The 72,089-nt window shown below is 42.6% G+C and overlaps 2 protein-coding genes across 2 annotated transcripts; one reads left to right on the forward strand and one right to left on the reverse strand.

Moving 5' to 3' along the window:
- Window positions 1-8,272: 8,272 nt before the first annotated feature.
- SIX6 (SIX homeobox 6) lies at window positions 8,273-10,152 on the reverse strand (the record flags this gene model as incomplete). The annotated part of the gene is made up of 2 exons (XM_082284131.1): window positions 8,273-8,441; window positions 9,581-10,152. 2 exons carry the CDS (start codon window positions 10,150-10,152, stop codon window positions 8,273-8,275), a joined length of 741 nt encoding a protein of 246 aa, XP_082140257.1.
- Window positions 10,153-17,982: 7,830 nt separating this feature from the next.
- Window positions 17,983-46,459, forward strand: LOC309574125 (protein SIX6OS1; the record flags this gene model as incomplete). Its single annotated transcript, XM_082283478.1, has 15 exons — window positions 17,983-18,260; window positions 28,302-28,391; window positions 31,798-31,985; window positions 32,447-32,466; window positions 32,923-33,030; window positions 34,166-34,260; window positions 38,734-38,873; window positions 39,315-39,394; window positions 41,426-41,511; window positions 41,605-41,669; window positions 42,783-42,850; window positions 43,329-43,468; window positions 43,981-44,116; window positions 45,566-45,623; window positions 46,257-46,459. The coding sequence occupies 15 exons, from the start codon at window positions 17,983-17,985 to the stop codon at window positions 46,457-46,459; spliced, it is 1,755 nt and encodes a 584-aa protein (XP_082139604.1).
- Between the last annotated feature and the right edge of the window lie 25,630 nt (window positions 46,460-72,089).

Consider the following 72,089-nt stretch of genomic DNA (forward strand, 5'->3'; position numbering starts at 1 on the left):
CTCCAGTACAAAAGATATCAGCTATATGAAAAGTTGTATACTGTACATGTAAAGTAATAACCTATTCAGTGGCTAATGTGGATGCAATGGTTTTTTTTCTTCCTCGAGCATGTTTATTTCCATCATGGACATTTAGTTGGGACAGAACACTAAGAGCTCCCTCAATTGCAGCCTCCTCCCTCTCCTCCCTCTGTGTGTGTAGATGTGTGTGATGTGTGTGGGCATGAGAGAGGGAGAAGAATCTGTTTTTGATTCAGGAAAGCAAACGTGCAAGCATTCAAGCATGGCCCAAACCTAAGATCCTCGGTCAGCATTTTCAAATTCAGGCTTTTAAAATGAGACAGCTGCATTTTGTGGCTTCCTAAATAAAAGAGCTGAGCACCAGCAGCTCTCTCTGCGAGGAGATGGAGAGCACTCAGTGCCTTTGCAAAATGCAGCACATATTGCAAAATGCAGCACATATTCCAGGGCTGCTACAGCAAATTCTTTGCTTCTCAGAGCTCATTTATCAAAAGGACTCCACATCCAGCAAAGCAGCCTGCTGCCCTGCCTCTCCAAATGCTCAGATGGCAATTAGCAACATAAATAAGTAGTAGAACAAATACTTTGTCTCTAAAAAAATCAAGCCACAGGCAGAGCAGCTCACTCACTTTACCCTGAGACTGTGCTACAAAACTTAATTTTTTATATTTCATCTGCTTTAAGCCCCTGTCCATCAAACACTTAATTTTGAGATGAGACACTTGAAAGCCAGTGTGGGATGAAGGATGGGTGAAAGGTAAGACCTGATGCTGGTAAACAGCCATGTCCATCAAGTCCGGCGCACACCAAGGATGCTGCTGTGAGGAAGATTTTTAGCAGAGTTCCTGTGGCTCATTTCTTTAGCAAAGAGACAGTGATTTTCCATCAGAAGCAAAGCCTAAAGAAAATGGCAGAAAACAGCTAAAATACTGTAATGGGAATGTTTATTAGCATTGAATAGTAATAAATTGAAATATTACCAGGCAGAATAGCTTAAAAAAATTTGAAAAATAATGAGATCCACCAAGAAGCCCTGAACTTTGTGCTCTTAAGCAGCAGTGTGGCTCTAGTGTTGCTTCAAGAGCCATTCCCTGCAGAAGACACCCTGCCACTGGAATCCTGAAGTCCTTCTGACCCAGGAGTGACCTGCCACATGAGTCTGCCAGGAAGCACTCCAGCAATTTAATCTTAACAACCAAATTGGTTTGCATCACTCCTTCAGCACTTGGGGCTCTCAGGGGATAAAAAGGATCACCGACTGAGTGGGAACAATACTCACAGAAATCAGCTCTGGCCTCAGGAGCCTCCTCTCACTCTGCGGTCAACAGGCAGAGATGAGCCTTGGCAGACAGTGAACTTGGTTAGAGAGCTGATCTTGGTTAAAACTGCCTAGATCTCCTTGCTGCTAAGGACAGAGGGGGAGGAGGGTGGCGCCGGCTCTCTGGGCAACAGAGCCAGATTGACGGGGCTGGATTACTGCACCAGCACAGCCAGGGTGGGATTAGGCACCCTGAGTCACCTGCCTGAGCACTGCTCTCTCCCACTGGCCACACAGCAGCCCCTGGAGATCAAACCCCTCCATGTCAGTTCTGGGGACATCTATCCCCAAGGTGACTCCAGGGACCAGGTGCTGACCTGCACTAGTGGAAGGTGTGGTAGAGAAAATGGTTGCAAGCCAAGGTAATTTTGAAGAACCACCTATAAAGTCTTCAAATTGGCTTAAGAAATGACCTGGCCTGAAGAGCAGTTTCCAGTATAAGTGTCCTGATAGAGATGTTCATGAGAAAGCTTTTTCCCAGCCTGCAGACACAGTGATTTGCTCCCTGAGGAGTTGTGAGTTCTTGTGTTTCTTCGAGGTGCCTGAAAGAGACTGGAGCTGAGTGTCCCTGTGTGTGACTGCTTCACTGTACATTTAATGGGGAATTACCCTCCTATACAAAGTTCCAAGACAAGAGCTCTCATTCCATCCTTGGTTACCTTGGTATTACAACTACATGCTATGAAAGCATTCAAGAATTGCTTCTGAAGCAGCACATGCATTTCAGTGGGTGAAATTGGGAGGAATGGGATGGCTTTGTCCTGAATAGAACCACTAAAAGCATTGAAAGAAGATTCAGATGAGAAAAAGGCTTCCAGGTGAAAAAAAAATCAAGTCTTGCTCTCCCGTTGTAGAGCTGTCTGTTGAAATCAACAGGTCTTGAAAAAGAGAAGGTAGTTCTGGGTTAAAACTTCCTGCTTGTCCTGGAGAAGCCCCAAATAGTGTGTCATTGGGGTTACTATGGAGTTATTGAATAAAGGCTGAGAAGCTTGTTCTGCTGATCAATACCTGTGCGTGCATGCAGGTCTCAGCAGTGGCTATTTATCTCTTAGAGGCTCCACTCTGAAACCTTTATCCAGCTTTTGTGGAGTTTTCTAAGGGGTTGAACTTCTGAGACTGCTGCAAATAAGATGTGGGTGCTCAGGACAAATAGATGCTTCTGTTCTGTTCCTACCTCTAGACTGTGACAACCTCTCCTCTCACATCTTTGCCTTTTATCAGACTGCTAAAAAAAAAAGAAAAGGAAAAAAAGAGGGTATCAAGAGGAACAGCTTTAAATGGAAATAAAGAGATGTGTCTAAATCCTTTAGGCTGTTTGGGATGTCTCAAGTGATTTAGTCTGGCTGTATCTGTACATTAAAGCATATGAGGGCACTGAGGTTCATCACTTATCCTATTAAAACGTTAGAAGAGTCCCTGGCTCAGGTTTGCCTCAGACCAGGCAGAGCTGTCTCACACGATCCCTAGGGAAGAGCTCAATAGCTAGCATGGCATACAGAGTCTTTCCCATGAACACAGACATATTATTGGGAGGGTGAGGGAGCTGAAAATCATGGAGCAGTGCCCCACCAGCAGGCAGCAGTGTCAGGACCGGTCATTTAATAGCACAGACCCAGCAGAGTGTCTTCCTGCTCCATGGCAGGTACTGTGACAATAAAGAGATAAAACTCTGCCAGGTGTTTTCCAGTCAGGAGTGTGTGATGGATGAAGGTGTGCTAGGGAAAAAAGAGACCACCCTGTAAGTCTGGTCTCCATATGGACACCCTCCTGATAAGGCTGTCCTGGTTGCCTGAAAATGAGCTGCAAATCCAGATTTGGGGGATAGTGAGCTGCAAGGTTGTCTGACAGCATTTATTTGGCTGCATGGTGTGGAAGAAGTCCTGGAGGTCCCATCAAGCCCCTCCTTGGGCATTGCTGGAACGGAGATGCTTTTCCCTCAGCAGTAAATGGGGAGGGTGAGGATCCCATCCCATGCATGCTGGGTGTCAGGGTCACCCAGAGAAGGGGGTTTAGCTCAGCACTGTTGGACAATCCCAAGATACAAGACAAGTCCCCTGGGTTTTACTCCTCACAGCGAGAAGAGAGCCTGTAAAGGGAGAACACTGGGTGTCTGGTATCATTTTTAGGATTTCTGGGACAGAAATAGTAGCAGCAGTGGTGAGGCCTGATGCTCTGGGCTGACTCCAGTGGGATGGAATGGCACCAACTCTGCTAAGTGTAAGAATAAAATTAACAAAGTATGGAGGATTATGGGGCAACAGTGCCTCTCTCCCACCTCTGGGAAGAGGCAGAGGGTACAAATATGTAAACCCACTTTGCTTTTACACAGTTTGAAGCCGGAAATTTCCTTCCTAACCTTATTTCTTGCAGGGGAAGGTGTGTGCCAGAGAGGCCTATGCCACAGATCAGAAGGCAGTGGCATGACATGAGCTTTCTTGGGAATTTCTGCAATTTGGGGGAGTTTAGACTGGATGCAACTAGTGATGAAGGAAGGGAAGCCTTTTCCTGGCCTTTGACTGGGGGTCTTGCAGCGAGTCCTGACAGAAAGGAACATAAATCCATGGGCTTTTTCTGTCACCCTGGTGCCAAGAATAAATGCTGATAGAGTGCAAAGTGCTGTAAGCCTCGAAGGATCTAAGATGAAATGTTTCTTCCCTGGATTCTCAGCTAGGTCTCACCCTCTGGGCCCCCCTCAGGGGGGCACACCAAGGTCAGCCCAGGGTTCTGGCTCCTTTGGGGTGATGGGGCTGCAAGGTAGCCTTGGGGAAGGGACAAGGGAAAGAACAGGTCAAAGTTTGGCAGCTTCTGCACCCCACAGTGCCCTTTCCCTTTGGCCTCCAACGCCTCCATCCTTCTCTCCAGCAAACACATGTGGATCTTCTCCTGGAGAAGAAAGAAATAACAGAAACATGGACAAGCTGGTGCCTGGCATTGCTGAGAGGCGGGGGCAGACGTGGCTGGGGAGTATTACGCTCTCTCTCATGGTATTACCCGGCAGTGGCCAGGGGTAACTGGATCTGAGAGAGTCTGATCCTCCCAAGCCTTTAATTGGATGCGTGAAACACCCAAAACGCGGCTCACTCTCTTGCTTCCCACAGCTATGACACACACACACACGCTCTTCTTGTCACACAGGGGTGTTTCCCCCCAAATCCAGCCCCTTCCTACATCTCCCAGCACCCAGCTCCAGGCCAGCAAGCCAAAGCTGACCCTTTGTACAGGAGCCCTCCCAGCCAAGAGAAGTGCTGGCGGCAGTGCAATATTTGACAGATTTCCAGACACCTCCCTTTTTCTGTTCTGCAAAGAAAACACCGTGGTTAGAAAAGGGGCAAAAGGCAGTGGCAGAACAAATAGGGAACAGTCCCTTTTGTGGGACTGCACTGTGGGATGGGGATGGGATGAGCACTCTGCAAGGCTTGTGCAAAGTGGAGCATGAGGATGGGCATACAGGGAGCACCCGCATGGGCCAGGCAGCAGCTGGGGCAGTACCCTCGGCCTGGAGAGGCCAGTGTGGTTTTTCCAAGGCTCTTGCATCCCCCAGCCCTCCCTGCACCCCAGTTTCCACTGCAAGCAGCAGCAGTCCTCCTCTGCAGTGTGGGACTGGGACAATGCTGCCTGGAAAAGTGGGCCTTCTGTCCCCAGCTGCACTGGGGCCAGGCTCTCTCCCCAGCCTGCAAGCCTTTGCTTTTTCCTTTTTTGTTGTTGTTGCAAGGAGTTTTTTCTGTTGGTTTTTTTTTTTTTTTCCTTGCAAAATCAATTTACGGACAGCTCACTCATTTTTCCCCCTTGCAAACTTATTAGGTATTCAGCCCCGGCGAGCACTCGTAAGCATCCTTTGTCCCAGGGAGGGCTGGAGACCCCTTCATTAGCAGTGATTACTCTGAGCAGTTTGACAGCCTCCCAGCCCGCTTACAAGACTTTCCCATTCAGCCCTGCCCGGGGCTGCCCCGCTTCTCAAAAGAAACGGAAATATTCAAACGTTTCTCCCCCCTTCCCAGCTGAAGAGAGGAAAAGCTGTTTCTCTTCTCCGCCTTCTCCATTCACTTCACTTTTGATACAATATTTTCCTTCTTTGTTAAACCGGAGAGAGAGGGGTCAAGGCAGACTTTTTAGTGACCCTTTGGGGAGCGTTTTGTTTAGTGTAAATACAAGCTCCTTCACTCTTACCCGTTTATAATTATTATTATTTTTAAAGCAACCATAGGCTCGGGAGGGTGACGGCTTGGGCTGATCTTTGGGGTAAAAAAAAATGCTGAAAATGCCGGGGGAAAGGCATTCACTTTCAATAAGGGAAGGGAAAGGGCAGAAGGAAAAAAAAAAACAACGGGGGGACGGGGTGGGGAAACCGCGGTTTTTTATTTTGGGTCTTTTCGGTCTAACCAAAGGCGCCGGCGCAGCCCCGCGGCCCCGGCCCCTGCGGAGCCCCGGCGGGGAAGAGCGGAGCTGGGAGACGCTCGGTTCTCCCGTTCTCCCGCAGCAAGCAAGGCCGGGCAGCGGGGCTGCTCCGTGCTCCTTCCCCCGCCCCGGCCGCTCTTTCGGAAGAGGTTGGTTTGTGCTTTCGCCGCCAGCATCCGCGGGAGAGTCCCTCCACTGCCCACTCGGGGAGATCCCGCATCCTTCATGACGCTCAAACCCTTTGTCGAAAGAGACAGTATTAACCCGTTGCCTATTGTCCAAATTCCAGGTGGTTTTTAGTTGGAAAGAAATCCCACTTTACGAGACGCTGAGCGCATGTGCTCTCCGCCCTCTTTATATCTTTCCGAAAGATTTAATTCCCCACAATAAGCGCTGCTACTCTGCCCGGAGAAGCCGACGGAGAAATTGAATCAGATTCACCGATTGCCGGGGAAGAAAAGAAATAAAGGAAGAACACGATGTGTTTCAGCAGATTCCGTTTTGAGGGAGAACACCGCTTTTGCTCCCAAAACAACCTCGTGGGTGGGAAGCGATCCCCAAACCCAAGGTAAAACCCCAGCCTCATTTGACGCTAGAACAGCAAAACCGGGCTGTTCTTGCACGGCTTAAATCCGATGGAGTTCAGGAGGCAATAAACCTCAGGGTTTGGGGTCCAAAGTGCGCTCCGGACCCTCCCGCAGGTGAGTACCCCAAAGGCAGGTGGAGACCCGGACTCTGCCCCCGCTCCCCGCCCTTCGATCCGACACTTCCGCACTCCTAAAATGTAGATTATTTGCCCGTTACACCCCACCAGGGAGAGAGCTTCCTGTAAATTGACTTTGGAAAAAAAAAAAGCTAAAAAATTCCTGCTACCTGGCCCATCCCTGGAACAGTCTGAAAGGAAAACCAAGGCACATGATTTTGGGGACGGAACGCAGATTTAGGCATCGGCGGTGTAAACGCCCTGAATCCAGGTTTTAAATTCAAACTTAGGAAAAAAGGGAAAGGTCACTGCCGAGACGGGAATATACCTCCCGATAAAAGGCAGCAGGACTGAATTAAACTATCACGGAGCTGAAATGCCCCTGTGCCCCACCCCCGGCCGCTGCCCTTGCAGGCAGCCAGAGCCGAGCGAGAGCCGGGGCATCTCCCGCTCCCAGCGCCGCCCGGCTTTCCCCGGTGCCAAGCTTCGGCTGCTAAATAAAACGAACCGAGCAATCAGCTTACCGGGGAGGCATCTCTCTGAGGACAGGGAAGTAAACGCGATGAGACCGAGAAGACAAAAAAAGCACAGCTCAGGCGATTTAAAGATCAATGTCAAATTGTATAATATGAAATCCTTCTGCTGGGGAAAAAAGCTTAGCACGCTCCTTTGGACCTGGCGTTTGGTCTCCTCCAGCAAAACCGGCGCAAAACAAAGCGAGGGAGGTGGATGGTGGGGACAGCCCCTGACACATCGCGATTTGGGGTAATTTCGCCCCCTTTAAGGCCTTTCACTGGCATGGAGAACTGTTCGTTCCCCATCTTCTCCTTGCCTTTGCCAGGTGAGGGAGGAAACTTAATTTCCCCGGCTGGGCTGTGCCCCGACCGTTTCTCTTCATAATAGTAATTTTTTCTTTCTTTTTTTTTTTTTCCTCGTCCCTCTCAGAAAATTCGCCTCCGATAATCCCCAAAGCTTCAGCCCTTGGGAGAGAAGAAGCTGCGGCGATGCTGCCTCCTTCCCTTCCTCGGGCACCCGCGTCCCCCGCCAGCCCCGTTCCCACTCCTTTCGCCTCATCCCGGCTCCTCCCGGCTCCCTGCCTGGCAAAGACATCACCCCCGGTCCCGGGAACCCGCTAGTTCGGTTTCTGCCGAGCTGCTGCTGAAATACCCGTGGCCTCGGAGATCTGCTCTGCGTAAACTGGCGGGCTTGAGACCGACACCGTCATTTCAAAGCAGATGCGAGGGTCGTTCACCAAATATTTTATTATGGTTTTAGGCTGCTTCATACAGTTTCGTCCTGCACATGCTCTACAAGTCACCTGTGCACATAGAGAACAAGCCAAAAATAATAATAATTAATAATAATAATAGAAAAAAATCTACCATAGCAATCCCTTAAATAAGTAAATAAACATTATATATATATATAAAAAACCCTTTAAAGTAAAGCAAAACCCAACCAGAAGAACTGCGTCTGTTCAACATGAAACAACCCTGCGGGATAAGGGCAGGGGCTCAGACATTTTGCAACTTGGCATTCGGTTTTTTGATGATTTTTTTTTTTTTTTACGTTTTCTGGGCTTTATTTAATTATTTCTTTTTAGGCATCAATTCTGCAAATCCTTAGAAATAAAGGCGACAACGATTTTAATGATGTTTTTTAATGCAGTCTGCTGCAGGGCTGGGAGGGAGGCGCGGGCCGGCGGCCGCGGGGAGCGCCCCGTACCCCGCGTTCGGCGCCCGCGCCGGGCACTGCCAGCCCCGCTGCTCTGGCCGTGTCGGCAGGCACCGGTGAGCCGGGCCTCCCGCTCGCCCCGGTTTGCCATGGCGGTGGTGTCAGATGTCACATTCACTGTCGCTGGATGTGATGGAGATGGCGGAGGTGGCCGCTTTGCTGGAGAGGCTGGCTGCGGGGCTGGAGGCGGCCCCCACCGCCTCCCCGCCGCTCTCCTCCTCCGCTTGCAGCGAGCGCACCGAGCCCTGCGTTAGGACCTGCTGCTGTAGCCTGCAAGGAAGCGGCACACACAGCATCACCGCCCGCCCTCCGCACCCCGGCACCCGCCTGTGTCCCCTGTGTCCCTCCCAGGGGCTCCCCCGACCGGCACCCCCACGCCGCTGCCCCCGACCTCCAGCTCTCACCGGTTATACCAGCGACTGCAGAGAGGAGAAGCTGGGTGGGCACCCAGTTCCTCAGCTCTGTCTGACAAACCGAGTGCTCACCCCAGGGTCAGCCCCGCTCCTCGGCTGGCACACCCAGAGGAAGGCTGTCCCCCTCCTCCGTAATCTGCCCCCAAACCGGGCCTCATCTTAGGGGTTAGTAATTCCCTGCAGCAGCTCCCGGGCGGCGTCTCCCCTCCAGTAGGCCTTACATCTTCCCTCAGCAGATAAAAAAGGGCTCCGGGTGAGAGTACCCACGTCCCCGACGTGCGACAGCCAGGCTGAGGGGTGACAAGGGGAATTTACCCCGCTCCGGGATCCTGGAGAGGAGATAACGGGGAAACTCTGCTCCCTCCCCTTCTTGCCGGCGAGTCTGCTTGTGTCACTAGCGTTGGGCTAACACTCCTCATTTAGAGCCGTGATTTTTTTTCTAACATATTTTATAAAAAAAAATTATATATAGTATTTCTATTATATATTTATGTATTTAAAATAGAAATAAGAACAACATCCCAAGGAATGCTCCCGGATGGCTCCAGCGGAGGAACAGGGCACGGCGGCTGGGGCACGGCCCGCAGAGGGCATGGCTGGCTCTTCTCAGGATGGACATATCTCAAACCGGTATTTATATGTCCGGGCAAAACTTTGAAGGGGGTTTGTCTCCGCTCGGCCCCTGAACACGGCCCGTCTGCCGCCAGCTCCAGCCGGTGGCTCCAGGCGGCCCCTCTCCTGCTCCCCCTGTCCCGCTCCCCCACAGGGCAGCCAAGAGGGAGCCCAGGGCGGGGATCCTCCCCTATTAAAACGAAGTCATTCCCGCTGCTTCTGCTTTATCTCGCTGCATTTCCCGGGGAGAAATCTCCCGGGCTCGTTTCCCCATCCTCTGCCGGCAGTCTCGCACCGCCTCCCCGCAGCCTTCGGCCTCGGCGGGCGGGGGCGAAACCTCCCTAAGGGGGAACCTGTGTCCCGACGGGACGGGCAGCACCTTACCTGTTCTTAGCGGCTGCTGCCCTGTCCCTTTGCCTGCGGTTTTTGAACCAGTTGCCCACTTGCGTGGGGGTAAGTCCCGTGGCCTGAGCCAGTTCCCGCTTTTTGCTGGGGTTGGGGTAAGGGTCCTGCAGGTACCACTCCCGCAGTAAATGCCTCGTCCGCTCCTTGAAGCAATGTGTCTTCTGCTCGCCGTCCCAGATGGTGCGGGGCAGCGGGAACTTCTTCCTCACCCGGTACTTGTCCACCGGCCCCAGGGGTCGGCCCCGCAGCTTCTCCGCCTCCTGGTAGTGCGCTTCCAGCCAGAGGGCTTGCAGTTTGGCGTGGGACTCCTTGGTGAACTTGTGATTCTCCAGGATGTGGTAGAGCTCCCGGTAGTTCCCCGTGTGGAAGGCCACGATGGCCCGGGCTCTCAGCACCGACTCGTTCTTGTTGAGCGCCTCGCAGGCCGCGGGGGCCACGGGCAGGGACCAGAGGAAGCGCCCCAGGCGCTCGATATCCCCGCTCTCCTCCAGGGTCTCGCATACCCCGGCCACCTGCTGCGGGCTGAAATTGAGGATGGGCAGCTGGAACATGGAGGCGGCGCCGGGCTCCGCTCCGCGCTCCGCGCACCCCCGGCGATGCCCGCCGCCACCGCGCACAGCCCCGCGGCGGGGAAGGGGCAGCGGCCCCGGGGCCGCCCCTCGCTCCGCTGCTGCCTCTGCCGGAGCCGGCGGAGCTGCCGCGGGAGGGACGGAGGAGGGCGGAGAGGAGATGGGAACCGCTCGGCAGCTCCGGCGACTGGGGGTGGTGGGCAGGGGCGAGGCGGAGAAGGATGGAGCGGGGAGGGAGGGCGGGCGGGGGGGAGGGAAGGAAGGGGGGAAAAAAAAAAAAAGGAGGAAAAAAAGAGAAGAAGAAAAAAAGGAAAGCAGAAAAGGCACAAGGGCAGCTCCGCGCCGCCGCCGCGCTGCTGCGGGAGAGGCTGATTTGCTGCGGGCTCGGCAGATTGGCTCCCGGGTTTCCATGGCGGGGCTGCCACTCACTGTCAGCCGCTGCCAATCACGGAGGAAGGCCCTGCACCGCCCCGCTCCCCGCCCCGCTCCCCGCCCCGCTACGCGCGGCGCCCCGGCCGCTCCCCGGGGACCGCGACCCCGCCGCTCTGTCCCGCCGACCCGGGCAGGGCAGAGCCGCCCGGCCGGCCCAGGGAAGGCAGGCTGCGGGGCGGGAAGGGGACTCCCGCTGCAGGGTGCTGTCGGCAGGTTGGAGGGAGTGGTCCCAGCCATAGGGCGGCCGGGACCCCCACACTCTCCCCGGTAAAGCTGTGATGTTCGCACAGAGCTCCGCGCACCCGCGGGCGGAGAGGGGAATAAGGCAGAGTTGATAAATCAGATAAAAAAACTGCCTGTATAACAGTGACCGTGATGCTGGGGGTGTCACTGACAATGGATGCAGCGGGAGGACGTCAGGAACAGCAGAGATTTAGGGAAAAACTCTCCCCGTTCTCCCTGTAGATGACTTCCCATCTCTGATAAGACGAGGAATTATCTGCAAAGAGCCCAGCGCCCTTCCCCGTTCAACCAAAGCTTTTTTTTTTTTTTTTTTTTTTAACATTTAAACCCTTATTTTTTTCGGCTGAACAGTCCTGAAAAGACGCCGAGAATAGTCGCGAGGAGTGAGAAGTCATTTGTAGGTCAGGAAAGCGACTTAAAGCAGATTTCGGGAATCTTTTGAAATATTGATCACCTCGCAGTAATCATTCCCCGCGGGTTTTTTTTCCCCCCTCGGTGCCCCGAGAGAGCGACCGCAGGGCTGGGTGCGACGTGAGCCCCGGCCGCCCCTTCGGAGGAGGGGGACCAGCTCCAGACGTCTCGGAGTGGGATGAAATCACTTTCTGAGCTGCGAGGATACGATTTATTTTCTGTAGAGAACGGGAGGATGATCAAGAAGCCACTCTTTATTCTACATACAGCTGCCCAGTGGCAATTTCTTCCCGGGAATATTAAGGACTATGCTCGGGAAGGCAGCATATATTTTGAATTAAGCTCAATATGTTCTCCCTTCTGCTGTTTGCAATGTATTTTTTTCTAGAATGCTTGTCAAAAAAATCCCTTCTTAATTTGATCTCTTGTTGTTGTCTTTCCCCCCCCCAATTCTTTTTTCCCCCTCTATTGTTTTTGTTTTCCTTTTCCCCCTTCTTTAAGAAAGCTCCTTTGCTAGTTGCTTGTAGACCGAAATTAAACAGATTTACATTTTCTCCAATCATTTCTCCGCAGAAATGGAGCTGGACTGAGGCTCGCCGTCTTTTCTTTAGTATCAAGTACAATTTGTCTTTTGCTTGTGAAGATTTGGTAAATCAGAAGGCAGATAGATAGCGCAGATGGTCGGAGGTGTCGGGTCAGATTATGGTACGCCTCAGTACAGTGCTAAGCTCATTCTGACGGAAAACCCTGATATTATTTTCACAGATCTACACAGTTCACTTGAAAAAAACCCTTCGAGCCATTTACATCATTTATGTGAGGCTCACAGCTAGCGGGATGGAAAAGCTTTCAATACTGCTCATTTTCATAAAACCCGACAGAGCTGGGGAGACATAAAGTGCACACAAAACTCACGAGTTCAGAGACACTTCATAGAAACTTAAAAAAAATGAAAGGGGAGACTTTTCGGCTTCACCTTTACCCAGGTTTAGTTTGCCGATCTCCTTAGGGGGAAAAAAAAGGGAGAAAAAATTAGAGAAGAGGAGAATATAATCTATAAATATTGCTGAGAGTCCTCTTCCAGCCTTCCATCCCACCACTGTCTTCTCCGTTAGGGAAAAACAATATTTTGACGTAGTCAACGAAAGATCCCAAATAACCTTTTAGGGCAGGAATTTACAAAGCCTCCAGCCCTCCTCGGTATGAGTGTCGGGCTTCCCCAGCGAGCGGGTGAGAAGGCGGCGACCTCGGCGGCTCCGCGAGCGTCCCCGCGGGCAGGAGCTGCCCCGCCGCCCCCCAGCCCACCGAGCCCCTGGCAGCGTCCCGGGACGGGGCTGATGGAGAAAAACCTCTGCTGGGAGAGATGTAGAAGGGTAGAAAGCCTGTGTTAATGGGTAGGTAGTTTAGAACGGCCAGATGAGGATGGTGATGATGAAGATTATTACTAATATTACTGAAGGTGTCTTTTTTTAAATTTTTTTTCTATTTTTTAAAATCATGCTCATGATCTGGCGAGGGAGTTACTGGGCTGCAGCCTAATGACCATGAACAGGGTGAGACAGGCTCCATAATGAAAGCCAGGACTGTAGGCTAAAGAAATGAATCCTCATTAAGAGCAGCTCGCAGGGGTGAGGGGCTGTCCCCCAGGTCCCCAGCCTTTGTTCCCCAGAAACCGGCCCGCATGGGGCGATGCTGGCAGCACTGCTGGGAGGGGAGAGGAAGAGAAAGAAAAGAGACACCGAAATGGACCCAGGAACCTTGTGTTAACCATTTAAAGGGTGACCCAAAGAGGGAAGCCAGCCCAGCCCCTGTTCTCCAGCTGGGTACAATGGGTTCTGTTTTGGGGAAGTGGCACAGTCCGGTGTTCCCTGCCTGGGGAAGATTCTTGGGGCTCCTTGCTTTGAGCTACCAGGGCCGAGAGAGATCAGCTTCCAGGGGGCCCCCGCATCCCTTTCCCAGACCCCAGGGAATTTTATCCATGGCCGGGACCCTGGCAGGTTCGCGTTGCCCCGCCGCTCCACAAGAGCTCTACCTCCGGACCGGGCAGGGCTGGGCTTTGCCTCCGGAGCGCGACCCGCAGCGATCGCAGCGACCCCAGAGGCGACCCCATCTCCGTGGGACGCGGTGCCTCATCCGGGAAAGCCGAGATTCCTGTGGTGCCCAAGCTCCTGGCTCAGCCCCCAGGTCTTATTAGAGCTGCGGGCGAGCCTGGGGATGCACTTGGCCGTGCCCACTTCATTTCGGCCTTTTCCCCCCATCTTCTTTCCCCCTCCCTCCCCCCATATAATAGAAACCCTGCTCCTGACATAATAGCCGGCAAAGATAACTGCTTTTATTTGGGTGACAGCCTTGACCCTTGCCACAGGTAGAGTGAGGAGTTAATGCTGTAGAGACGAACCCACTGGAGAGCAAGAAATAAAATTGTACGTGAAAAAATATTTATCAAAAATATGACCAGACATCTGTAGCATCTCAGCGGCCTGCATGGACACGATGTTCTGGCCTCAGGACAGGACATATTCCTCTCTCCTCAGAGCCTTAAAGCAAAAATACGCTGAGCAACATATCTATACACCTTCGTATAAGGATTCGCCAGCTATGCTGGGTCCTAGAATCTCAGTCGCCGGGGATTATTTATCTAGACGGAGCTTCCAAATGCAGCAGAGGTGCGAATACATTTTTAAAGCACTTGATTGGCGTTAAGTAGCGTATTAAAACATACCCTTGGGAAGGAGAAGCCTCACTTTAAAGTCTCCGTAGGATTGTCAGAGATGTTGGAGTTCATTAAGGGATGCTGACCGGCAGAACCGGAGCGCAGGCAGTCCCTCGGGCGGGTATCTGGGAAACCAGCCGGGATTTTCCGGCCTTGGATGGGTCTCGGCAGGATCCGGCCTGGTGCCGTGGAGCGCTGCGGGACGGGCGGGGCTGGAGCGGGCACTGGGAAGCGGGGAGGTTCCCTGTCCTCCCCCGGCTGGCTCTTACCCCGCTCGCTCGGAGCAGGCGGGGGATGCTCAGCCCGAGGACAGTGCCCGCTCTCGCGGATAGAAAAGGTTACTGGAAATGTCAGCCCCCCTCGGGGAGGGGGGATGGGGTTTTCGGGAGCGTTTCCCACCGAGCCATCCGGGAGCTTTGATGGAGGGAGGATCTCAAGCTCAGGATGCTGTAGTGGGGGATGCTCGGTACGGAAGCGACCTGTGTTTTGATGTGTTTCACGTGCCTTATTATTTTTAAGAGTGTCATAACTGTTGAAATAACAGCTATCAATCGTTCAATTTCTTCCTAAAAATGAAGTTACATTTGAAGCTGTAATCTGCTTAATATTAGAGAGAGTGAGCAGGTTGGATCCTCACTTAAGGTCCTGATACCTGTTGAAAGCACTGAAGTCCCTAAAATGCTGTTGGACAGGGAGAGATGTTCACCCACTTTCTATACTCACACTGTATATTCATTAAATCTTTGTCCTTCTGTGTATTATTTAAGTTACTTGTCAAACGAAGTATCAGGCCATGGCTGGCATACCTGATGTTAAAATAAAGATGTACTGAAAACTCAAAAAATCTAAACTATTTTGAGATTGGTAAGGAAAGACGTTCCTTGTACAGGGCCCTGGTCAAGACCATGGCTGCAGACAGAAAGGATCTACCGCCCAAGATTGATCTTTAATTTTCTTTACGGTGTAGCTATGAACCTGGTTGTAAAGTCTGAAATCCTTTGGGATTTGTTTAGCTGCTGCCTTCACCTGCAGGTAAATACACACACTGCCAAATCTCCTTCTACAACGAGATGTTCCTGTACAATCTTCAATCTGCTTCCATCAGGATTTTCGCTGAAAATTTCAACAAAAGCAACAAAATCCCAAAGTATTCAAATAAATAGAAATTTTTTTGATTGATCGTGTTTTTCTCTTTTTCTCCCCCATTAAGTTTCCTCCTCTCCTCTCCTCTCCTCTCCTCTCCTCTCCTCTCCTCTCCTCTCCTCTCCTCTCCTCTCCTCTCCTCTCCTCTCCTCTCCTCTCCTCTCCTCTCCTCTCCTCTCCTCTCCTCTCCTCTCCTCTCCTCTCCTCTCCTCTCCTCTCCTCTCCTCTCCTCTCCTCTCCTCTCCTCTCCTCTCCTCTCCTCTCCTCTCCTCTCCTCTCCTCTCCTCTCCTCTCCTCTCCTCTCCTCTCCTCTCCTCTCCTCTCCCATTCAAGTCCTTTAAATATTACAACTTCTCCCAGGATGGGAAAGAGGGTTGCCACAAAAACACTTATTTAGCAGAAATCAGGAATGAGGACAATTCGCGGGTTTGGGGGACGTAAAGAACCACAGTCAGATACCCTGAGGTGCCTGAATTTTTCTGGGGCTGAGTCCGGGAGAAATCCAGTGTCCAGGCTGGCCTGAGCGCTGGCACTGAGCTGGACTCCAGCCCTTCCTGGAGGTGACTCGCTGCGGTTGAAGGCTGCTCAGGAATTGGAGTCCCTCTTTTCTTGTCAGGGAGCTCCTCCACAGCTTTGGGTACCATGTGGGAGTCAGGCACCACCCCGGGCTTGGAAACAGGATTGGGGCCACGGCTGAAGGTGAGCATCTGCCTGGGCTACAGCATTACAGCTTCAAGGAGCCAGTTTATCCCAGAGCAGCTTCATAAGGACAGGAACCTTCCATCCCTTTTCCCAATAAATCAGGCAGCGACATCCCCCTGCTTTCTTCTGGGGTTATTTGGCCGGGTGCCTCCGGAGACCTTTCCAAACTCGATCACAGATGCTGCTAGGGGCACGGGGTGCCCTGTCCTCTCTGCGGGGAAGATCCTGGGTTTCTTTGCCATCTCCATCAGCTGGAAGAGCTGGGGGGAGCTGCCAGAACACAGGAGAGGGACATGGAGCTCAACAAGAGGCAGCACCGTGGCCCTCTGCTAACAGGATGATGGGCTCGGGCGTCTCCCAGCAGTGAGGAGAGGGTCTGGGAGCCTTTTCTGAGCCCTGACTTGACCATGTCTCTTTTCAGAGTAATGCAACCCATTAATCACTGATTAGAGATGATAATACAAATGAGCCCTTCCTGCTTGCCATTGGTAATGAAAGTGGTTGTTTATGGCTTTGGAGTTAGCTGGGTTTTTTTTTTCAGAGGGATTCTGTTGGGAAACAGGAGAAAACAAACAAGACAGAACCAGTGAGATACAAAGTTCCTCTTTCTGCAGCTTCTGAAGGTGGATTTTTGGTGGGTGCAGAGTGATAAACTCGGGTTGGGAGTCCTTATAATAAATAGATGGGTGAAGGAGCTCCCTAGCCCTGCCAAGCCCCGGTGGGGACAGGCCGCAGGACAGGAACAGGACAGGAATTAACCGGGAAATCCCTACCGGCTTTCCCCAAAGCCTGTTGAACTGACTGACCACCTTCTGGTTGAACTGGGGTCCTTGGAGCTGTGGGAACCTCAGCTTCCCTTGGCACCGCTACTTAAATTACCGGGACACGGGGAGGTGTTAATGAGCATCATTGAAGTTACCTGCTATTCTGCTGTTAAATTCCCATTCCGAGAAGTTTAGAGGGTCTTTAAGGAATTGCTTACGGCAGGATAAAGCTTTGAAGCTATTTCTCCTTGTAAGAAAGCATTTAATGTTTTGGGAAGACGGAGTGGCAATGCAGGGCCCCAGGGGCATCTAGGAATTCGAGTATCCCTAGGGAGCAGGGCAACGCTCTCACCCTCCGGGACAGGCAGGGAGATGGGTCGGAGATGTTCCTGGAAAGGACAGAGTCTCACCACCAGCGGGGTACACGGAGCAGACATCTGGCTTCCAAAAGAACATGTCTCTTTCCATATCCCTCTCTTTTTTTATTTCCCTTCTTCATGTCTGATCTGAAACCAGGTAGGTCAGCTATTTCTCTTTGAAGCTGTATTTCTTGTTGGTTGAATTGACTGTTCTGAAAGCAGCATCGCATCTGACTGACACCTGGGCTGCAGTTGGCAGAGTTTTCTGTGTCTCTCTCTCTTCAGTCCTGTTTCTATTTCTCTATCCTTTCTTCTTTTATCGGCTGATCTTTTTGTCCTCCCTCCAGCTTGTGCCCCTCCGCCCAACTTATTTTCCTTTGCTTATTGATAATCTTAAATCCATCCTCTGCTTCAGTAATCTCAACAGGGAGGAAAAAACAACTAAGCGTGGAGGGAAGCATTTTCTAGTTTCTTGCACGCCCGGGCTATGCATTTTTGCCTTGTAATGCTGCACTTCCATAAACAAACAAACGCACACAATTTTGTGAACACAACTTGTGTTGAGGCGAGCGGCGGCATTCCGCAGCATCCTTAGTGTGAAACAGCGCTCCGGGATGAGAAGGGAGATGCTTTAATGCCCTTTTTAACTATCTGAGGGCCGGGCCCATGAGGGAGGATTTAGGCTGATTTCCACCAGTTGGGTCAGCAACACGAGTGGGACGTGGAGGGTTGGATAAAGCACGTTAGGTTTTGCCGCTCCTTATTTTTGTGTCACATCCCGGAGCGTGGATGTGTGTAATTAACCCCCAGTAGGTTTCCAGGCGATGTCCCGTTCTAGCGGCGCTGCCTCCTCTCCCCGCCCGGCCACCGCCCGCCTGCGCGCTGCCCCCGGTAGATGGAGCATCCTCATCGCTTTTCGCCCGAAGCCCTCAGAAATGTTGGTCTTTCCCTCATAAGTCCCACTGTTCAGGCAAACGGGTAGTTTGGGGGGCACACGCGCCCCGCCGATGTGCCCTGAGGGAGCGGAGCGCCGCGGCCGCTGGCGATGAGTCCGCCCGGCCGGGCGCTGCGGTTCCGCTGGGTGAACGGGCTCAGCCCCTTCTCCCGGCCGCTGAACCTGCTCCGGGCTTGCCCGACCACCCCAGCTCCCACCACCCCCGGCACGGAGCCCGGCGGGCAGGTGGCACCTGCCACCCTCTCCGCACCCTTCGGCGGGGCTGAGGTGCCCCGGAACGCGGGGGCTGCCCCGCGGGGCGTGGCCGGCGCTGAGGGGCAGCGTCCGGGCGTGAGCGGGGCTATGGTCCCTTTGCCTGGCGTCCTTGGGTGAGTCTCTGGACGGCTCCTCACCCTTTCCCTTCTGGCAGCGCTCGAGACCATGCGGGGCCGCCACGTTCTGGTCCCTTTCCCAGTGCTGATGGTCCCCCAAAGGCAGAGGGTCCCCTGAGCACCCCGGCCCCGCTCTCCGCCCTCAGGGGACTCGCCCCCTGTTTCTCACGCCGCCATTTTGTGGCGCTCCTCCGCAGCCCCTGTGGTGCCCCGCAGGATGGGGGTTTCCTCCCATTTTTTTCTCTTTTGACAAAAATAGTTTTAATTTTTAAATCCCAGGACTTTAGGGAGTAATCTGCAGCAAAATCCTTTTGTTTGGTATGTGCCGGACTAAGTAAAAAGTGGCAATCCAGTGGGTGCTTGCTTCAGGTCTCCTCACGGGGTTCAGGTCTCCTCATGGGTTTCCTAAAGCGGTGTGGTAAAAGAAGGGCAGAGGAGCGTAAACAATACGAGGAGAAGCACATTTTTATTTTATCAACAGAGATAAAAAGTCACGAAATGTAAGCTCTTCTAAATTTCAGGAAGATTCAAACAACCTTTACAGTCATAAACAGTAATGAATGGCATTGGGGAAGCACAGGTTTGCTCTCAAAGGAGCCTCGCTAAATTAAAAATTATTCATACAGAGCCAACTGAAATGAGTACTGTTTCATAGCCTACAACTGGTAGAATCGAGATGTGGGTTTTAAGGAAGATATTTGCCTCACAGGTTATGGGTATTTTCCGCCTTTTAATGAAGAACGTGGCTGTTGCCAGACGGGTTATGGAGAAATAGCATTATTAATGTTAGTGCTGTAATGGCTTGAGACCACATCAGACAGTTTGCTTGTGGGTTCTGCACCCAAGACAATCTTCTAATATATGGAACTTTATTGCCGTGATTGAATTCCATATAATTACATTAATGCCGTGCAAAAATGCAAAATGCATAATAATACTTTTCTCCTGGCAGCATTTTGAATATTCCCATTAGAAAGAATAGATGCAGTCTGAAGCTGGTTTACCCAGTCGCGTGTGTTACATATTTATCTTTAACAAAAATATCAGCCACACAGGAGAATTTCGTCTGAATTTGTCACCCTGAGTTGGCTAATGGTTTGATGCTGCTTTTCTGCAGTATGTCCAAGAATCAGTCTTTGCTACAGTCATATCCTGGAAGACATCAGATATCCAAAGTTTGTTGCAGGCTGGTGTTACCTACTGTTTTTAAAATCTGCAAACACTGTATTTATTACCAGTGCCATTGAATCTCTCAGCCCTTTCTACTAGTGACACCTGTATCCTCTTAATTCACAGCACAGAAAAGCATTTGACATTTGCAGTTACACTAATTCATTTTAACAATACTAGAATAACGAGTAGTTTACATATGCATGCTTTCAGAAGCACTATTTTCTGCAACTTTATCATTTTCGTAAGTTTTATTGCTAAACTACAGTAAAAAAAAAACCTCTTTCTCTCTACAAAAGCATTAGTACTCTTCTACAAAAATATTCGAAAGGTAAAATTATTTGTATTTTTATGTGATTATATAATAGTCTCTATCTTAATAATATACATCTATACAGTCTGCTCTATTGAGGAACTTTGTGTTGCAGTTTATAAAACAATAAATAAAATGTATTTGCCCCAATATATTGCAGTTTTTATGGGAAGTTTCAGAAAACCAGCTAATAAACACTGTTAAACTCTTTCTAGAGAACAGCTTTTTAATACATGCTCCAAACGATTTGGTTTTTTTAATCAGAAGGAATTACTTTGGATTTTCTTTCACATGATGGGAAAGCAAAAATATTCTGCCTTGATCTGTGGCTTGAGGTGGTATTTCCTAGTATTTTTCTTAGTATTTTCAGAAGATTTTTTATTTGCAATCTTAAGTGTTTCCAGGCACTAGGAACTAGGATTTCAATCTTTTAAATACATTTGGTAAAACTATTATCTCTTTCTCGGAGTTTTTATCACAGCCTGTGGTAATCCAGTCACTTGGATTAGGTGTTCTGATCCTCCCTTAACTATTAGACAAATTCATTTCTGTCAGACACCCAGTGTTTTAAACCCTGCCTCCACCCCCTCCCGCTCCCACAGCCTCAGTGCTGCAGGATGTAGCCTTAATGCCACTTTAGTTAAATTCTGCAATTGTTTTCTATTCCACTTTATCCTGGATTAGGATCTCATCCTCATCCCAAATTTGTCCTGGCTTTGCTTCTCTCACAGTGGGATGGGGAAGCCACTGTGGGACAGTTAAAGTCCAGATAACTTCGCTCACTGTTAATGCAGCTGAGCTAAGGAGAGGTGTCCAGAGCGTTCTGATACACGGTGCTTGCATCCCTTTTAGAGATCTCCATCATCCCCCATCTCTTTAAAAACCCATAACTGAATTTCTGCACATAGCAGCATGATATAAACAGAAGAAAGAGTTTATTACAATCCGTTTTCCATTTTATGAGAATTGTGTCTTTAATCACACTTAGCATTTATACACCTTTGATTTAAATGGACGTGGTGGTTGTACGGGAGGAGTGCGCAGAGTGCTCAAGGAACTTTTCCATCAGCAGCACTGCAGTCCATAGGCTTAGTAACCAGATGGAGTACACGCTATGCATTTTGCACACAAGCATCTCTCCTTGCATTCTTCATGCCTTCTGAGAACGTTAAGCCTCTCAAACAGAACTGCTCCAGGAGCAACGCTTTACCTAAATTATGAATCTCCTTTATTCCGAACTGTGGTTTAGACTCTTACAAGTCCCTTACCACCATGAGTGAGAAATTTGGTTCCACTAAAGTGGTTTAGATAGTAATGCAAATGCAGTTAAAACTACTTTTCTCCCTTTTATGTTAAAATGTGTGGCATTGTCTTGCAATTTTGGCTCGTTTATTGTATCAACAAAGCTTTTGACTGTGTAAATCCTTGAATTGCGTTTTACTTTTGTAGTTTAAACAATGAGTGACAAGGTTTCGATCAACTTGGATGAAATTCTGGTCAAACTTGGTAGGTCATTATACCATACATTTTTAATTAACAATTACTTATGCACTGCATACCGTGATATTTTCTGCTTTAAACAGTTATGTTAACTTCAAATAAATGTGTAATAATTAAGCTTTTGTTCTTTCCCTACATATTGTTTTGTTAGCTGGGAGGTTGTGGAGGGGGGCACTAACAGCTATTTAATAGTAAAATTGCTCTTTAGATATTTTGCTAAAATACTTGTTTATCAGAGTTTGTGCAATTAATGCTGCACAGCATATGTTGTTTCACAGCTCCATTCGTATATATGTATATAACAAAGGGTTAATTTTCTTCTTCAGCTTTCCAGGTAGAAAAAACTCGCTCTGCTAAGGAACATGTGGATCATCAGATAAATTGTGAGTAGTGATAAATTACCGTTTTATTGGATGCTGGACACTGATTTTGTTTCATTAGTCCTGGGACATGTTCTGTGCCTCAGGGGCGGAAGCAGGATAAACAGTGGAAGCTGTCCCGTGTCCTGCTCTCACCCTGCCTCATCTTTAGCCATCAATACTTGCTCATTCTCCCCAGCAGACTTTGCTTTTGCTCACGACTTTTAGCTGAGGCTGTTCAGCTGCCTCATGGACAGCCAGTTTCATGCTGCGCCATTTCCTGCTCTGACTCTGCAGCTCCTCACAGTCACTGGCAGCCCTTTGATTCAGCTGTGCTTGCTCAATACATCTGCCACTTGCCTCCCTTTATTTCTTCATGTTTTTTGTTCTTTCCAGATTTGGACCTCTGCCTCACTGCTTCTTCTCTCTTTCTGTTTTCTTAAAATAATGAAAGTTCTCTCAGTTGCTACTACGTACTCAAGCCTGGTTCTTCTTTTTTTGCAATCAAGCAGCTGGTTACTTTATTTGAAATTCAAAACGGTAAACCCATAGAGAAAGTCTTGCTCTGCATCAAATTTGTTCTCCCCTGGGGCTTACGGACAACACAATATTATGGATTTACATCTGGACTGATTTTTTGAATCATGCTGCTATGTGGAATCACTCATGAGAATGTCTGAAGAATAGTTTCTCTACCACAAACAATCTGAGAACATCTGTGCTCGCCACTGGTACTTCATAGGTAGATAGTCAAGCACATAGCCTCCAGGAAAAAAAAAAAAAAAGAAAAAGAGAAAATTCTGGTCTAATTTATGTTCTTTTTGATTCTAACATTTCTAATCATCTTCACTGATACGTCCAAGCAAGTACTTATTCATTAAGAAGATTATCACAATTAAATTGAAGCATCTTAAACATGAAAACATCTGTAACACTAAATCTGGCACACCCTGAATTCTGGTTTAACTCTCCAGTCACACAATTGAACCTTAGAGATGAGGCTTTGTATAACATTTATGCAGGCTTAGGGTAAATGAGCATGCTCTTAGGGAAAATCCAAAGGCTGTGTAGTAACATGGCATAGCTGCTTTTGTGTTCAGTTCAGAGATACCTAAATATGTGTAAACACACAGCCAACACTCAGGCTTTTAGCAGTTTGGGTTAAGTCTTTCAAAAACTTAGCAAAAACCAGTAACACTGATGTAATTTTGTCTCTGTGTATTACTTGGCAGATGAACAGCTGTAGCATTCAGCCTTGGACTTTTGGTGTGAGATTCATCAGGCTATTTGGCTACAGTCTCTTTCTTACCAGTGGAGGGAAATAGGCACTTTTAGAGTGTGATTTATCTTATCCTGAAGAAACAGTTTAAAGTGAGTTAGATAAAGTAAACTTTAAAAATGTCAGTTGTCTCTGCTGGGTGTAGCTGCAGCCATGGGTGTGTTGCTCTGAAGCAGGTCTCTGCACTAACATTGGGTGAGATGGATCTCACCCACCAGGTCCTTGTGAAAGCAAAGGGTGAGTTGAACAGCTCACAGAAGTGCTTATCTGTAAAAAATGATAAATGAGATGTTAAGTGTATATTTTGTTAATAGTGTTATGTTATATTTTGGTAAATCTCAGTAAGTCTTCTACAGGATTTTGCCACATTCAGCCGTTTATTTACAGAAATGAAGCTATGTCAGTTGTCCAATACTTATACTTCATGCTAAGTAAAGGCAAGTTACTGACTTTAGACATTGAAAATATTAAGGGACTGAAGATAACCCAAGGATGATTCAGGATAACCCAAGATATTAAATTACATTGAGAATTTTTTACTTTTCACTGACTGACATTTCTCTGTGAGAAGTGGTTTATTTTCTGCTGTAAATGCAGAGGCTGTTGAAAATTAATATATAGCAAGTAGTGCAAAACCAGAGCCAAACTTCAGGATGAACTGAAGTTCCAGAGCAGTAATTCCAACAACTCAAGGCCCATCTTGCATCACTAAGATGCTCTTCCCAGTTGAGTAGATGAGAAGGGCAGGATGTAATTGACTTCTCTGTAGGGCCACCTGCTCTGGCATTTAGTGCTTCAGGGCAGCAGTGATAGCAAGGGATGATTTAGCACTGATAAATCTGAAATCTTGCATTAAAAAAAAAGAATTTAAAAATGCAGAGAAAAAATATTCAGCAAGTTTTGCTTATTGCATTGCAAGGTGAGCATGCATGATAGCTTTCACTGCTTTTACTTGTGAAGAGAACACTGATCATGTTCAACAACATGGGTTCTCCCCTAACTACTCATTCAGAAAGTGCTATCAGCTGCCTGCTGTCAGAAGAGGCAGAATTAAGAGTTTGCCTTAAGAATCTCCACAAATATCATAGTCCTTGAGAACCTGTCATTACAATGCACTTTTTAATTAATTAACCTGTGTCCTGTATTAATTTATCATACATTACTCATTCCTACATTGAGTAAAATTCCTTTTTAATTTTTCTCTTTCTGTTTTCTACTAATTGCTTATATGCCTATAGTGATGTTTTTATTTTTCCTTTATTGTAGTCAACTTTCCCAGTCAGAACATTTGACTTTCTGGGCTTCTGCAAAAGAATACAAATGTTTGAAAGAGTATCCTGGTTCTGGCTAGAGAATGAGTGAGCAGTGCACGGTTTGGAGTGTTTCAGTGGGAGCACTGAACTGGGGAATACCACTAATAGTTACTTCAGTTCTAGAAGGACTGGGATTTAGAAACAGCACAAATGATGTCAGTCTCACAATATTAGATGATCATTAAAGTACCATGCAGCTGAAAATCCCTATGTTTTAACTCACTTTGTTGTTACTTTGCTTATTTGCAGGCTGTCCACTCACCTTGCATTATGGAGTTTAAGTTTTTTGGAAGGAATTTTTAATCATTCTGAATGTAGGCTTTTTATTTCATGGATTTGTTGAAAATGCATGGATATAATTCTTTATTTTTTAATTTCAGCGTACACTGCAAAAATCACAGAAAAAAAGAATCGGATTGCTTGGTTGGAGGAAAGTATAAAAACCAGCAATGAAGCACTTGCTGATTTGCAAAAGCAGAATGAGAACTGCAAGAAGAACTGTGATGCGTAAGTATGGAAGAGCCTGAACTCTCAGTTGTGGCTGGCATTAAGGAAGCCAGTGAGGAAGTGAAGGAAAAATATGTTTGGGTTTGTTCTGACAGCAGTGATGTTAAAGAAAACTTTAGTATTCTCCTGTTCTTTTTAAACTGCAAATCTTTAGGTATAAAAATTACAGTATTACCCATCCCCTGAGGAAGAATTATAGAAAAGCAGACTACATTTAATTTTGGGGTTTTTTTTATTAAAATCCCCAGTTTTCAGATCACAGGTACTATCTTTGCAGCATGCTAAAGTATTCATGTAGTAAGGTAATAGAAGCATAATTTTTCTACACTTGAAGGCATCTGAGCTTTGTCAAATTTGACCAATATTAAGAATACTTTTAAAAAAAGACCTCCTAAAATTGAACATCTTTCTATTCTTTGTTCACAACGTGTTTCATGTTACTTTCTGTTCTATACATATTTTCACACAAGATGTGCCATAACTGCCTCTACACACACATATGTGTGTACTTCTGCTGGCAGATTCTAGTATCAGTTTTGCTCCAGACGGCAAAATTTGTCTTCTGGGCACAATCTTTTGATGAATGCAATGGCCTGTCATTCACAGTTTTCCTTACATAAATGTTTGTATCAGATAATTAGTTCAAATTTTAAATGCTGATCACTTTTGGATCTTAGTAATCAGAAACTTTTTAAAAGAAAATTCAGCTACAAGGAGTTTTTTCTTCCTGACACGTAATTTTTAAAAATTAAAACCTCAGGTGTTTGCAAAGGTAGCTAAAAAGGCAAATCTATATTTGACAATACAGCCAGTTTGTCCCAGGTGATAAAATCCATCACAGTGTTCCATTTCTTCAGAATCTGACTAGTTCCTCAGCAGCTGGAGTGATGATTTGTTGGCAAATTCTGTTTTGTTTTCTTACAATTCTGTACCTAAAGGTAAATGCTTCAATAAAAATATCTATGACATACATTTGAATTTTTTTTTTACAATGTGAATGGAGAGTGTGGGTGTTTCTAGGAAAAAAAGGGAAGTAAAGACGGCATTGAGGTCCTTTCTAGGTTTATTTTGAACTCTCAGAAAAAAAAAGAAAGAATGGAATCATTAGTGAATAAAGTGGGTGTAGTGGCTGGCTTATTTGAATGAATTGCCATTCAATACTGATTTGTAGCTTTACCATTAAAAGAGTTGGGAAAAGATCTGACCGTGGTAAAAAAATTCTATTTTTCCATTACATTAAGTTCTTGCCTCCAATATAGTATAAAATGAACACTTATGTAAGTTTATGAAACTATCCACACTGCTTCCTTTGATATCTTTTTGAAGCTGCAAATCTGTTTGCAAATGATAAACTGTTAAGTGATGCAAATGAAGAAGTAAAAAATTAAGGGTAGAACTAAGGATCTGATCTAAATTTTAATCATTGAATTCAATGGGTTTTGGCTCAAGTCCTAAAAGAATAATTAATGGCATTAGTGTAAAGAGACTGAAAATGAGAAGTGACTCATTAATGAATGCATGTATTCATAGAAGGACAATGCTTGCAGAAGAGTAGAGACTTTGTGTCTTAAATTATTGGAAATGTCATTTAACGACAGACTGAAAACTGTAATAAACAAGCCCTGGCTATAAGATCAGACAATTAGAGCACTTACACAGTAGAGTCACCCCAAACTTCTAAAATTTATTCTAGTTGACACTCCATTTATACTGGACATGATTCTAATGTTGGTTTTGTAAATTCAGATACTGTTTTGGAGTCACAATCACCCTCACAGCTGACTAATTGCCAGTGATAGAACTCAATAGAACTCTCAAAGAAACAACGTTTTGTCTGGGTTATGAGACATCATGAGTATATTGAAGCAGATTTGAAGACTTTGAACAAAATACAAAGTTCTTATATTCAACAAGTCTAGAGAAAATATGATATATGGGACAGATGTATTGGGATAATACTGTACTTTCTAAAGAAATCCATATTGGTCTAGGTAAAAAAGACCTGAAGACAGAAAATGGCCCAGATGAAACATACATTTTCAGACAAGTGATGACATTTTGCTGATATTCAGTTTCTTGAAGGATTCAAACTAGAAATGTTGATCCCAGAGCAGTAAGAAGTAGTGAAATGCTGCTGTTGGAACCTATTCCAATTTTATTGTCTCTCTTACAGTTTTAAAATTTGGATGCAAGGATGGTGGGATTTCATGGAAGTAGAAAGAAGATAATTTTAAAAAAAGCCACATGAACTCAGAATGTTGTTAGTTAGGAAAACAAATTGTTGTCTTGTCCCACTAGCCAAACTGCAGGATAATTCTATTGCTTTGAGTAGTGTGGATAAAGATCTTTTTTATACTCTGGCTGATGAAAGGAAGGACAAATAATTGTGATGGCTGTCAAGGAGATTCATGAAACAGTGATGCATTTAGCAAACTAGTAAATGTGCTGCTTGAATCCTGCATACCTGGTTGTGTTCACAAACCAGTGTTCTTGTCCTACATTTTTCCATGTCCACAGAATAGATGTGAACAAAAAATGTAACTTGCAACATGGCTTGTACTCTGATTAATAAAATCTCTATGAATTTTGCATCTGTTTTTTTTTTCCTCCAAAGAGGGTCATGGAGTTTTCTGAGTAAAAGAACATTACAGTGTCTGGTGTGCAAGCACATTTTTATATAATTATGTTGCTTTCTGCTTTTAAGAAAATCTGACCTTTTTGAAATTCAGCTTTCTGCAGAATTTGCAGTAGATAAGGTGAAATAACATTCTGTAGTTCCACTTTTAATCACCAGTGCTGTCCAACAGTTTGTGCCAAGAGTGCTGGATGGTTCATGCATCTTATTCCTTTTTTTCCAGACAGGATGTTTTCTTTTCAAAACCTTTTAAATATGCCTGTCCTAAAGATCACATCTGAATTTCACTTGAATCAGAAAGTCTATCTGCCTGTTTTTCTTGTATTCCCATATCCAAGGCAGAGGTATCTCTAATGCCTGGATGTTGAGAAAGTTCTGCTATTGCAGTAGTCATAAGTATTCTGTGAAGCTGCTCTGCTCTCAGAACCATCTGCAGCAGAAAAAATAATTTTGATGCTTTCTGAGCAGGACTTGCTTAGCAAATGGAGGAAATTCTGAGTTTGTAACTGCTGCTTCCATTTAGGTATGAGATGGGTGCTGGTGATACTGGTGGGAATGAAGTTGTGGCTGTCTCCAACAAGAAGATTCAACATATCTTAAGTATTTACTGGTGGTGGTGTGTTGAGGACCTAATATGTGGATTTAGATGCTTCATTATTTAGCATTAGCTCCAAAAATTTGTGACATTCGTTCCATTAATTCCTTAAAAAGTGCTTTGTAATCTTTCTTAGTTCTAAATATATATTTTTTTTCCTGAATTTGCTGCTTGAAAATATTAACAAAATAAATGTATGCCTGCAAAAGATTTTTGTACTAAACCCATTTATGTTTAACTTTCAAAAAATTAATAAATCATTTGTTCTAGTAAGCTAGCTAAAGTAGCTTGGTGTCTTCTTTTCTAATTTTTTTTTACTAAGAAAGACCACTAATATGCCTTTGTTTTTTGTTTACTTTGTCCACAGCTGGAAGCCCACCTATGCAATTCTTAAAAAGCATGAAGAATATTTGAAAAATGAAATTAAAGCTTTAGGGGAAGCTACAGAAAATGAGAGGTATCTATGATCACATGAGATGAGGTTTCCAGCAGTAGTACTGATGAAACTGACTAAACTGATCAGCAGAACTAGTGCTGTCTGCATTAAAAAATTGTTGCAAATTTTCGGGTTTTAGTCACTTATAAATGACTGAATAATTAAAAGAATTTTTGTTTACATTACTTTGAGATCATATGTTATTTTGTAGCTGCCAATAAAATACGATAAAATATGAATTCTTGAAATTCAGTTGCTTCCCAAATGCCTATTACAATTTTTCAGAACATTGTTAGATTGCCTCCTGTTTCAAGAAAAGCCCCATAAATAAAAACAATAATGTTTTCAGGTAACAGTTAGAAGCATTCAGATAATTTTATGCTTTTCCTTATTTGTGAATATGAATTAAATAGGATTATCAGAATATACAAATCAAGTTTTTGTATACTGTTGTATGCCCTTCAAAATAACAACAAAGCATGCAAATTCAGTCTTAGGTCCTGAAAAATGAGTAAGTGACTCAGAAAAGCCTGGTCTAAAACCATTTTAAGACTAGTTGTGGGCAAACTTCTAGTCAGCATTAATTGCAACTTCAATTCTGTTCAGTGAGTGGCATCTCAGGTGTTCCATCTTTATTAATTAGACTCAGCATTTAAAAGAAATTATTAATTTGCAATGTAGCTGCCTACAGTCAATGAAATAAAGAAAAGACCCTGAAGATTCTCTCTGAAATGTTCCAGATGTGCTGTGCCAAGGTAACCCCCCGAAGTTCTATTTAGCAAAGTAAAACTGATCTTTGTTTTAGAGAGGCTGCTCACCTGCACTGCTCTGCTTGTGAGGGGGTGGAGACTGCTTGGCCCCGTGGTGCAAAAGTCACGGCAGACCCCTCCAGATACCTAAATACCAGTTTAGAGTCATAAATTTAGGTAATTTTAAACATTGGATTTGAGTCTTTTGTAATCATTCTTTTTGCCAGTTGTCCAAGGCAGCAGAAACTGCATGCCTGAGAGCCTTTAATTAACTCAGTTAGTAGCTTATCTTTCTTCTTCCTGTTCAGAGTTCTAAATTTGGTGAAAAATAAGGCTAAATTGGCTTTCTATGAGTATATGATTAAGCCATTTTGGCTTTCACTAATTTGAGCTGACAAGCCAAAGAAGCATTACTTTTAAATTGCTTCTTTAGATAACTACTTTCAATTCCAATGTGAAAGTGTTTGATCTGTTCTCCTGAGCTTAATTATAAGACATCATGACTACAAATCATAAAATAAATTTAATTCATGTATTTTACAAAACCGTGCCTCAGATATAGTCTCTCTGCACCAAAGCATTTGATGATATGTTCAAGTCAGCAAGATGTGCATTCAGCAAATTCTAAATATTTAAATTAGGAAGAAAAATAAGTGTCTTTAGAGCTTTATGAGCTGAATGTTCTTTTTAGTCTGGTATTTGGGGGCACTGAGGACATGCTGCTTTAGATGGAAAGATGTTTTCAAAAGATGGGCAGATCAGTTTGTGTTTAATTATGCACTTATAATGGAGGTTTATAAAATGGTCCACATTTTTTTGTTGTTATTGGCTTCAAGAACATACAAGAATGCTTATATGAACTGGAGGGTAATCCTGAAAATAAGTGATATGAAGAAAGAAAAAGTAATAAATTGTTATCTGCATAATATTCAGGGGGTTGTGAGTGCTGCCCTTTTCCTGTTGTAATTAGATTAAAACTTTTTCTAATTAATGTGAACAGTGCTGAATTCTAAATAGTCTGTGTTATCTGCATGAACTGGAGGATGTAAATTACTTGGAGGAAATATTAAAGATAGTGACAATTTCTCAAGACTAGTATAGCATATATGGCCATAAATATTACCTGTGAAAAATAGATTTTGGGAAAAGAGTATAAAGTTTTAGGATTATATTCACAAGATTGAAATGTACTTGTTACAACAAATTATTTTACTTATTTCTATTGTTTAAATTTATTTATAGTGCATTCGAAGTTGTTTATTAGCAAATTTTTTTTTATCAGTTATTGTTGTAATATCTATTTAAATAGAACTGAATACTTTTCATCTTTCATATCTGGGAAATTTTGTACAGTACACAGAAATATTGGGTAAATCAAAAAACATTTCTGAGCCCACCAGTGTAGAAAAGTGAATAGATTGGTGTCATCTTCTATGTGAAGTTTGGGAAATACCAATTCCTGGGTTTGGTTCACAGTGTTGACCTACCACTTCTTTCCCCTAAAGTGTATTGAACTTCAGTCAGTTTAGCAGGAACTTGTGCCTGGAGTGTAGTTTTATTTGAAAATTGCAATCTTCCTGTGCTTTGCCCTGTGAATTTGTTTTCCTTTTGTAAGAGCAGAAGTTTCTAGTATTGAATTTGGACGTAAGTTTTTCTGTCTCCCATTGTCTGGCACAGCCAGTGGGCAACCATGACTGTCAAATGTAGCCTTTCAGTCATGCTGCAACTAAATGATTAATAGCAGTTTGAGATAAAATACGTTCCTTAAAGAGAAATCCTGTGTGCTTTGCAAGCAGTGAGAGCTGTTCCTTGATGTAGGGGCACGTTAAGAGGTGGGTCTCTGACTTCAGTTGCTTTTATGCTCCATAGTTTTTCCCATAAAGAAATTTCTTGCTAATATTTAGGTGTAATAATATTTTAAAATTTGCCTCTCCATTGTTCACATAAGCTTTCCCTGCATTAATTGATGTTATCTACTTTAGTAATTCATAGCTATGTGCTCACATGATGTCAGTGAAATTGCATTTAGTGTAACATTAATTTACAGGGCAGCCCCACAAGAAGCTGAGCATTCTGCCTCTTTGCCATTTTAACATTTAAGTGTTTGCTTAAGCTTAAGTATGAATAGTCCTATTGTTTCAGTGTGACTGATGTGTGTGTTTAAGGCTTCCCTGAGTCAGACAGAGATTACTCAGCATCTCCTTGGAGGCAGCTCTTAGCCCAGTGGTGCACCAGGCCTCTCTAAATATGGGAGGTTTGGCCAAATTCTCTTCTACTGTAACTTTGATCCAGCTCCACCAAAACGGATGGAATTGTGCCAACATGCACCAGCAGAGACTTTGGCCTGCAGTGAGTTTCATGATAATTACACAGGGAAAAACACATTTGTGATCTGCCAGGCTGCCTTTGGGTATGGTACGGTCTACATTGCCTTCAGAACAGGGAGGTTTGGCTGGTTTTTACATCAGGACTATTCTTTGTTACACACAGCATAGTCTTCCTTGAATATGGCTGGAAAATAAAAAAAATAAACCCAAATATTGCCATATTAAATATAATCCAACTTTCTTCCATTGATAGCAGCAAATTAACTGAGCTGATGCCATAAATTTACAGGCTTTTTTCCCTTATAAACAAAAGCTTCCTGTGAAAAAAATTAAATTACATGTTTTTTATAGGAAAATGCATCAGGATTCCATAGCCCAGTGTACAAAGACTTTGCAGGAACGTGGCAAAAAATATGCAGAAACTGCTCTTGCCCAGGAGTATTACAAAAAAAAGGAAGAAGTTGAAGAAATGCAAAAGAGAGTTTTGAAACTCTGTGCAAAATACAAATGGAAAGAAGATGCTTGCTTGGACATTCTGGGTACTGCTATTGTCAATGCTTTTACAATAAAGCCTTTTGGCAGTGCACTGCATATTAAAGGTGCCATACAGAAAATCTCCAATTTTCCACAGTTTCCTTTAAGCTAATGAAATACATTCTCTTTGTTACACCATTTTTAGAAAAAAAATCTGCAGCAAGTAAAAATTTAGATTATACATACTGATATTCCTTCCTCTAACCCATAAATGTAATGGGGAGAGGTTTATCATTGAACTTCTTGGGTTAAAAAAGTTCTAAGATTCCTTTACATCTAGCCTCTCAAAATTTTAAATTTAATTTTCATCTCTTTTTTAGTTCTATTTTTAATGTTTACTGTTATACTGCAATTTTTGTTATTGATACTAAGCCAAGATAAATGCTCCTGATCTATTAATTTGTCTTGTATTTGTTAAGAAAATTAATTTGTTAGTTAATGATGAAAGTAAATTTTATTTTTGCAGAGGCTGTTCCTTTTAAATCCGTAAATGACTGGGCTGTACACATGTATCCTTGATTTCTAGTGTTTATTCAGTTGGCAGGAAAGAAGTTTTATATTTGCCTTTCACAACTTTCTATTAGAAAAGAAAGTAATTATTTATATATTTATATATCTATGTTTAGAGTGGCAGTGTTCGCATTTCTCTGTGAGAAAACTGAAGGTCAAATTCAGCTATTCAGTTTAAATTTATGGGAGCATTTCAGGGAAAGAAAATAAAATTTCATTTAATAACATACCCATCAAAATGCTTCATTTAGGAGAAACTTAATTGAAGTTAGAGTTGAAGATTTGCCAAGGAAATGTAGATTTATCAGAGCTTCCTGCGCCTCTAGCATTTGTGTTATGGCATAGAGAGGTCAGGGATCTGATGGCATCCCTTGCTTGAAAAAATATATTGCTGTAAAATATATTCCATGACATGGAAGTGCCTCTATGAAGAAAAAAACACAGGAAACATTGCAGCTTGCTGAAGCTGCTGCTCAGGAAACCATTGAACTGCAAAAAGAAGCAGAAGAATTACAAATGAAAATTGACTACTTGAAAAAGGTAACTGTATCTTAATTTTATTTTCTATAAATCCATGTTATATACGTGATCATACATAGCACCATCACATTTTCTGAAATGTCAAAAACACAGTGTATTTTCAAGCACACAGACCAACAGGATGATTCCAGCCTTATAATTATGTTTCTGTAGCATCACATATGTTTTCTTAGAGAAGAAGGGTCCATGAATGTAAAGGTGCTTAAAGCTTGCTTTCTGTTGACCTCAGTTTGTGCCACGGTTTCTGCTAAGGCACCATGTCATGATGACTTTGGTGTCAGTTCAGGAGAATACACTTGAAAATAGATGAGGGCCACTCCTCAGTGACCCCCAGGGCTTGAGTGTGCAGCTTTCACAGGTCCTACTGGGCTTTTAAGGGTTTGTGTTTAACTAAATATGCTTTACAATAAGAATAATGGAAATTCCTTCTTTCCTTCTTATTTTTTTCCCCCCAAAATACATGTGTGGATATATAATCCCCAGCAGTAAAACTGGCTGATTTTAGACAAGAGATCAATACAGTTCTACTGACTAGGAGAAGCACTGATTCCTAAGGGAAAATCTTCAAAAAAATCAAAGGGATTTTGTCAGTACAGAATTTGCACCCACTCCTCTGTAAAAGGTCTCTTTTAAGCCTGAGTAGCCCAATCTTGTAAAGGTTTAGTAACTTTTTATAGCATTGCATCTGGGTGCTTTTACCTGTCTGGACCAGACGATCAAGGACTCCATTTACTGCCTTGTGCTGATAGCAGCACGTTTTGCATGGGTGGGTTTTTCTGTTTATATTCTGTGATCCTGTTTGACACTCACAGTCACAGACTGCAGTTCCTAATGTGGGATGTGCTGTGTAAACATATGGGAAGAAGGGATGTGGTGAGTTTGTGTATAACTATGAACTCCAGGTTCTGGCATTTAGAGCCCATGCTCCAAAATGTCTGTGTTTATTCCAGTCATTACAGTTCCAACAAAAAAAATTACCTCTTTTTAACCTGGTTCTCCTTATTTCTTCAGAACCTCTTGGCTACAAAACTACTACTGAGCACTGATTCATCAGGTTGAGAAAACTTTTGCAGCACGTAGCTAAAATATTTCAAGTTTTGTCAATTTTTATGCCATTTGTTCTTTATCTTTTAAGACATTCAAAGAGACTAAAGAAGATAAAAATAATTCTGAAAAGACTGAAGGAAAAAACCAGAAAAGTCTTGAGAAGCCAGAAGAGTTTAAAGAAAGGTACACTTCAAAATTATTTTTCCCCTTTCTTTTATCCAGAATACTATATCAGAATTTACACAAAGACTGCTACAAAATACAAATTGTTCTTAAATAAGGACTGGCAAGCTTCTCTAATCCTGGTCATGTGATTTAATGATATAATTTTAAAAGTTTTATATTTCTGGGGGTTTAAGATGGTGACATACTTTGATTCTTGGAACCTCAATGTATCTGGAAACGTGCTATAAAAAGATTTTGTAGAAGCATTTTCTCATCAGCTACTGCTGAGAGATCTGTGTGAGTAGTTTTGAATGCAACTACAGTGACTGTGCAGTCAGAGATAAAATAACATTTACTCTACTAAATACATATTTGGAAAAGGAGTCAGGGTTCCACATGTCAGTTGTCTTCACCTCTGAACTACTTAAGAAATTTAACTCTTAATTTAGTTCTTAAAAACAAGCATGAGTGAAAGTTTCATAGACAGGATTAATGGCTTAGTAAATTAGTCAGTGATCATTTACAGCTGGGACTCACTTTAATTTGAGCTCAATTACAATGACTGAAAATCACCATGAGGACTATCTTGCACTTATCTGGAGTCCTTGTGAATGTTGAAACATCTGCCGAGCTGATACTTCTAAACCAAAATCAATTTTACAGCAAAAATATGTCCAGAAGACTTTGTTTAAGTGATTTTATATTATGGTGTGCTTGAAAAAGAATCTTTCTAGGGCTTTAAACGGGCATTTAAAGGAATATATCTATAAAAAAGTGTCATTTTAATAATTCCTAAGATCCTTTTCACAGAGACATTTTAGGTCTTTAATATCTTCTTACAGACCTATGAATCATTCAGATGATAATTTCTTTGTGGTGTAGCCTTTACACCCATTTTACCTTCTCATGTAAGATTTTTGTAACTGGCAAGAACAGGAACATGGGGAAGCAAGAAATCCCCTTAGTTTCAAGACAAGGCAAAAAAAAAAAAAAAAAAAAAAGGGAAGCACTCTCTTTGAATTTTCAAAGAAACCCATGTGTGTTCAGTCTGCAGAACACAAAATACCAATCAAAGACCTGCTGTAAGAGGCAGAGATCCATGCTTTGGGTATGCAGGTGTAAGAATCCCTCGATGAGGCTCTTTGTGGTAAGGAATCCATAGGGTGCACTTCCAGACCTGCCAATTTTACATTTCTTTTCCTGTAATGGAGTCTGCTTGTACCTTCACCTTATGTTTCACAACATAAAGGCTTGTATGGCATAAAATTGTTTTTTTACTATCTTTGCCTGACATTAGTGTATTGAAAAAAATCTTCACTAAGAAAGCATGGAAGTGACTGCTTAAGTAACTATGGGTGTTAAAAATGGGTGTATTATGAAGCTGTAGAAAAAAAACAAAAAAAAAAAAACCTCTGGAAAAAAGCACCTAAGCAGAAAACATGTATTGAGAAAATGATCTATAGGAAATAAAACCTTTGCAGATTCAAAGCAATTTACAAAAATACAACAGCAGGATGTGGGTACCAAAGGCAGGAGTTTCTTTCAAGCTGTCCTGCAACCACTACAAATTTACTGCTGAGCAAAAAAAGATCTTTGTGAAGAGGAGATATCTTCATCTTCTGCCACAGAAGAAGAAATAAAAAGGAATTGTACCGTGAATCTCCATGAACTGATCCAGAGCAGCATGAAACCAGCAGCATCAAGGGAAAGAGCTAAGGAGAGCAATGAAAGCACTGGGCAGAACAATGTACAAATTAATAGCCATGAAAAGCTTTAGAAGGCTTCAAGACAAGAAGCCAACTTGCAAGCCAATTAATAGGTGCTGATATGTATGTTCTGCTCTGGGCAGCCTGATGGCAGTGGACACTGTTCTTTTAAAAAGCCTGTTGTTTGAATCACTCAGTGCTGGCCAGTTAGTTTTTAGTTAGGAGTGTAAAACACAGATTCCTCTGCTCTTATCAGCTCTTGTAGCTGATTTATAGCTCACCAGTTACACGACAAGTATCACAGTTTAATTTCCAAAGCAAGAGTTCTCATCAATCACCAAACAGGACTCAACTCTTTTGAAGCCCTGGTCTTGATTTCTCAATTAGACATTGTATTTATTACATAGAAAGGCTGGTATCTTGGACTGTGCTATGGCATAGATAGTGTTCATTCTCTCTGCTGTTGTAAAATGGTTGGGAGAGATTTAATTCCATGACTCTGTAATTCTTACTTTATCTTTTTTCCAGTTTGGTCATGTATTAATTCCATCTCTTACTTTCCAATTGAGAGCTTTTTGCTAAAGCTTCACATAAAGGAGATTCCTTGGTGGGTTATTGCAGTTCTTTCAGCATCTTTGCATCAGAAGTGATTGACTTCTACTGATCAAAGAAAAAACTTGATAACATAATTCTTAGAAAAGTAATTATAAAGTTGTTTCTGGACTTCTAATGTAAACATATATGAAAAGCCAACTCAAAAGAATGCTCCTGGATGAGAATACTGAACGTGGTTTCAGTAGCTGTAAATACCACAGAAGCAGGTGTGATTCTTCATATTTATAATGAGATACACTTGATTCCTGTAGTGGAAATTAATATTAATCCTTGGGTTTCTTCATGCTACAAAGAAGAAAATGCTACTAAGGAAATGGCACTTTATTTTGGCTTAAGAATATCTCTTTTTTTCTTTACACTTTAAAAACCCCCTGCAGTATGGATCAAGATAAAGAGTTTTTATCTACTCAGATGTCTACTAATAATGAAATAGAGAAAGAAGACAAATGATTATTCTTGTTGCTGCAATTTGGATTGTTTTGAGCTTCATGATGCAGTTTTATTTTTCTTCCAGTAGCATTAATTAATGTCAGAGAAGATGTGCATGGTTTATATTTCAATAGTGCTTTTGTGGAGGGAAGGGAGCAGGTGTACTGCATATGCATTGAGTTTAACTGCAGGCTCCTTTGGAAGGTTTTGCTACTTAAAGAATGAATATCTTAAGAACTTCTGAGTTTGGTTTGTAACTGCCTTTGAGGCATTCTTCTGTATAAATATGCATTGTAAGAGGATTTTTTATTTAATGGAGAGCAAGTCTTTAGAAATATAGAGTTGTCTGCTAGGTTTTACAGAAGCACAAGGAAACTGACTCCAGGAACTTTTAAAAACAGAGTTTGACATCCTAAATTCTGAAAAAAACCCAGACCAACCAACCAACCCCCCAACCACAACCTGCCCCCCCTATTTATGGCAGTCTAACTGATGACCTCAGCCACAGCAGCCTTGTTCAATTGATCTTTGAATGATGCTTGTGGGAAAATGAGCCATTTGGAACAAAGTGAAGCAGTTTAGCCAGAATTCTGTGCTTAGCTTAGTTTTGATTCCTCCTTACTTTTGAGCTCCCTGTGTCTGAATTTAAAGATACACCAGCCACACACATCTTGTTTTCTGTAGTATTCGTTCTTGGCACAGGTTTATCTAGACTTAAGGTAACTAAAAGATTTATTTTGGTTTTTAATTTCTTAGGTGGTATATGTTTTGTACAGTTTGTTCAGTCTCAGTCCAGCACAGCACCAGGTATAAATGTAACTACAAGACAAAATAGACTTTTCATCAGAGATACTTGGCTGACGTGCTTACACGGTTTTATGTGAGCACAGTTGTGTATGTATATGAATTTAATGTGTTAGGTCCTTATATTTTAGCTAGTGCTTCTCAGTGGTATTTTTTAATTAGTGTTGCTAATTTTACTCCACACTATATTATAAAGTGTATCCTATGTTTTATCTTATCTTCGTTTATGGAGAATTTCAAGAAGAACAAAAAGACTGACTCAGTTCTTCATTTGTTCTGAACAAAGCTTTGTTCAGTCAGCTACAAACCAGATGTTGTAGCTAGAAGCACAGAGGCACTAAGCAGGAATGCCAGAGAGAAAATAAAGTAGAACTCATTATTCTAAAAAGTAGTAAATTTTCCTGTACCAAATAGCCACTTTACTCTTCATTGTTCTGCTAACCTTTGTCTTTCTGCACTGTAAAGGGCTATTTACCCTACACAGATAATTACCCCACAAGTGAAAGCACTTGCTGCAGTTTTCTCTTTTGTGTATTTGTAGTGTGAGTATTCCAGACAATCTCAAAGAGAGAGAGAGAGAGAGAGAAAGTGGTTTTAAATGTGAAAATGTGATTTCAGAACTACAATAATGAGGCACTTTGATTAAAGTGTAAAACTCCACAATACTAATACTTTTCTTTGACACTGACGAAATTTAAGTCATCAGTGTTCTTATGATTGGCTTATTACTCCTTTATGGCTTCTTTTTCAGAGATATTCTCTCTCTAATATTATTTAAAGAAAACCTCATTTTTATCAACTACTGGTGCTGAAAGTGGTAGAACTTCCTTGACAACATCCAGTGCCCTTGAGAATTCCACTTATTTGAAGCAGTTATATTTTACAATTTCTTTTCTTTTGCAGTGAATAATTTTTTTTAAAATTTCAATTTGTTTAGGGTTTCTGAAGAGCGTGAACACCCATCTTTGCCAAAGGAGAAACATCAGCTGTATAAAACATTACGTGTCCCATGCATTCCTAAGAAATTTGTCCAGTCTGTAGAGAGTTTTAGGTTCTCAAAGCAACGAGCAGAAACAGGTGCAGTGTGTTTAATGACTTCTCAGTGAGCATATTCAGTGCAAAAGAATGGGTAATTGATGGTAACAAATCCAGTGAACTGCTCAACTACTTATAGTTGAAGCCAAGCTTTCAATGGAAGTTGGGTGCTTAACTTTTTTTATGTTCTGGAAATCTTCTGTGTCTGATTTCCCCCTTATCTGTGCAATGAGTAAAGTAACAGATACACCTGATGCATGGTGTCAGAAACATCTGAAAATAATTTAATTTCAAATCTAAAATATCTTTAGCACTGTTCACATTAGTAGAGTAAATATTAAACAACTATTGTTTGTTTGATACTTTCATATTTTGTGGTAAGTTTTGTAAATTTGTAAGGGTTGTTCCCAACTTCAGTTTAACAATGCCATGCTTTGGATACTTAATCCTACTGACAATATTACATAATATTTGTAAATTTAGGGAGAGAAGAAAAAGAGAAACCAGTGGAACTTTCACCGGCCACCAGCAGTTCCTCCAGCCTTGCAGAAAATCCATCACAGGTGTGTTGCTCTCCCACTGGTAAAAATATGAAGTTATAAAATCTGTTTTATGTGGTTGTTTAAATTTAAAACACTTCAAATATACCTCATGGTATTACGTCTTACATAAAACCTGTTAGCACTGTAAATTGCTAATCATGGTAATCTGCAATTGCTTGGTTAACACAGCAAAAATATTTCTTTGATGCCTTTTCATTCCGAAAATATCTATGTTCTTACAAAGTGTATTCTAATGCCAAACTCGAGGTGGACCACTTTACCAACTCATTTTGTATAATAATTTTTAGCATTTAAAATAACCTTTGCAGATTCTGCATGTAGCAAATATTTGGAACTCTAATGGAGGATCAGAATCTTCTACTACTGATAAATCACGAGCCATCTGCTCCATAATGAAAGACTTCATAAAGCAGTAGGTGTACAGGACAGTCTACAGTTAACGTCTCCTTTCTGAGGTTTAACCAGAAACAAATCTGGGCTGAGAGGAATAAAACCATGAACAACACTTCCTGGTGTACTGCAGGAGCCCACAATTCAATTTTCTGTCTCTCACCCATAAGAACATGGTTACTATGACACTTTCTTGAAATGGTGAATTGCAGCTTTATTCAGATACAATATTTTTTATTCAAATACAATAAACTAATCCAGAAGAAAGCTGGAGGTACAACTTGCAAAGTTGTGAAAACCACCAATAGTCTCATGGAGTCCAAGACCATTCATAGGATTGTTAAAGTATTAATGGAGTAATTAGAGGAGGTAAGGCCATAAGGGGTAGAAGAGTTTGTAACTGTGATGCTGTGCAGAAACTTGGAGAAGTTTCTATCTCTAAACATTCTTTCTAAGGGACATCTCACTGCATCTGTTTAAAATCAAAATTTAATGAACAAAAAAAAATTAGGTAAAAAAAGTTAGCATAATGAGTTGTGATTTTCTTAAGAATTTCAAGGGAACTGAAGAATGAAGTGAGTGAATCACTAAGTGGTTTAGAGCAAAGCCTGTGTGAGAAGACAAAGCCTTCGTAACACAAGACAAGATGAAGGGCAGTGACAGGACTGAGTGGGACAAGACCAGAAGAAATTTCAAACAATTCTGATTTGTGACTGGCTTAGGGAGTTGGACATGATGAGGATGGTGGAAGGGCTGTTGCTAGGGTAATCTAGAGATGAGGCTGGGAATCTGGGACCTAGAATTGCACTTAGACAATTGTGGGAAGCAGTAAGTCAAGGTTAAGAGAACTTTAAGAAAGGGTGATGGCAACAAGGAAAAGAAGATGGAGTCTGAGGAAAAATAAAAAGATTGGAAGAAAGAAGGTTGCTATGTTTCAGAAATGGTGTGCTGTATGCTACAGGAGTTGAGTGGCAGACAGATTCTGCAGAACCAGCCCTTTTGTCCCCTACCCTGAATATAATTCCGTTTGATACATTTTGTTAATTAAAAATAAACAAGAACTAGACACTGCCTGTAAAATAATGTGTTATTTGATGCTGAGGCATAGATTCCTCACCCTGCCCTTAAGGCACAAATACATGCTACATAGAAGAGTTATGGCTTCTACTCTGATGAAAATCTATGAGGTGGAAATATTTCCCAAGTTTTCTGCAGTTTTTCAATCCACACATGAGGCCTGTGCTGACTGAGACTGATGTGGATGCTCAGTTGGCCTTCAGAGGCAGAGCCAGCCCTGGCTTCAGACCTTTCTCTGTTGACAAGATGAGCAACCAGGTTGCAGCAGTAGCAAACCTGCATGAAGTTTGTAAATGACATAGCATTATTTGTGTTACAGGAAAGTTAATTAATCACATCTATTTATTAGTGCTGTGACTAAGACTTTATTAAAAAATTACAGAAGTGGTTTTGGGTATCGTGCTGTCAAAATGTAGGTAAAGCAAAGATAAAGTTTTTATGTTGTCTGATCCTTAATTTCCAGTTAAAAGAAAGGATTTCCACAGTCTAAGGAGAAATCAGAGTGATATTGTTGAAGTGACAATTTCATTCGCTGCCTCATTTGAGTTTTTTTCTGTGTTTTAGATGGTTGTTGACACTGCAGGGACAAATAACCCACAAATTGCCCAAGTTCCATCAATAGTAACCATACAAAACCAAGTGAAATTCAGGTAAGTTTTCTTAAATAAAGTAGTTTTCATTCTTGATGCTGGGGTTTATGGAAATAATTCACATTTAGACAAACATTAAATTTTGTCTTTTAGACTGTCAGATCTTCCAAAGCAGTTGACTTCCAATCAACAGTTTGAGAGTGAAAATGCAGTAATGGGTAAAGTACAACTGTAATTTTTTTTATAAGGTTGGATCATATAATTATAAACCAGAAAATTCTAGGGACCAGATTTTCATTCTGACATTAAGAGGGCCACCATTTGCATTTCTTTTCCACCTTGATTGTTAGGCTCAAAATTTGACTATAACAGACAGGCAGAGTCCTAATTTAAATAGAGACTGAACTGCTCAGTAATGTGGGATTTAGTCTGCACTGACCATTGTGAATGAAAGGATCCATCCAGCAACTCTTGTAAGTTCACACTCAAGTCTCAAATCATTTGGGTAAAATGAAACCCAGTCTTAACATCTACCCAGAAGGCATGAGAAAATGTGAAGAAAAAGGATATAATAAACCCAGTAATTTAGGTATCTTGAAGAATCAGATTAAGATTATTAAAGATTAAAATTAACTGGAGAAAAACATGCAGAGTGCTTACAGAAAAAAACAGGGTAGTTACAAATGCACCTGTAATTTCTGAATCACAAGGAACTGAGCTTCAGTTTAAATATTTCTTTTTCTAATTGTACTGCTAATTTAGTTGCATGTAACAGATTATAGTCTAGATTTTTTAACGAAGAGAATACTAAAACTTAGGACCTTAACCCACAGTGCCTGAGATGTAGCACAGTCTGAAGCTTAAAGCAGAAACTCTAATAGCAGAAAGTCTGATAATGTTTCTTCTCATTTGTCATCCTGACTCTTGCCCAGTTCTTTAAACTACACTTCATCACTGTCGCATGGATGTACTTTTTATATTGTTGCCACCTGGTTTCTATTGATTTGTATTAGCAGTCTCAGAGGGCAATAGCTGGAGTAGGCAAACACAGCACTCTCAGGAACAATGGGCAGGTTTGAAGAACACACCAAACCTCAAGAAGCAGCCTGAGTAATGCTTTAACAACAGTGAGTAAGTGGCAGAACAAGAAGCAGTTGTTATGGACAGAGCCACAAAGTGGGTTGTTAAGAAAACCACAGTCAGAGCACTTCCTTCCCAATAGCAATGATAAGCTAGTGAATTTTTTTCAAGGATTCTTTCCCACAATGTAGTTTTTATGTATCTGTTTAAAATGCTGTTATAATACAGGCAGTGCTGTCTTTTTTGTGCAGCAAGCCAAGAGGCCGAACATGCTGATAAAAAAGCAGATGAGCACATGGACTGTTCATATGTACCTCAAGTAAGAAAAGCGTTTCTTCTGTCATAAGTAAGAAGTTTATGTAGAATGGTCAAAGTATTTTGACATACTTGATTCAGTTGGCAAGAGGCGAGTCTCAGAAACTGGTAAAGTGAGTCATTATAAGGCACACGACAATGAGGAACCAATCAACGCCTTCCAACTGCTAATGAAGTGATCATTGCTGTTGATCACGTCGGTGTTTTGAGGGGTTTTGTGCTGCCCTAACAATAGGCTGTTTAGGATGACTCTCCTACACACATCATAGTTTTTCTATCAATTGGTGCATAACATTTTCATTAATGTGAGCTGATGAAAGGTTTTGAAAAAAGTCTGTGTTTAAAACTCATTTCTTGCACAGAACTATAATAAATAGGCTCAGTGCTGGCTCCACTGGGAACATATTTACCGTTAAAAGGACTAATGGTATTTTGGGAAATTTTATATGTTATAAATATTATTGTTTGTTTCTTTTTAATAGGATGTGCACACAGGTTTTAAGCCAAATGAAGATAATCCTGACATAGCAGAAGAAAGTGCAGAACCTTTCTTAAGAGCACCTAAAACACCTGACTTAAAGGGGAAAAAACCACACTTCTCAAAAACATCTCCATTTGACTAGTATGATTTCAACTTTTATTTGGATTCCGAGCAAAAAGTTGTACTCACATTTATTGTATAAGCATTTCTGCTCTTTTTGAAAGACACTAGAGAAAGAATTTTCTAGAAAGCTCTTCCGAAAATATTCAGATTTTTTCCGGAGTTATGCTTGATATTTATTAAGTTTTCATCTTACAATATCATTTCCAGTTGAAGCTGTTTTGAACGATTAGTACTTTGCTTAGAAATATATGAGACACATTGTCTTTTCCTGCAGTAATATTTGTTACTCTGATTTCTATCTTTAAACAGGCTTTTTGGGTTTTTTTTTGTAAAGAGGGCAGGGAGTTGGTGAAAACACCACTTCCCTTTACTTTAAAGAATTGTGTTATCTGTTCTGTGATTCAAAAAGCAATTATTGATGGAAGCTATTGGGATGTGAAAAAGTGAAAAAAGAGGAAAAGAAATTGAAGGAAAAAAGCCATCTACATCACTTAAAAAACAATGTAGTTTCTACCTTTCTGTATTTACAGCATTCAAAATCTAGGTTGTGAAGAAGGAGCATCAAAATCTCCTGCTTTCTTTTCTCTCATGAACTTCTCCCAAAAGTCACCTGGCTTTAATTTATTTGATTCTTCTCTGTTTGGAGCACAAAATTCATCTGATGAGGTAAAAATGATTAATTGTGAATATTAAATTTCCACAAAGCAAAATATGTGAACAAAACACCATTGACACTGAATGAGATTTTTCAGACTGGTTATTTTGTAGCAATTTTTAAAAAAAGATCTTGGTTAATTTTACATTTGATGTCCTTTGAAAATGTTTAATTCCTTTCTTGGCAATCCCCCTATGATGACTTCTAACCATAATCAAAGTATGAATCTCTCTTATATGGATCATGTCCAAATATACAGTGACTCAACTCACCAAAAGGCTTCTGGTTCAGTGTTACAGTGCAAAATTCAGGTTCTCTAGCAAAATTCACAACTCACATGCTTCTGCTGTGTGGTTTTGTCTTGATGAAGTGAAGAACAGTGAGAAAGGAAGAAAGGACAGTCTATTAGGGCTATTGAACAGCAAATATGGATTAGTTGTACTCCAAAGGGGGAGCTAGGTAGGCAACTAAATGGAATAGGGAATGGAATCCAGATCTTCTGTTTTCTTGTCAGGTTCCCTAACTCCAGTGCTCTAGAGTAATTTTTCCTGTCCTGGCCTATTAGGTAGATCAATTGGGGATCCAGGATAGATGTATGCACGAGACAGGGCTTAGGTATCACTTGGCAGTGTAGATCCAAGCCCCATTATGCAAATAAGGGATTTGAGCCCAGCTAGCTCCTGCTGCAGGGAGTGTGCTCATTCTTATGATTTCTGGCTGGAAGCTGAAGCAGGGATGAGGGAAAGCATCATTTTGTTCTGAGTTTGGCAAGATACATGTGGTTGTTATCTCATAGCATGAGCTGCCTGTAGGAGAGAACACAATGGCGAGTGGTTTTGTGAATTGTTCAGGAATGGGGTGGGTTTTAAGTCACCTGGTGCTGTCAGAACCCACATTATTTTGTGCCTGCTCAGCAGCAGAAACCAAGAATTTACCGGGCTGCAGCAGATCTGGGATTCTTTAAAGTTTGATGGGAGTTTTGAAGGATTTCAGTATCTATTTTAAATCTAGTCTAAGAACTTGTTTTAAGAGCGACAAGTGGTTATCCTGCTACACTTTCTGGCAATGTGAGGCCCTACTCAGTAGGAAGTATTTGTGTTGCTGCTTGGAGATTTTATAAATGTCACAGATTTGAATAATTTTGAATCTTTTTGGTTTAAAAGAACAGCAGTAAGTCAGGCCAGCTTTTGGACTGTTATCAGTCTGGTTTTTTCCTAGAAGAATGGAGGAAGGGTGTTTGCAGCTGCATGCAAATATCATAAAACCCATCTGATCAAAGAACTTGCCTTGCAACTTTACGTACTGATAAATACCTTTAAATACAGATTTTGCAATGGCTGCTAACATTCACTGAGACAGTGTCTTTCTCACCAAAAGCAAAGGAACATATTACATATCAGCATTAGAGTTTACTTTTTACCTTTCTCATTTGCTAAATTAAAAATTTGTTTGCATTTCAGACAGATGAAAATTTTTCTGTGGGAAACCTGAACTCTCTGTCCCCACACAAGGATATTGGTAAGTCTGAAGCTCAGATGTACTTGTGTATACAGCTCTCTTCTGCTTGGGTTTCTATGACTGGCAGGCTCATGATCCAGCTTAACAGGGGTCCTTTGGTTGTCTGAAAGGATGTTCAATTGTGACAATGTAGATCAGTGGTTTATTGTACTCATTTGTGTTTTAACTAAATCTTTAGCTTAAATCTTTCTTTGCATATTGGGTTCCAAATGTCTGATGTTTCATGGAAAAGAAGAGGTATGAGAAAGAAAGAAATAGGGATAGTGTGAGGTATGTTTGAAGCAAAATGAGAGGACTTGCAAGGGAGAAGTACAAGCATTTCCATGATTGATCACATTTTTCTCTAAAGAAACACTTTTACAAATTCTGTTTACAATACCTCTGTTGCAAAATGTATCATGCAGAAGTGTTTTATTGCTCTAAACCATTCAAGTGCTCCACACTTCCTTCGGTGTCAATTCTAGTAACGACCCCCTGGAAATACCATCTCTGGTGCAGAAATGAACACGCAACTGTAGGTTGATGCTCAGTGGGATATTTGGCACAATATATTAATAAAGAAGCATATGCTGAATGCAGTGTTCTCTCAGTAAGATTTAGTCTAATAATAAATATTATATGTATTCCATATAGGAAGCTTCTTCGGGAAACCAGAAAATGAGGCTGCATTTGCCTTTCCCTTCTCCTCAGAATCGACTTCTCATGCATTTGGAGATGGAAAAGATGATGTTAGTTTTTCATTTACATTTGGACAGGATCAGAGATCATCACAGTCTCCTTCTATGAAAGGTTTTCATTCTCCCTTACAAAATACAAAGCCATTTACATTCTTTTGAATACCTTTGACTTCATTTTAAATTCTTTTCCTACTTAGCCTTGACAAATGTTTTCAGTTTCTTGAGTTAAAGTACAAAGCATTTGATGTTCTCCTTCCATTTCTTGTAAGAATACATTATTGCAATTGCTGCAATGTGTGTTCATCAACCGCACGTTTTGAGATGCATCTTTTATTTTTCTTATTTATCTTTGAAATGTGTTTTTTCATAAAATTTTATGATAGGCTCATGCTAAATTGGCACTCACAAACAGAAATATAATTTTAGAGTAGTGTGTTAGTTCAATGTCTGAGAACTTTCAGCTTCTGATACAAACTAAATTACTTTTGTTAGTAAGAATAACTGTTGTAGCAGTAAAAGCTGAATTCAAATTAAAGACAATGTTCTTGAGTATTCTCTGTATAGCAGCTTATTTATAAAATATTTGAAATAAACATTTTTTAAATTTTATGCAAAGTTTTGTTGGTATTTCTTAATATCTGAAGTGGAACAATGTTGCAATTGTAATACTTAACATTTAAATTCCTTTCTTCCTACTCAAAATCCCCAAATCAAGTTTCTTCCACTTTATCTAATGTCTTTCAAAAAAGACAGAGACAGTTCCCAAAGTCTAGCTGTGGTCAGTACAAGTACATCCCTCTGTTCTCCACAAAGGTCTTTCCTTCTTGAAAGAATGGCTGTTAGGACAATATCAGGGTTACTCAGCAAGGAACGCTGACTGTTCTGAGCCACCAGAGCACTGTGCCCTGGGAATCCCTCAGAACCATCTTCTCTTGAACCACAACTTTCACATTTATGGCCTTTGAAGAAAATACCAGATCACTTCGAAGTTATTTTTTCTGTTACATATGAAACATAGGTTACTAACTTTTGAAACTCCTCACAATTTGTAAGGGAATTGGGTTTCCCAGTCACTTACTATGGAGTAAACTCACTGCCTGACAGCAGGCAAGCAAAATAAAAGGAGGACCATAACAGTCAGCAGACTTCACAGAAGAGATTGCAAATGCACAAACAAGTCAGAAGGGCACACAGACTGAGAGGAGCAAGTGACCAAAACGCATCCTACCTGTAGGGCCTGCACAGTCTGCCAAAAAAATGTCAACAAAGTCCAAAGGGGACTAGGGTCCCTTTCCCTCTGCTGCCCTGCAAAGCCCTTAATGACCAAAAGCTTGATTATCTATGCCACTGTTTCTTTTCTGCTAAACTCCTAAATGGACTATTTTTGTGCTTAGAGATTTGTGGAAGTTGGATATTTTTTTTTTAACTGGAAGTGAATCAGGAAGTTTTAGTGAAATCTTGCTGAGGTCCTTCTCACTAAGAAGTGAGACACAGCTTTTCTAATCTACTGCATACCTGCCAGTCTGAAAAACCTAAGGTAGAGGCGAGTTTGAATCTCTATCTTTTATTTGGGGCAGTGTTTTATGGTACACTGCTGATAGATATTCTGAGATCATTTAGAAAGCCAGAAAGTGTAAATTTGTTTGCTCAGTTATTCCATAACTCTTTCCTGATGAATTTTGTTATCCATGCCTCTTATGTTACAGTCTGGAAGTCAAGGCTGCAGGTTGAAGTGGGAGAAACCACAGCTGTAGGTGTTGCTGGATGTTTACTGACACAAATTGGATAGGCTGATTAATAAGAAAGCAGAGAAAGCTGTTTCAGAAGAGGCAGCCACTCAGCATTTGGGATACTTTTCTGCGGTCTAAGACCATGAACTGCTTGTAAACACACACTGGGATTTTTGCATTGGTATCTGTCAAATTCCACCTAAAAATGATGCCTGGTTATGCCTATAAAATCAATAGCAGTCGTGTTGCTGGATTGCTGACACTGGCACATATCTCACTGCCCAGTGTCGTTTTGGTTTGCCCTTTACATACGCACTTGCTGCATCCATCTCTATTCTGACAGCTGTGTAGACAGAGATTCTCTTGTCAGTGTAGCAAGGGCTGCTTGAGAGCAAAAACCAGGTACTGCAGGTATCACACACGTGGACTGCAACTGAACTGGAGCCCAGGAACCTCCAGAAGCAGTGGCAGCTGGGAGCTGTAATCCCTTAAAAGCAGTGCAGCTGTCAGCAAAGTGGCAATATGGTGACGCTGTGCACTTGTGCTGGGAGTCCTTGGAGGTGGGCGTGCCTTTTTGTTCTCTCCTTGGATTGAGCCGAGTAAAACAGAGTTCAGGCTTACAACCAAGCCCGAAGGTACTAACAGCAAAAACCCCTATTAAATAAGCAAGGCAGGGATTTGACCTTGAATCTTCTAGGAGTATCCTAGCCATTTAGAACCCTGATATCTTTACTGTTCCACTTAAGTTTTTAAGGAAGTTTTTGACAGGAAACAATTTCACTTGATATATTGCTTGTAAAAGCTAATGTACCACCCTGCACTAGGTTAAATAAATATTAATAATAAATATTTTGTGCCACCAACCTTGTAGGAAATAGAATGATATCTGAGTAAATCAATTTTTGAATTTGTTGAGTAAAAAGCTTTGAAGAAATTGACTAGTGAAATTTACACTCCTATCTGCTGCTGTAGGAAGACACTGATGCCTTGGTTTTCTTTCTTCCACAGAAATAACAGCTATATTGAAATGTCATTTTTCTAATCAGAAATAACACAGAGAGCATTTCTCCACATTTGTCTTGTTCTGCAAAGTGGTCTTCCAATAAAAAAATTGTTTTAATTTGTAAAGTAACATAACATTGTGACTGGAGCACCATCTACTATTTTACTGAAAATTTTACTGCTGCATAAGCATAAAGCATGTTTACAAGTAGTTGGGGATATCTGGCTGACAAATAAGCAACTGCTGTATAAGTTTGACGTTAAAAAAATAATTTAGAAACGATGAGGTAAAGACTAATAATATTATATCCAGGGGCATATAATATAATATAGAATATAAGATTTATTTTCATGTACTGCTGTTTTATGCCTTCAGACACCACTTTTAATAGGAAATAAGACATTCAGCAAACTGTTCCCACTCAAAAATCAAGTTTCATGTTCAGAGAAATTTATGAATTTTCTGTAACTTTAGTCCAAGTATATTGATCTAAAGTACATATGCCCAGCATACCACCCTGCAGGACAAATTTTGTTATGCTGTTATGTATACTACTTAAGGTGATAAAACCACAAGAGTTGTTCATATTTTATATCAGAAAAACTGTATGAATAGGGCAACTGAGAGTGTTCAAATTGTCTCTTTGCCACACTGAATTGTCAATGGCAATGTGTGAATACTTTGAGGAAAACAAAAAGTTTATGTCATGACATTGTAGGCTCATCTAATTGCTCACTGATTTTATGTGTAGTATAACAAGAGCAACCAGAATTCTGAGTTGGAAAAACTGCAGTGGTACAAGTGGTACAAAACTGGAGTTACAGCCCACAGAGCTGATCAGAGAACATTGTAAGTAGTGGCTTTATTTCTAGCTGCCTCTTAAATTACAGCACTGAACCCCATGGAAATTCTGTACATCATTTCATCCCCAGTCTAGGCTCTATGCAAAGAAAAAAACAATCTTTAAAATTTTTCATTTCAAGACCATGAATATAATTAAAACTTCATGTTGGGAGTGACAGGGCATCTCTGCATGTATGTGGGTAAATGCAGGCTTTGGGGACAGGGGCAGCTGAATCACTGCATCCTAAGAAAACAATCTTACACTATAGCATTAATACGTTTAAGCATTTCAAGGAAATAAGCTTTAAGTGCTACATATTGTAACAGATTGGAATGTGTAGACTTACAGTATTAGGTGGTTGTAATCCCCCCAGTACAAGGCTGATTGCGGGGGTAGCAAGAGTTGGCTAATCCTTTTTGGCCAATGGCATAAAACAAGGATTAGTTTTTCATTTACTGCAACTGAGTGGGTCATTAGGATCCAAAGACACTAATGAGCCTGAACAGGCAATTGGATTCTGATTTCAAAGTTATGGGCTAGTTTGAAAGGAGATTGATTGTCTCTTTTAATGATTTAAAACATGATGTTTTGGTGACCTTTTGCCTGAGAAAAATGAATGAAGGATATAACTGTGGAACACAAACCTGGAATGCTGACTTTTTTCTCCTGAAACTTGAATTGTTGCCGGACTCGTTGCCTTAGAGGCTGAATGGCTCATTTAGAAATATCTCGGTTGCCTTGCTTTTATGTTCTGTTCTTGATGTCTCCAGAGTTGACACAAGTCACATGCAATCAAGTCTGTACTCCTGGTGGACAGGCACTGTCCTAATATTCTCTGACTCACACCCAGGTTGTTTGCAGCTCAGCAGTTCTGCTTCCAGACACATCACTTTGTGTTCTGATGCTAACATCTTGCTGAGAAATTGCCTCTTGGCACGCTGTTTCTTGGATCCTGTACCTTGCTTAATTTGATGTGAAGATGATGCTCTTTTTAGCTCTTGCAACACCTTACCTTTGGAAAGGTAAATCTTTCCACCCACCTTGCTACATCCCAGATTTTTTTCTTTTCAGGATTCACTTGAATTCAGCAATAATAGGCAGCTTCTATTTAGTTTCATTCAAATTAAGCAAGGGTATGAAAGAAATACCAAAAGATGGACATTACCATGTTAATAGAATGTTTAGATGTATGCAAAAGGAAAATACTTTGACTGTTATGACTCCATAGGAGAAATAGTGTCAAAAGTTTTAATAACATGAACTTAATTTTCTGTATCATACCACAGTCCACAAAGCATCCACAAAATTATTTCATACAGCACAGGACTTGCTCCATAATCCTTTGAAGCTTGGGTTGGTGAAGGGAAAGAAGTAGAGGATTAAGTTACAAAAAGTTCTTGCTCGTGGGCAACCAGCTGTTCTGACTGGTGGGAGGCTTGGAAGCTTACAGTCCATACTGAAACTCAGTTTTGAGCTTGCAGTTCTTATCTGCTCCCTTCTGCCAGATCAGGACTGCCTTGAGCTAAGTGTGGTCTCTGGCTGCTCTTTTCTTTTTCTTGAGGCACATGTGTGGCAAGTTTTAACTGTTTCCACAAAATTCATGATGCTGTGATCAGTGATGTTGCTCACTGCCACAGCTGAAAAGGGCTCCTGTCCAGAAGTTATGGGTAAAAAGTGATTAAAAATGTTTCTGAAAAATTACAGCACCTCTGGAATGCTGTTTCCATTGCATTCCAGGAAGATGCCAAGCCTCTGAAGCACTCTAGCCATTACCCAAGCTGTACAGTACAATTTCAAATCGTGCCACATGAGCTTAAAAAGTGTCACTAGGCACAATAAATTCTTCAGGGTGCTTTTTTTCCTTGGGAATGAACATCACCACTCGTGTATCTCACTGCCACGTGCATTGAAGGAGTTACCATAGGTAGATGCCTATTTATTTTTCTCCCTCACAGCTGGAAGAGGCTCTTGGAAAATATGCCAGTTGTTATTAGTATGATCTTTAGTGGGGAGATGTTAAACCAAGGCCTTGACCACCTCTGCTCAGTGCAGACCCAGTGTTGCCACTGCTGTTATTTTGTTGAAGGAGAGTGATGCAGAACCTTGGCTTCTTAGATTTTTTCTATAGTTTTTCATCTTGACCTAATACTTGTAACTCACCATCAAAAACTAAAGAGTAGTAGAGTTGTGATAAAAAAGGATGTAAATCACAGATTGCATGGAAATCACCACTTCAGAGGTGCTTTTGAACCCAGGTTGGCCATCCAGCCAGAGCACTTAAAAGAAGCTTGTTCTTTGAAGTAGGTAATTACTTCATGCAAACCTCCACTTTATCTTGGATTGTGCTCTTCCCAGCTTTCCAAAAAATAGATCTAGTAAATTTCTAGCACAGGAGAAGCATTCTGATCACATAACCAGAGGGATCACTGTTTGGGTAGATTTTTATGCTCTGTCACTTGTAGACAGAGTGATGTCAAAATTAGCAATTGTAGTGACAAGTTTTTGAAGAATTGTTAAAAAAGCCAATACTTGGATGGACAGAAGAGATGAATTCTCCAGATCTTTCTTTTAAATAATTCTGAGATATTCTTGTTGCTTATCAATATGATACTTGGATTATTTGTCTTGTGTTGTATTGGAATTACAGGTAGTCCTTAGGTGAGTGTTGCCACATTATCACAGTCATGGAGCATCTCACAATCCTCATTACTTTAACAATGAACACAGTTTGGGGTCAGATTGTTTTAAAGCAGAAAAATTTCGGTGTTGCCAGAATTTCCTTGGCATTACCTTGGGAGTCTCTGTGATCCAGAGCAGAAGCAGAGGGGCAGAGGGGCAGAGGGGCAGAGGGGCAGAGGGGCAGAGGGGCAGAGGGTTGAGGCACAAGTCTTTTTGGTATGTGAGTGCCTCATTCCCAGCAGTGTGGGGCTGGCAGCAGCATACACTGCCCTGCACGTTTATCACAGCTAGCTCACATATTGCAGTGTCAATATTTTATCAGAGAACACTTTACAACACAAAAAGAAAAAAAAAAGAAGGATGCTCCAGTGGATGCTGTATATATTTCAGATTCCTCTGTTGAGTTTTATCTGAGCTGACATTACTGGAATAAAGTAGATTGTCAAAGGCTGGGCAGATTGCTTTTATCATTTGCAAGTATTGGCATAAAGTAAAATAATGATTCGAATTTCTGTTTTCTGTCTTTTGCGGATTACTCTGTCAGTTATGGTGATGCTTCTGACAAGGGAGTGCTCCTGGCTTAGTGATTTCTTCCAGAGCTTTAGAAATAGTGAAGTTATCTGTTATCATCATCATATTAAGACTGACAGTTGATGGTCAGTGCTTATATATTGTCTTTGTAAATTACAAAATGAAGTTAGGAGCAGGAAATGCATCTCTCCACTTTTGTAAGGCTAATTCCATGGGATTATTTGCCATCTACTTTTATCCAGACTTGGTAAAATTTTTGGTACCAGTTAAGTTTTGCAGAACAGATAAGATTTTGTTTGTGTTTGATAGGTGGTTTTTAGTTTGCTTTGGTTTTTATTGTTTTGGTTTTTTAGGCAGGGAAGATAAAAGTTCAGTATTGAGTGTGTCTCTTGAAAGGTTGTAGTGTTATGGAAATATTTAGATCTCTACAAGTTCCTGAGTGGAAGTTGTTACTAAAACAGGTGTGTGCTTCTATTATCTGGTTTTGCCATGTCTAACAGTACAGTGACTCAGTCACGAAAGTAGCTTTGTAACCTAATGATCCACGCTGGTAACATTTAACTATACATGAAATTTCCCTAGCTGAAGCACTGGTCCTTATATAGAAAGTTCTGTTATGGAGGGTTGTAATATGAATACAGTTTAATTAATGTACCAGGACACTGCAAGGGCACGTAGTGATAGGGCAAGGAGGAGTGGCCTTAAGCTGAAGGAGGGTAGATTTAGATTAGATATTAGGAAGAAATTCTTCACCCAAAGGCTAGTGAGGCACAGGAACAGGCTGCCCAGAGCAGTTGTGGACTCATCATCCCTGGAGTTTGAGGCCAGGCTGGATGGGACTTACCCAGTCTAGTGGAAAGTGTCCATGCCCATGGCAGGGGTTGGAACAAGATGGTGTTTAAGATTCCTTCCAAGCCAAACCATTCCATGATTCTATGATTTTATATTGAAAAATAAATAGGGAGAGAGAACAGAAAATTTAAAATTTTGCAGTCAAAATTAGCTCTTCATTCACATGACAAAATGATAAATAAGTATCAAGGCACACAATTGCCTTGTGCTGTATTTGCAATGTAGACCCATGGAGCTATAAAGTATAATCAGTGTGACTGAGATCTGGGCAAGAGAAAACAATAGTCACTGCTGAATCATATTGATAAATGTGGCTGAGATTTCAGGAACTATGTAGTAAATAAGCTAAAAATAATAAACTAAATAAAACTTAGTTTTATGCAATCAGCTGCTCCTAAATAAAAAAATCAGCTGACTTTTAAAATCACCGTAGGTGAGAACTGGGGAAATTTCATGTACATACTCCTAGCTGGGAAAACATCGCTGCTGTTTGACTTGACAGATTGTTTTGTGAGCAATCCTTCCCATTCCCCATCAGTGAAAGCAAGGATGTGTCTGAATTACTGTGTAGTTATAGCTGGGAGACCCATGTAGCAATTACCATTTATATTAGAGTGCTCACAGGGCACAGCTTCTTTTAGGCCCTCATTGATTTACACACAATGAAAAGAGTCCAGGCCTTAAACATTTTACAGTTTAAAAAGACTGGCAGGCAATGAAGGGGTGGATGATAAAATGCTGAGTGCTTCCCAAAAGTTTTAAGCAACTTGACTGGAAACCAAATGTGATCAGTGCCTCGCAGTACCAGTCAGTCTAAGCTATGTAGAATCCATTAAAAAGAAAGCATCAACTAAAATAGTAAAAACAAACAATTCTCACTAATTTCATAGCATTTGCAGAAGGGAAAAAGCCTTAAATTCTAAGCCTTTGGAAAATGTGCTAGTTGGAAATAAAACGGAATTCCTCTCACTGGCCAGATTTTGTTAGGATATTTCAGGAAGGCACTGTGCACCGAATTCAAACCAGGCCATTCCCACTAGATCAGTGTTCCTGACGAGCCATGCTCTGAGCAGAGTTGTCATCAGGAACTTATGCTGGGAGAAATTTATAAAATCTGAAAAACAGCAGCTTTCAAAGTGTTGAATGTCCTTTCAAGTGCTTGTCAGTCTGGGAAGATGATGAAAGAACAAATCTGATAAGGGAAAGAGAGGCAAATGGCAAGAAGGAAAAAGTTGTAGGGGGAAAAAAGACAGACTGACAATTAGTGCCTGAGATGTAACACATTTCCTCCTGCTTACCCCAAGATTGTAGTGAGACTTAAGGCAGGATTGATCAATGTCTGCATGTTTCAGTGCTTTCAGAGATGGATTCAAGCAGAGCAAGGTGGATCTGTGGCACAGGTGCACGTCACCAGCACTCAGCAGGTTTGGCTTTATCGACAGCTCCTGTGCAGCGCAGCGTCAGTCAATGTGAAGGGCTCCAGGCAGCCCCAAGATGCCACCTCAGTGGCCTGAGAAACCAGCCTTGTCTTTCCTATCATAAATACTGCCTTTTTTGGGGCCATTTTTATTGTCATTACTCCAGTCAGCACTGCAGCTTCTGGCAGCTGCTGCGGGAGGTGGAAAGGAGGCCGCCCATATGGCGAGCGCATCATACCGAAGGTGCCTCAGCGTTCAGGAAGATCCCTGCAAATGTCAGTGGTGGGTCACTTAAGGCCTGATTTTATTTCAGCAAAGCCAATGGGGATTTTGGCGTTTATTAGTAGGAGCAGAAACAAAACCTTAATCCCTGGTAATTCTGTTTGTAGTACATTATACGCAGTGTCACAGATGTGCACAGGATACTGTGAAAAACACAGGGTCATATGCTGCTGTCACCTGCTCTCCCAAAACAAAGGGACTGAAGCCAGAGAGGACCTGCAGGAAGGCAGGCTTGGGCCACTGTTTTAGGCCACCAATTTCATTTTTTCCATCCTCTGGGAGAGAAAATAAATTTTGGCAAAGTAGATTTGTGTCACTAAACTTACTGATGCCACCTCCAGTCTCACTGCTGGTGAGCTCTCAAGATGCTGAGAGTATCACTTGTCCAGATGCAACCTTAGCTCCTGCATGTGTTGTAAGATCTGGAGCAGAATGACAGACATGAAGTGAAGGCAGGGGCATTGAGACAGGCTCAAGCAGGGGAGGACAAGTGGGAAAACACAAAATAAGCAAGAATGCGGGATATGAGAAAAAGAACAGGATCAAGAAGCGTGAAGATGGAACACTAGGTGGGAAAATAGATCGCTGAATGGGTCCTGTTAATTCCAGCTGAGTCACTGTTCTTTGACCCAAATGCTTTATCTCCTCAGTGTCTCCTCCCTGCTGTGTGCTGGCTCCAGCGAGCGCTGGGCACCACTCAGAGGATGTGTCCAAATCCTGCTAGGCAGGGACCTCTGCTTTCCTACTGCTCTTACAGCTTATTGTGAGGACCTCAATGGCTGATTACATCAACTTAGATGGGCAGTGATCTGAGGAGACGCTGAAGTAAAGACACAGCAAGTAAATACATTGCTGATATAGACAGCAGCAAAGAAATGTGGAAACCCTGGTGCAGAAATGCCTGAGTGTCTGTGTGCCCCCACTTATGTAACTCCCCCGTTGTGCAAAGTGCCAGCCCTGGCACTCAACACTGCCACACTAGCCTGGCCTGACCAAGGCATAAAGTATCTTTTCATTTGGTGCTTGCTTACAACGTGCCCCGTTGTTCTGCAGTGCTGACCTGAACACGCCAAAGCAGCCGCTCTTCGTTTGTGAAGTGGGCTGCACTTAATCCAGGCACTGCTCCAGCCCCACAGGCTGGGTGAAAATGGATGGCTGCAGCCGAGCTGCTTGCACGCTGCAGAACAGGACTCGTGGCTGGCCAGCTTCTTGGATATACTCCTGGGAATGCAGGGACACCTAGAGCATCACAAATGGAGGATGCCCCTGTCACTGGGGAGGGATTTGGGTGGAGCCAAACCCCTGAATTCAGAGGTCACTTCTTTCTCTTTCTCCTAGTGACAGCTAGAGGTACCTGCTGAACTCAACAAATGGTTTTATTGAGAGAGCTGTCCACAAGTGGCAATATTTATCATGTGATAGATTTGTTTTGTACGAAGAGTTTGTTTAATGAGAAGTGTTAACTGAGCCTGCTTGCATTCCTGATACTCCAGAGCCAAGGAGAGCAGAGCAAGGACAAAGCACGTGTTGCTTTTCAGATTTTTCCTCTTGCTGGTACTTAAAGCCTGGTATAAGCACCACTCCTGTGGCTGGCAGATCTGGCTGTTTGTGTCTTTACGATCACAAGAACTTTGTTTTCATAAACTGAATAAGTGCAAACAGCGGTGTGTGCACGTGGAAGTAGCACAATCCCAGTTCCATACCCACTTCAGGTGTCAGCCCCCTAGTTCCCAAAGTGCATGTGGGTATAGAAAGGTGTGGAATCAGTGCAGAGTCCAAATAAACTGCTGATGAATTTAAGCCACTAACAGAACCCCAGAATTGCTTGGGTTGGAAGGGACCTTAAACATGACCTAAAGATGATTCTAACAACCCTGCCACAGGCAGGGACACCTTCCACTAGACCAGGTTGTTGAAACCTCCATCCATCTTGGCCTGGAACACTTCGAGGGATGGGGCATTGACATCCTGGTGTGCTAGTGCCATTAAACAAACTTCAATTAGAACAACTATAAACACCATGTAACCATTTCTGGGGCCAGTCTTACTTTATTTAGGTCAATGATGAATCTCTAAATTTATTTGTTTTATGTAGCCTCTGGAGAGCTGGGCCTGTCTCTGGACAGTCTCCCAGTATCTCTGTTTTCAAAGGGTGTAAAAGTTAACAAGTTAATAGTGACTTTGTCACCATCCTTGTTATTTTTATGTGCTACAAGGTCTATACATTTTTTGAACACTTCAAGGGATGACGATTCCACCACTTCCCTGGGCAACCCTGTTCCAATACTTTCATTAGACTGAACAAGTGGGGGAAAAAGCTAAGCTGGTTCCTTTGACTTAATTTCCATTGTGATGGTGCACATTTTGGTTGTTTGAGCTGCAAATTGAACAGGGTACAATTAATATCTTCCTGGAAGCAAGCTGAGTGTCTCTTACATAAAGGCTTATCTTCTGAGCATGAAGTCGTGGTTCTGATAAAGCTGAATTATGATCTTAATAATGCACAAACACAACTCACCCCAGGATTCCCACTGAAAACAGACACATAGGCCACTAAAATGTCACATTTGTAGGACATTTATTGGGAATAAATACTGTGAATCTGTGCTGAGCTTTAAGCTCCAGGAGTTTCAGGTGAAAACCTGGTGTAAGCAATTCTAAGTTTTGGTTGAGAAAAATATTTTGGGTTTGTTTTTTTTTTTAATTCACCAGAAGCACATTCCTTCTTTCCAGGGAAGACAGGGTCTTTCTAAAGATGTTGGCAGGAAAAGCCAACAGTGTTCACTTGGATGTTTAATCCAAGGTGTGTATTCATGCTGGAGCTCTTACCTTTCTGAGCACTTGGAGCTGCTGTGGGTGCTGTGGGCACGAGTCTGGTCACATCAGCCTTTTGTTGCAGCAACAGACTGACAGAAAGGGCCCCCTCTCCCCAGCAAATAAACTCTGATCAATAGAACACACTAAAGATGATTATGCACTGTTAGACCATACCCCTGTGTCTTTATTCTCTTTATTTGATCAGGAAAGGTATTTTGCTAACCTAGGTATTTTGTTTGAGCCACTCACCTTTCTGTGCTGTAATGGAAAGACTGCATCACCCAGCATTCAAACCTCAGCTGGGGAGGTAGAAAAAAAACCCCAATTCCCAGCATTTTCACCAATCAAGAGACAAGATTTATTGACTGTTTTCTCTTATGTCTCAACAATCATCCCTTCTGCCTGAGCATCTCTGAACTGGTCTTTTCTTAGCCCTACAGATGCTGTTTCCAAGACCAGCTCACCTCATGCATGTGCAAAACAAACCAGATTCTGCTCTACTTTCATTGTGTTTTGTGTGTGTGCTTGTGACATCATTTAAATAAGCTTATCCTGCTCAGAAAGAAAAAAACATTCCTACCACAGTTTAGGTAAACCAAGCAATTATTCTGTTACTAAGTGTAATTAATGCCTAATGATTTGCTTTGATTAATAGGACAATCAGCATCTGCTCCTAGAAATAGGGATTAGTAACCCAAGCCATCTCTAGTATTAGAAGGTAGGGGGTCCTTTTGTACTAAATCTTATTTTTCCACATTCTTCTCTAAGCAGAAAAGCCCTGTGCTATATTCTAAAAGAAGGATAAAGCGAAGGTAGTATATTTTTGAGAAAACATAGAGAAAACTTTATAATGTCCTCATGAATTTGTGGTTTTGGGTGAAATCGGTGCATCTCTATCCTTTAAAAAAGACATTACTCTGATCTAATTCTCTGATAATTTTTATAAGCAAATTTACAGCCAAAACATTTAAGGTTTTGCATCTTCTAGGTTGGAACAGCATGTTGAACTAAAAAAGAACCTATGTTTGATATTATTGTGTGGCTCATTACTGCAGAATATTCCCAGCATAGGAAATAATAAAATGGTATTTTATAGACATGGTATTAATTTTTCTAAATCCCCTGATCAGTTTATCTTTTTTTCCCTGTATGACTGAAGAATCACAACACACAATGCAGCTGCAAGGCTAATCATTCTTTAGCATCTTCTATTGATCCTGGAGATAGAGCTGGAGTGGGGTTAGGTCCAAACACTAATCCAATCGTATAACAGACATCCCCATATGGTTAGTCCCCAGCTTTGCCTTAAGCCAATCAATAATCACTTTGACAAAGAAAAATAAATTTGGATTTTTTTTTTTTTTCCCTGTGGAAAGGTTGGGATCTCAATGCTTCAGCTACCAAGTGTTCTGGCCTTCTCAGTCACTTCAGTGTCCACTCTGAAATAGAGCTTGCAATGACTGGTAGATAACCAAGGAAATTGTCTCATTACTGGGATTAGTACAGAGCCAAGGACAGAATTAACTTGAGCCACACATCTTGCTTCTAAAAGCCTTTAAAAGAGACTGAACACCTTGTAAATGCGTTGGGCTTTCATTTTAATATAAAAATGTCTTTGAAGAAACAATGTCAGTTGGAGCTGTCAAACATGGAAGGTGTGTGAGGCTCACCTGGAGGCTTTTCCTCACTGCTCAGGGTTTGGACAATACAAGAACACAGAGACAGTCTGTAGTTGGCACCTGGTAAGCATTTGGTTTGTTCCATTTATTGATGTTTTCACAGGAATGTTCATCTGCTGTGATGTGTGCAGTGCTGAATGCAGCGAAGAGACACCATAAATGCCAACTTTTCACGTGGCTCTACTTCAGCTCTTCTCTGAGTCTGGCTGGTTGAGGGCTGACTCCTGTGTTTGGTCCCAGGTCACACATGTCCCATCTGTACCAGCTCCTCTGTGTCCAGAAACTGTATTTCCAATCCTCTTGCAGAGGAATTCATGCTGCAATTGCAGAAGGACTCTGCCAGGTCAGGACTGGTGGTGAAGGATGATAACTGAGGATCAAACATTCCCTGAAGGTTCAGTTTAATCCAGTGAATAATTCTCTGATACCCAAACTTCAATATTCAGTATGAACTGCCTTTGACCAGATGGGAGCTGAAACAAAATGACAACACATGGACATTTATGGGTACTTTCCCCCAGCAGGTCTTTAAATTAGAGAATCTAAACACCAGCAGGTACCAAGCACTCAAGATGTCAGAAGGTTCTTTGTAAGCCAGAATACTGCAAAGTAGGAACCCAGCAAAAATAACCTGCCTAAAAGATGACCAAAATCCTCTTTCTGGGCAAAGTCTTTCCCAACATGTATTCTCCAGCTGGAGCGTGAGGACTGTTTAAGGGTATGTTCTCCAATGGATCTCTGCATTCCTCATTGCACTGTGGTGCACCTTTTTAGCTTTCCTGGTAATTAGAGCTGCTTTGGGATTGGTCTTGACAGCAGTTTGAAGTGGGGTTTTGTTCAGAAATATCACAGGAAGTCCATTAATGGAGAGATGCTAGAGGTATTAAAAGCTATAAAGTCCCGTGTTACAATGGAGAGAAATTCTTGTGTATATTCCAGTGTAATCTTTGAAATATAAAAGCAGGGACAAAACATCCCTCGTGTGTCTCTCCTCCCTTGAATTCCATCTTTCACCACCCTATTCCCCTTGCAGGTTGGTGAGTGGCTGTTGCTAAATATATGCATAATAGTGAAAACCACTACATAATACCCTGCATTGAAAAGGAGTCCTGCCAGGCTTCTAGGTCAAGGGAAGGTATATCCCTTTCTTTCCTAGTAAGCTTATCTGCCCATTTGTCTCCTTTTTCTTTATGGAGGAGCTGATGGGGAAGGTCCCCATCTGATGGAGCTATTCAGAAAGACCTGACATTTTGAATCAAAATTCAGGCTGCCCCCAAACATCGTGTCCCTGGTGCTATTAAACAATAATAAAATATAGTGAAATTCATATTTACTCTTAAAGCAGAAGGCACACAGGTATTTGATTTCAGAAAACCCAGATAATTGACTTAGAAATGAAATCTGTGACAGATTGGCTGTGAAATGGATGATTTAGGTAGAACACGAAAAAAAGTAATGCTTTAACCTTTGGAAAGAAGAGACAAGAGCCAACAGTAGGCAGAAGCACAGATGTTTGCACTCTTATTCTAAAGGGAAATGCATAGAACTATGGGGGAAAGGCCTGGAAAGGGATCTCCCTTCACCAAAGTCCACCCCTGGGACCACAAACAGTGCGGTGACAGGTTCAGGCTCAGAGGGACTCCCAGCACAGCACATGTTCCAGTCCTCACATGCCAGTGATGTGTCCCTGCCTGCCTCTCTGGCGTTGATAGCAGTTTTAACACTTCCAGTGTGTTGAATTTGCACCTTCAGTGTGTTTAACGCCTTTATTGTGTGTCAGTGAGGACTTGGGTGGCACTGAGGAGGATATTTTACCCCGCTCTGTGGGTAAAAGTTAGAAGTTGTGGCCCTAAACCAATGGCACATGTCTGCCTGATGTATGCACAAATTGCTTCTTGGCCCCAAGCCTGTCATCAGTTTAACCCTGACTTTGTGATAAATCACCTACTGCTTGAGAGGTTTCTGGAGATCAGCAGAGACAATAACTCAACTCGCACAAAAATCCACCCACGTGGGGATGTTTCAAAAGAAGCTGGGGTAAAGCAACCCCAAACCTGCCAATAATGCTGGAAACAAGTCTTCTCAGAGTCTTGTAAATGGTCTTTTGGACCCACAGATTAAGTGGTTTTGTCTTGCTGCTTTCACCACCTCCTTCAAACCTCCCATAGTCCTGACATGGACTCTGCTGCTGTGGAAAATGTCACAGACCTCCCCCTGTGGATGGAGCACCTGAATAATGTCTCTTTCTGAGTGACTCCTCCTTGATCCTCAGAGCTGCTCTAAGATGATTCCTGAGCTGTGAACTGATCGTGTTGCAGGGCCAGGTAGGAATTTCTGGCATGTGCTCAAATTTCCAGGCCACTGCGTCAGGATGTGGCATCGCTTCTCCTGTCAGTCCCGGCTATGTGATCACAGAGGATAATGCAAGAGCACAAAGCCAGGCAGGTGAAGAAGGTCTTTGTGTGCACAGTTTGTCACCCTTTCAAGTGTCAGTAACAAGATGGACACCCTGCTGCTACCAGGAGCTGGAATGAGCTGGAACACCACAAGGGCTGGGAGAGGAGCATTTAGGTGAAGACCCACAGACTGCAAAAGCCTGTACGTATCCCACACAATTTCACAGACTTTGCCACAGCCAATACTGGTCTAATGCATCTCCAGGCAGAGTAATTCCACAGTGATGACCACAACCAGGGGCAGTGCAACTTGGAGAGGCTTCCTGGCCTCCCACCAGGAGCATCCCTGAGACCACAGCATCCCTGAGACCAGAGCCCTGCAGCAGGATGAGCAGGATGAGTCAAAAGGGAATTGTTGCCATGCCCATGAGATCTCTGGTGCTGAGAAAGGTGAGCCCCAGAGCAGTGGCAGTTTGTGTGCAAGCAGAGTGGATCCTGCAGGCTGCTGCTCCAGAGTGAGAATCTGTTGGATTTCTACTGCTGAAATCGCCCTGTAATGGCTTTGCTGACTCCCCCCACCCGAAGGCTGTGCTCTGCTCTCAGGAATGTGTACTCACAGCTCCCACCAACACCCACTCAGATGAACTCATCTTCCTGTTGCCTGACAGAAAATGCCAAGGTGGAAGAGCACTGGAGGAAGTTTCATGTCCTTTCATGTCCTCCAGAGGCTGGATAAGAAATGTCATTGAGCTAAAGAAAACATCAGCATTGCTACAACCACCCACTGTGCTTCACAAGAGAGCTGACTCCATCAGTCCCTGCCCCTGTCCTGCCTCCCCTGCCTCCCAGATGCAGGTTTTAAAAGCCTCCACCAATACACTTATCTTCAAAGAGGGGGAAAACTTTCCTCTGCAGCCTTCATCACACCTCTCAGGCTCATATTCACAAGCACAGAATTCAATGTATAATCAACACCCACTCAGCACAGAGACTGTTCTTGACACCAGAGGAAAAGTTAATGTATGAAGAAATAAAAGAATGTGTAATAGAGATTTCCCCAGAGCAGCAAGGAGTAGAGTAATCTGCACGTCATGTGTCTCACTAACAGATCCATATTCATTCTCCTTAAATGTATTCTGGTAGTTCTTTTGTATTCCTTGTCGTTCCTAACAATTATATCTGATCTCTTTGTTAGGGACAGAAAATGTAGTCTTAATAAGATGTCAACAGACAAGGAGTATAAAGTAATTGCCCATTACACTATAAATGTGTTATAATAATTTGCCAGAGGGAGAAAAAGTCTAATTGAATGAAAACTCTTGATGGTTTCATTATGCTTCTATTAAAAGGCAGTCAGCCCTCCTGAACCAAATACAAGGCTTGACTCTTCTTTCATTTACATCTGCAAAGAACTGGGGCAACCACAACATTACTGATGGATTTGCAGCGACACAGAGCTGGAGTAAGAGAGCTCAGAGTGAGTCCTGAGCATTTCTGAGCCAGGATGAAATGAAAACATTTACCATGCATGTGGCAGAGGAAGAAAAATTCAATACAAATGACAGCAGAGCTGAATAAAACACCAGAGCTGTTCCCAGAAATGGCAGGAATCAAAGCCTGTGTGTATGGAGAAAGCAAAGGAAAGGCTAAATTCTGCCTTTCAAATTGCACTTATAAAAATCCACGCTAATTATTTGCTTATTAGTTTTTAATTAGAACTTCCTTATCTCCATCCTCCCTGACATGCAGTTAGAACAGAGTTGTTGAAACCCTTTTCTATCTTTGCCAAGATCAGCCCAGCCTTTTACAACCATTCACTAACTCACCCTTTCTCTGCTGCATCTTGTTCAATCTCCTTGTCCTTGCCTCTGTGCCCTGCATGACTCCAGCTCTCCCCCACTTTGCCTGCTTCCCCTGCATTTTCCATGCCCTACGTACCAACTCCTCTGCACTTTCCCCTCCTGCCACCACTCACAGCCCTCCCCAGGTGCTTCACAAAGTCATGCCCTCACTGACTTCCAATAGTTTTTGAAGACTCTTTTCTTCCATGACCTTAAATAAGCACAACCCTTGGTACCTCCATCCACTTACCACATGACAACAGGGATTGTTGCTCCTCCTCTGCATCAGCCTCTCCGAATGTGGATCTTCAGTGCTGGTGTGTTTGTCCCTGCTTCCCCAGCCCATCCACCTCAGTGCCCACTGTGGAGTGGTTTTTGAGCTCTCTGGGGTGGGAGTGGTGAGTTGCAGAGGAGTCCCACCTGCACAGTGAGGAGAAACATGTAGATTTGGGTGTCTCTGAATCCAGCTGTGGCTCCTGCAGCAGGGCTTGATGGGTGAGAGGTGATCAGGCTAGGAAAAGGTGAGGCGTAGCCATGGTTTAGGACTTAGGAAGAAATTATTCCCTGTTAGAGTATGAGGCCCTGGCACACGTTGCCCAGAGAAGTTGTCCTGGGAATGTTCAAAGCCAGGTTGAATGAGGCTCTGCACAATGTGGTCTGCTGGAAGGTGTCCCTGCCCATGGAAAGGGGGTGGAATTAGATGATGTTTGAGGTCTCTTCCAACCCTTACCACTCTGATTCCATGATTGTCTGTTCTTGGGTCAGTCTGGGATAATTGCTTTTCCCCTGCCTACAGTGGGAAGCCCTTGGTGTCTCATCAGCTGCCCACAGACCTCCATGGGGCAGGATTTATGCCTGAGGAGTCCTGGACACAGGAGAATTTTGGGATGTGGCTCACGAGGTCAGACAGAATGGGCACTGCTAAGCTAAGCTGCCTCAGCAAAACCACTTCCAGCTTGTTTTGATTGATAAATGTCTTTCTTCCAGCAGGAGCAAGCACCGATATTTCATGCCTTTTAAAGGCTGACTTTCCTTAATTGCCCTTGGTGGGTCTCTGAAGCATCACACACGAGTCCCTGAGGATCTGCAGGCCGCTGATGGGAGAGTGTTTACCACTCACTCCTTGGCTTCCTCTGACCAGGCAAATTATTGAAGCTACCTGAGCAGAGGTGTTTGTGTGAGCTGAGGGTGTGCCCTGGAGGTAGCAAGGAGCAGAGATCTCCCCTGCATGGGGATTTTAAAGTGGTTTTAAAACCAGAGAGCTGCATCTCATGCTCCCTTGCACACATGCAAGACACTTGTGTAAGTTATAAGACAACAAAACCCCCCCACTGGCCATTTTACAGGTTGCACAGACGATGCTCTAACTAGGATCATCACCCAAAACAGAGAGAAAGTAAATATCTATGTACACTTAGCAGCAAATCTTTCTGGTCTTCAGGCCTCAGGCTCCCTGGCTTTCTATCAGAGTACCTGCCTATCCAGACAAGTTGTTGCATACCGAGTCTTTTGCAGACTGAGAATGTAGCAAATTTTGCTTTCCCTCCTCCCCTCTCTCAATCTGGCTCTCTTTTAGAAGATCTGGTGTGTATTTGTATCATTACTGGTGCCTTTTTCAAAGCTCGTGTTCAGGGCTCAGCACAATAACTCAGCACATAAACGGAGTTGTTTATGTAAAAAAGACTCAGCAGTGAAGCTGAGTTTTGGGCATGTCTGACCCTTTGCTATCCTTTTTTTGAAGGAAAAACCCCACCTTTTCTTTGGGTTTGTTCTTGAGGGAACCACCCAATCTCTGGACCTCACTGGCTGTTTCCAGTCATGTTTGACAGCTGGTTTCTTTACAGTTCTCCTGAGAAGGAGCAGAAGAGAGAGGAAGTTTAGTCCCTGGCTGAAGGAAGGGTACAGCTGTTTCCCCATGTCCAGATGTGAGCATTTGGCCAAGCAGCATCTCAGCTGGGCTGAGGTGAGGCTTCCCTGCAGCTGGGGGCAGAAATCTGGGGGACAAAGAGCACACACCCACTGCAACTGAGGCATCACTACTTCATGTTACAGTATTGCTTCATTATCCTGTGCTGCGTTTTTATCTGCACTTAATTGGCTTGTGCATTTGCATGAACAAACCGTTGCATAATTCTGTGAATCACAGAATAATTTAGCATGGAAGAGCCCTATAATATCATCCAGTCCAGCTGTTAACCCAGCACTGCCAAGGCCACCACTAACCCGTGTCCCCAAGTGCCACATTCACACATCTTTTAAACACCTCCAGGGATGGTGCCTCTATTACTTCCCTGGGCAGCCTGTTCCAGTGCTTGACACCCCCTTCAGTGAAGAAATTTTCCCTAATATCCTAACTAAACCTCCCCTGGCACAACTTGAGGCCATTTCCTCTCCTCCTGTCACTTGTTACGTGGAAGAAGAGACATCCTTTCTGGGAGCTGCAAACAGCAACTGACTGGACATTTCTGTTACAGATCCTTGTACACAGCAGTGGATTATTGTCCCTATCTCTGCTGTTCTATGTAAATATAGATACTCTCTGTTCAGGAAAACCCAGTGGAAGAAATGTGGCTAAAATGCTGCACTGTGAGCAGCCCTGTGTGCTGGCTGCTTTATTTTACACTATTTGGAGTGAAAATTAAATAGAATGATGTGATAAACAACATCTGGCATAAAAGATAAACAAGGATCACTAAACCTGTGTTGTTTAAAGATTAAATATCATTGCTGCTTTTAACATTACAAAACCAGTCCATTCTAAAGTATATTTTGGCCTGTATCTAAAACTCAGTAGTTTTAACATTTTCTTTTCGGTTTAATAAAGCCAAAAAAAAGATATAGAAGTGTTGGCAGAAATTAGAAGGAATTCTGCTGAAATCTTTAGACAAAATTTTCAGCTTGAACATGTTAAAACAGATTTATATATATTTCTTTAGAAAACCTGACTTTTAGTGAGAATTGAACTATTATCTTTCCTGGTCTTGCAAATCCCCTTCAAGCATAGTTATGTTCTGACTTCAAAAGCATCCTGTCTTTTAAATGTTTCACCTGATGCCTTGGAATTGCAGTTCTGAGGGGAAAAAATCCAACCCTGTCTTTGAGAGTTATCAAAGTATAGATTTAGGAGACTAATTTTAGGCACCCACCCTTGAAGTTTTGACCAATGGGGTTACATTGGTAGAAACAACAGCAAAGCCCCAAATCTGGGGGGAAAAAAAAAGCAGAAAGATCTTCTCAAGGAAGGACAATCCACCTCCTACAAAAGCTGCCAAGGATTACTGTAAAGAAATAATTAATGACCATTGCTGCTGGGTCTCTAACTGATGCAGGGGGAATATTGATATAATCCTATTAGTGTGTTGCTCTCATTAATGTACTTATGTCAATTAGCTGAGCATTTTAGCAGAAAGGTGAATTTATGATTTTTTTTTCCTCCATCCAACATAGATTTCCATTGCAAAAATCAATTTTGAACAACCACCAAAGATCAAGGTCCATTAATGAATCTTATCTGACACTAATGTTGTCTAATTACCTTAAAATGTCACAACTAATTTAGTGGCAGCAGAGCTCCCTTCTCTGTAAACAAACACAGGTTTGGTTACATTTCTAAAGAATTTAATATTTGAGCAGGAAAATAATGAATGGAAATTCTAGTTTTGATAATTTTTCTCCATTTCTGTCATTCTTGAGTGTTTTGAAATAAAGAGCAAGAAAAACCTGGGCTCAACAGAACATTCCAGGCTCTGAGGAGACCTTAGAGTCTAAAAGGGCTCCAAGAGAGCTGAAGAGGGACTTTGGACAAGGGTGTGGAGTGATAGGACAAGGGAAAACAGCTTTAACCTGACAAATGGCACGTTTAGATTAATATTAGGAAAATTATTTTCCCTGTGAGGGTGCTGAGGCCCTGGCACAGGCTGCCCAGAGAAGCTGTGACTGCCCCATCCCTGGAAGTGTTCAAGGCCAGCCTGGATGCGTTTTTGACAAGCTGGTTGCTCAAAAAGAGGAACCAGAGACTTCAGGGAAGACACAGGGAGGGTTTTCATCACTCCCACACACTTGAGCCTTGAGAATGAGTTAAAATAAGACATTGAACCAACAACTCTTCACAGGACTGAGAACTGGGGCAAGGAGGGGAGATCTTAACCTAATTCCCACTGGTTTTTTTTCCTTCAACAAAACAAAACAGCAGACTCTTTCACAGTTGCCAGAGCTGGAGCCTCAGTGAGAGATTATGAGGGATGCAGCCAGTGACTAAGTTTGGATACAAAAGCATTTCTGATTGGTTTCCCACAAGATGAAATTCTGTTATAAAACCTGCTGCTCATTTTCCATTGAAAGAGTAATTTGGGAAACTGTCTCTCTTTGTGCTCTAACTAGGCAGCAGATGGCTCCAGATATGTTTTACTTGGTCCTATTGATTTCACTGCAGGATTTAATTTTGTTTCTCAGCAGAGCAGATTAAAATATGTGAGAGGCTTTATAGGCCCCTGAAATGACAGAAACTTGCCCCGAAGAAGCTCCAGCATCAGCCCATCACCAGGAGCACCTCTTTTCCTTGTGTCAGCTCCGAGACATCCGCTTCCTCCCCACAGTCTCCAGCAGCATTTTTTAGGTCCAGGGAATGGTGCTGGCAAACCTGGTGCAGAACACAGACAACAAACAGCCAAAGGAGAAACAATAGACCCTAGGGAAAAGAGGTGCAGTGTGGTGGAGTTTTTTTAAAAGCCCATCCCCAACATGTGCTTAATAAATAATTAATTGCTGTTATTTCCAAGCTCAGATCCATTTTCACACAAATGCACTTCTAACTCCAGTGGTAAAAAAAAAAAGAGGGATGCCTTTTTGTTGGTTCTTCTTCAGTGCAGCCTTGAAGCAATAAACCAAATTGACTGCTAAATTTAGACAAGAATACAGTCTGGCCGAGTCATCTCAGAGTCCATAAATTTATTAATAAGTGAGATCAAGACGAGTCAGGAAACAATCCCTGAGATGCAGAGCTGCTTCTCCTTTTACTGGACCAAGGATAGTTTGGGGTATGAAACACCTATTGTACTCTCAAATTTACATGTCTAAGTCGGGATTTATTGTCTTAACTGTGAAAAAAATTGCATGGAGGAAGAACAGCTTCCCCTGCTGAGGGGCTGCTTGTTCCAGACCTGTGGCTCCACACTTCTCCTTCTACCCTTAGGATTCCTGCCTTTTCCAGCAGAGAGTGGGTATAAGTAGTGTTTCTATATTTTTATCTTTATATTTTATCCTTTATAAGTAGTATTTTCCTGTGTGTTCCCCAGCAAAGGGGTCCCTGTGAGTGCATTTGAATCCCACACTGGCACCTACAATTTTGTGCAAAGCAGGTGTGGTGGCTGATGAGCAGTCACATCACTCACACAATTCCTAACTTTTTGCCTCAGGTATGGTATGGAGGTATCTCACACGTTTTTCCAGGTTAGAAAACAAAACCATGGCAAAAACGAGTGATCTGTCTCCAGTGGTGCACAAAGGAGGGTACAGCCAATTAGAAGATCCATTGTGTGCCAAGGTGGGAAAAGAAAGAGGTGGGATATGAATGGGGAGTCCACTCTCCTCGGTGGAGAAAGGAACTGAATCTCATCTTCCTGGGGAGGAGAACAGGCAAGCAGGTGTCACCTCAGAGTAGTTAATGCCATAATCTGCCCTCCTGCTCTTCATCATGCTTGTACTTCACAGGCAAGGCATGACAAGAACCTTCCTGAAGAAGCCTGGAATTTTCTCCAGGCACTGCAGGCAAGACCTGGCCTGGAGAGACCTGTCCCCATTTCTCTCATGGTCTTCCTGCCCATACAATGAACTTCTGCAATGGCAACACAGGTGCAGCCACTAGGGTCATAGGTTTTTTCACAGTTTGGGAAAACAACTCCACATGGAGCAGACCTTGTGTCCAGAGACTGGTCAGGCTGGAAGAGGGACCAGGCATTTGCTTGGAATAGCCCTGTCTGTCACCTCCTCCTCCTGTCCATGCTGTCTCCTTCTCCTCCACCATCTCCTTTCATCTTCTCTACTCTTCTCCCATTCATGCCTGAGGATTGGTGCCTGAAAAAGGCTCTGCTTTGCAGAGACAGACTGTGGCAACAGCTGCGTCTGTAACAAGGAGTGCTTTAAAAACTGAAAAAGCTACGAGGGAGCTGGACCCGAGGATGTGAGGAGGAAAGACATCAGATGACAATGGTTGTGGTTTGTACCTTGTCCTGCTGGAGAGCCTGTTTTCCAGCTCTTCAGGAGCTGGTGAAGGCAAACATGAATGGATGCTGCAGTGGCTTTCTCTGGGGTTAGATCTTGCACAGGAAAATTACAGCTTTTTAGTTACTTAGCAGGAACTTCCCTCTACTTTGCCAGAACACCTGTGTGTCCATCACCCTCCGAGTCAGGGAGAGAAAGGCAAGAACTTGTTCTGGGCTTAGAGCATGAGCCTGAGGCTGGGGTGGTGCCATGAGCTTGACCCTCTCATTAACAGAACGTAATTTAATCACCACGTTTTCAATATCGATCTGTGATTGTGAATATTTCAACTCAGACACCGCCACAATTACAGCCGAAAGTCACTGCACTCACATCCCCAGGCTGCAAACTGAAAGTCAAAACTCATGGAATCATAGAATTGTAGAATTTTTTGGTTGGAAGGGGCCTGCGAGATGATCCAGTTCCAACAGGAGGGTTAGAAACAGATGATCTGCAGGGATCATCTGGGTGGAGGGTTGGATCTAGATGATCCCTGCCAGATGATCCCTGCAACCTTCCACCATCCCAGGTTGCTCCCAGCCCCATCCAACCTGGCCTGGGACAGTTCCAGGGATGGGGCAGCCACAGCTTCTGTGGGCAACCTGTGCCAGGGCCTCAGCACCCTCACAGGGAAGAATTTATTCCTAACAGCCAATCTAACTCTGCCCTCTGCCTGTTTGAAGCCATTTCCCCTTGTCCTATCACTCCATGCCCTTGTAAAAACATCTTCCTCGTGGACATTAATCAGGTAGTGCTCATCAATCCACCCACTCCCAGTGACCGAGGCTGCCCTCAGAGGACCCTTTCCAGAGCAGCTGATAGAGACTGATAGAATTTACAGTTCCTGGTGTCAGTATAACCTTTGCACTGGTGAGGAAAGAGCTCCTGCTTAGAAGCAGCTACTTAACAGTCTTTGGGATTTTTTTTCCCTTTCCTTTAAATTGCTCAAGTCGAGCCCTCCACTGACAAAGAGGGGACAGTCTCCCAGAAGCAACAACTGCCACCTATTTTCACCAGCAGCACTTCTCCCATCTGCCTGGCTATTCTTCTTAAATTGCTGTCTAATTTTCAGTATAAAGAGTGCCTAAGGTACACACTTCCCATGATCGCAGCTTTATTGCAAACCTGCGAGAAGAAAAAAGAGCTTTTGTTGGTTTAATTCCTTGGAACTCCTGAATTTATCTTCCCCAAAACACATGCACAGAAAATGAAGAAAAAAGGTGCTGTTTGAAAGAGTGCAAGGAATAACAGTGGAACACATTTTCTTGTCATTGTTTTTTTAGTAAAAAACCCCAGCAAATAATCACATATCTGCAATTAGAGCATTCATCAAATACCCTGTATTCGAATTAGCTGTTGGAACAAAAACTAAAATTAAAATAAATGTATTTCTACAGTGACTGATGGGTGTAAACTGGGGGTGTAATTCTCAAACACAGATCCATCCTCAGAACAACAC

The sequence above is a fragment of the Coloeus monedula genome, assembly GCF_965178545.1.
Source record: "Coloeus monedula genome assembly, chromosome: 6".
NCBI classification, from domain to species: domain Eukaryota; kingdom Metazoa; phylum Chordata; class Aves; order Passeriformes; family Corvidae; genus Coloeus; species Coloeus monedula.